Source organism: Carya illinoinensis, chromosome 11 (genome assembly GCF_018687715.1).
Source record: "Carya illinoinensis cultivar Pawnee chromosome 11, C.illinoinensisPawnee_v1, whole genome shotgun sequence".
Taxonomy (NCBI): Eukaryota; Viridiplantae; Streptophyta; class Magnoliopsida; order Fagales; family Juglandaceae; genus Carya; species Carya illinoinensis.
In genome coordinates, this window is record NC_056762.1 from 16,074,345 (window position 1) to 16,146,433 (window position 72,089).

General features: G+C 36.3%; 1 protein-coding gene across 1 annotated transcript; it reads right to left on the bottom strand.

The window, feature by feature from the left end:
* Nucleotides 1-19,150: 19,150 nt before the first annotated feature.
* LOC122281932 (gibberellin 2-beta-dioxygenase 1-like) lies at nucleotides 19,151-20,831 on the bottom strand. Its single transcript, XM_043093807.1, has 3 exons — nucleotides 20,296-20,831; nucleotides 19,818-20,166; nucleotides 19,151-19,580 (listed from the first exon to the last, which is right to left on the bottom strand). Exons 1-3 carry the CDS (start codon nucleotides 20,694-20,696, stop codon nucleotides 19,323-19,325), a joined length of 1,008 nt encoding a protein of 335 aa, XP_042949741.1. The 5' UTR covers nucleotides 20,697-20,831; the 3' UTR covers nucleotides 19,151-19,322.
* Nucleotides 20,832-72,089: the final 51,258 nt, after the last annotated feature.

The following is a 72,089-nucleotide window of genomic DNA, read 5'->3' on the forward strand; positions in this document are numbered from 1 at the left end:
AACACTCATCAATTTGCGCTTGATTTCACACTCCACCTCGATCTTATGAGGGAAGGATATGCCATTGAGCCAAAGCTAAACTTTCTTTGACATGATGAGAGTTCTTGTTTGTTTTTAATTTTTTGTTCATACCAGTGTCACATTATTTCAAGGTCGAAAGTAATAATGACAAAATGACCTTTATTGGACACACTAAGCTTGTGGATTTAGTTTATTTTTTATGAACCTGCAAAGCTATATCTGTTAAGAAAATAAACTTTAGTTCATTCTTCTCATTTTTATTCTTTCTTTGAGAAGCTCCTTCAAAACTATTGCCCAGATGACTAACATTGGAGGGAGTTGAATTGGATTATATTTAAAAATTAAAAATTATAAATCAAATATACAATATAAAATATGAATAAAATACTAAGCAATAGTAAATAGTAAGGGTAAAAGAGAAATAAACTCAGTATTTTAACTAGGTTTAGCCCTACTACCTACATTATCGCCTCAAGTTACCCCTTGAGAATTCTCAAATTCATTATTCAATCTCCTTCAAGTGGAGAAACTTATTACACCTTTGAACAACACTGCTACAAATAATCCATGTAAAACACCTTCTACACTTATAATCACCTTACACGTGGTGATTTAACTATTCCCTATGTAAAACACCTTCTACACACACAAGGGTTACACACACCCTATTACTGATACAAGAACTGATAGTGGGTAGGTTATTAGAGAACACTTCCCAATGAGTGAAATAAGAACAATACAACACAAACTATATCTCTATCAAAATCAACAAGGTTAAGGTTCAATGTTTAGAGAAGAGAAATTGAAAGATTTGAATGAATGTTGTAAAACTTGCAATTGATATGTGTATGCTCTTGTTGTTAATTTGAAGATCTCAATTGAGTTATTTATAGGCATATGAGACTTTATTTTCAAATTTAAAAAAATTCACATGTAAAAAAAGAGCACCACTCATTTTTTAAAATTTTCTGCAATTGTCAAAAACAACATCCTTCACTTTTTAAATTTTTCAAACCTAATCTTTTTACTTTTTGCATATGACAAAATGAGCATTATTTACTTTTCAAAATTTTCAAACCTAATCTTTTACTATTCGTATATGACAAAATAAGTATTATTTATTTTTAAAAAATGTTAGATAAAATCATCTACTTTTTACATATGTCAAAAAGAGTATAAATTAATTTTCAAAAATTTGAAACAAAACATGCACTTGTGAAAGATGACAATAAATTATCTTTCAAATTTTCAAAATTTAAACTTTTAATCATGCCATGCATATATGAAGGATGACAATCAATCATCTTTCAGAAATTCAAATTTGATTTTAAAAAATATCATGCACATGTGAAAAATTCAATTTAGTGCTTTATGAGAAAATATTAAATTTGAGCCTTAATCCAATTTTGAATTTTTCAAGAAATTTACAAAATTACTCTAAGAGCTTTAATTGTGAGCTTGTTCCCTTTCTTGCTTATGTTTAGTTCATTGATGTGCTTGGCTCCATTAAGTAGCCAATTTGAACTTGAGACTCATTTGTTATCCTTAAAACCCTTATATAGATATATAATTATATGAAGTTTGAGACTTTGAGTTCAACAAAAACTCCAAAGTGAAATTTGTACCTGGCTGGGATTTTCATGGGCTACCTATTGAGTTGGAAGGCAAGCCTCGAAGATAGAGCTTCATAAAATGGATGATAAAGTCTTGAAGAGAGGAGTAGAAAGTGCTAATTAATTTATTGTATTAGGCATATTTTGTACTAATCAGTTTCAGATTGAGGACTCATGATCATTCTCATTACTGAAGAAAGTGCTAATTATGTAATTAATGTATTGTATTAGGCGTATTTTGTACTAATTAGTTTCAGACCAAGGACTCATCGGTTCATACACTCTTTGTACTTTACCCAGAAAAATATGTCTATAAATTCCTTCCCTTACACACGTATTTCATTTTTGTAGAAAGTGAAATGAAGATAAAAATGCAAAGAGGGTAATCTCAGATTGTCCAAAAGAATTATGTTTACAAATCACTTACACATGTATTTTATCTAGAAAAATATGTTTACAAATTCCTTCCCTTACACATATATTACGCAAATTGGGGAGAGAGGTGATTACCTTCTCTTGGATACGTGAAATTTTGCGGGAGTATGGATGAATTGTTAGTGCAGGATAAGATTTTTATTTGTTTCCATGAACCTAGTTGAGAGGATGAAAGAGCTATATAGGCTGAGGGAGAAATGCAAGAAGTCGTAAAGAAGATTCTGTTTTGACATTTTCTTGTTTTGTTTTATTTATTTATTTATTTTTGTACTTATCCACCTTGGCACGATTCATGTGATTTGTGCACTACGGGGGCCTTCCCTATAGCAGCACTTATTATGAAAAGTAAAAGGAAAATGTTAGTTTGTACCTACATTTGACCACTCATGTATTTTAATTTTTTTTCTTTTTTTTTTCCCCCTTAATGGTTAAGGAACTTGTCCCTAGTATAATAGTCCATTAGAAATTCAACCAATAAATTTCTTTAGGCTTTAAGAATGCCATGAAAATTCTGGAAAGTTTTACGAATCGATCAATTGCATAAATTTTAGTTTGTCAGTATAGTCAGTCTTATTACTCAGTATGATGCTAGAAACGAGATTTTATTTATTTGAGATTGTCTAAGATTGAGAAATGGTCTATGCTATTAGTTTCAGATGAATATTTAAGATTTTATGACACAATTAAACGATTTTCATTTTTCAAACAACTGTTTGAAAATGAGTTTTGAATTGTTTGAGGCACTTATGAGTTGAATTTTGTGAAATAAAGAATGCTTCTAGTTTTGTATGAATATTTAGGATTTTATAGTATAAAGCTATTTTTACCATTTCTCAAAGTGAATAGTGACTAGTATAAGCGTCATGTGGCACTCAGTCACTCAGTTCACTATTTTCCAGATCACAGTGTAAAATATCATAATTAAGTTAGAGAAATATTATTTGGATACTTGGCAAGATCTTAGCCACACTTGGTAAATAGTATTGGACACTTGGCACTAAGAGGAACCTTGAGATGGAAATGTGAAGCAAATCAAGTTTTGTGATAATGCCACCTAAACAAACCCATATTCCATCAAACCATCCAATTTGTGCCAAACTAAAGAGGATTTCAACCCTAGAGAAATCTTAAACACTTGAAATCCAATTAAAACCCCAAAATCTTGATGAAAACCAAATCCCCAAAAGTTTGCCTTCAAACCCTAATTGAACCCAATTTAGTTTAGTATTTAATCATTTGATTAAAACACTTCCATATGCTATTAACCACTGAAGTTCTTGTTATTATATCCTTATTTATTCATTTAAATTTTGATAATTTTATTGGGTAAAAAAAAATTGGATTTAGGCTTGATAGAAACCCAAACCCCAACCAAATCCCATTGAAACCCCCAAATGAATGCGCATTCGGTTCAGGCCCATTGAGGCCCATAAAATTTCATCACCAAGGTAAGGCTTGTAGTGGAAGTTTCCCCCTGCCATGGCTTTCCTTTCACTACCCAAGTCTGCCCCAAATAGTGGTTGGTGGGAAGGCCGAAAGCCTCTTAACCCTCTGCCTCTCACACGGCAGCAGTGGGTAGAAACATAATAAATACTAATAACTAACATAATAAATACGAATTATTCTAATGGTGCAATTCATTAACTTATACTCCTAAGTGCCTTAATTAAATAGAAAGGCAACTCCATTATCATAGTGGATTGGAATCCGACTATGCTAATGGACAAAACTTAATCGACTACTCAATTTGTGAAGTCTTTTCGAGATTTCACTACGTTATTAAGGTATAAAGAAATTCATCTATTTGTAGTAGAAATTCATCTATTCATTTATTAAGGTCTAATGAATTTCTTTTGGGTCATTACAGTAGATCTACCAATTAATATAAAAGATGCTCATGGTGAAGGCATGCAAGCTACCTGAATACTCATTCTCAAAACAAGAATGAGTGTTTTATGTTCACGTAAGCAAGTATGCCATGTTCATGTCAAGTTATGATATTTCAAGGCTTGTTTGGAAATAGATCTCCTCCCAAACTTCTCATATCATCTCATCACATCTCCTTCCCAAACATAATTCAAATACAAAATTTACAAACTAATTATTACAACTTTTTCAAACTAATAATTACGACTTTCCCATGCTTTCAAATAAAAAATAATTCAACATTTTCAAATCCCCAAACAAAAATAATATTATAAAACTATATTCTAACAATATTTTAACTTTATAATATTTTATATTCAACTTTTTCTCTCTCCTTTCTCAATACCCAAAAAATATTCAACTCAAACTATCTCACTACTATTCACAAACTATCTTACTACTATTCAAAAAATTCTCATCTTAAATCTCCCCAAACGAGACCTAAGTGTAACCGCCCTCTAGAAATTTAATGGTAGAATTTCTATAGGCTTTAGGTACATCATGAAAACCTTGTAACTTTACTCGAATCGACTAATCGCATGGGTTTTAGTCTATCAGTATAGTCAGTGTTATCACTCACTATAGTGCCAGAAGTGTAATTTTATTCATTTAAGGTAGTTAGACATGTCAGACTGTGTTATGATCTGTGCTAATTGACTCAATTGATTATTTAGAATTTTATGGTGCAATAATCACATTTTTAGTTTTTGGACAATACACTCGTTCGAAAACTCATTTTGATTTTTTTAGGCATTTCGAGGTTGAATTTTGATAAAAAAAAAATTACACAGTTAGGTTTTTATGAATATTTAGGATCTTACAGTGTAAAGTTTATTTTTCACTTTTCTGGAGTGAATAGTAACCTCAATGGTAGCACCTAGCATAGAATTTTTAAAATCACAGCGTTGAATGTTTAAATTAGGTTAGGGAAGTTTTATTCGGATACTTGGAAAGATCTTATTCACACTTGGTAAATAGTTTTGGACACTTGGCACAAATAGGAATCATGAGATGGATTGTGAAGGAGTCAAGGTGTGAGATGATGTCACCTAAGTAAAACCATATTCTTTTATCTAATCAACCAAATTGTGCTAGACCAAAGAGGGTTTCAACTCTAATGAAACCTAAATGGTTGGAATCCAATTGAAACTCCAAAAATTTGGTTGAAATCAAAACCCTAAACGATATCCCCAAACACTAAAGTTGGCGTCCAAACCCTTTTTGATTTGATTTCTAGTATTGTGTTTAATCACTTAAATCACTTACACATACTATTAATTCATCAAATTATTATTATGACATCATTATCCAACCTTTTAAACCTTAAAAATTTGATTGCACTAAGAAAAATTGAATTTGGACTTGATAGCATCTCAAACCCTAACCAAACTCCCTTTAAACCCCAAACTGAAGCCCACTTGATTGAGGTCCACGAATTTGGCCACCTTGACAAACCTTATTGAAGAAGTTTCCTCCACACATGGCAGGCCATCCACTACCCTTGGCTGCACCCAATAGTGCCTTGATGTAAAGGAGAAACCCACCTCATCACCCTCCATACCTCACAATTGTAGGAGGCAGTCCTTGCCCCTCACAATTCTCCATTTTATGTGACATAGCCACCTCCAATCAAGGGTCATTCAAGCCCAGAGGTCTAAAGTCATGCAAGACACATTTCACTCTCTTTCATCACTTCTTCGCCCCATTCTTTGAGAGAAACCCAAAAGAACTCTCTTGGGGAGATTGTTTTTAGGTCTTTTTGCATGGTGATTTTCTATCATTTGTAAGTATTTTCTCATGATGTGTCCTTCATAAAAGTTGTTTGTAATTGAGTTTAGTTTTCGTGGATATTTTATTCGTATCAATCCATAGTCATTTGATTGGTAAACAATATTTTTAACCAAATAAATGTCATTCTGGGCATGAAACTGGAAAGTATGTTATGTTTTGAAATTCTTGACCAAGCTAATGAACATATCTTGGTCCAAATATTTTATGGAGTATTGTTAGCATCTGTATATGAATGGTCATTGAGGTTTTATTGCATGACTAAAGCTTTTGACGATAGATTTTCTTAGATCTAGAAACTTGAGAATTAGAAGTGGAAAAACAGTTTTTATTTTGAGAAAGTTTGAGTATATCATGATTCAATTATACTCTAAAGGCTTCTTATATGCATGTTAGGATGTTAGTTTGAAAGTATTTAGTATTAGTTTCAATGATATGATTTTTTATGCATGAGAATTTCGGTTAGGCCTAAGATTTGATATTTTTGGGTTAGATTCATGTTTTATGATTTTTAACCATGTGATTTTAAGTTTAATCGTTGGGTCTTCTTTAGGACACATTTTTAAACCATGTAATATTTTAATTTGAAGATCTCATCTTTTTAAGTCATGGATCAAGAGATTGATCAAAGTTAGTTGGAAAAAAGTTTCTGTTTTCAGACTAAGTGTAAAACCAAAAACTTTATGTGTTGTTTTATGATTTTTGGTAACTTTTATTTGATGTTCATGTTCATGTTTTTGGACTAAGTGTAAATCCAAAACTCCAAATTCATGTTCATGTTGTGTATGTTCATGTTCATGCTATGTTTCAAATCCATGTTATGTTTCAAGTTCACGTTTATGCTATATTGCTAGTCCATGTTATATTTTAAGTGCACGTTCATGTCAAGTTCAGTTCACATTTTAGTTCAAGTTATATCAATTATGCCATGCTATATGTTAAGTTATACTATGGTTACTTACGACTTTAATTATGCATTCATACTTTTACTACCATACATGCATCATTAACCTGTATGGAAGTTAACTTACTGAAATTTGTAATTAAATCTCACCGTGGTAGTCCCAACTACCATTTTCTCATAATGGTAGGTGATGTGTTAGGATCAGAGTAGGGAGCGGACACTGGCAGATTAGAGAAGATTGACTAGATGTCGTAGATGCGATGTGGAGCTTCCAGCTTCCATAATTAGGTTTTTGGACAGTATTCTGGCCTCATTAGTCGAGTTACGTGAGTTACTCAACAAATTCGCTCAAAAGTGTATTTTGGTAATGTAAATATGGAGTCTGGTCTCCCATGTTTTGATATTACAGTCTTCTAAGACCTATACTGTAATCACGGATATTTATTTTATTAAGTATGCATGGATTATGCTTTAACTATTTTAGATATTATAAGTTGAGTGCATAGTATTGCTAAAAAAAAATTATTCGTTGTGAATATTACATAATGTTATATGCATGTTAGGAACATTGCATCTTATATGTCATGAACGGGAGTAGGTAATCTTGTGTTACATGTCCTGACACTTCAAATTTTTATCTGATCCCAAGTGGAATCTAGGGGCCGCACACTAAGTCATGTCATGCATAAGCAAGTTCATGTTATCAAGCATACATGTCCCAGTACTGTCATGCAAGCTTATTTATATTGTTGGTAGCTTATGAGCTTTATTTGCTAAGACTTTATAAAGCCTCCCTTGGTTACAAAGATGAGATGAGAAATACGTAAATAGTAGTGAGATAGTTTGTGAATAGTAGTGAAATTGTTTGAGTTAAGATATTTTATGGGGTTTTAAAAAATGGGAGAGAAAAAGTTGAATAAATATATTATAAAGTTAAAATATTGTTAAAGCATTATTTTTAGAAGTGTACAAGAACCGATATAAGTGGTCAGAATTGAAGGGAACCAGCTGCAAGAGTTAGGAACCTATCGAAACCAGTGGAGAACCAGTTGGTAGGCGATGGGAATTTGATGAAACTAGCATTGGCCGGTTGTTGGTTTGAATTAGGTTCATACCGCCGAACCAACTAATATAATACATATATTTTAAGTAAAATGATGATGTTTCAGATACCATTTAGGAAAAGATTTTAAAATGAAATGAAGTCGTTTGCTTTAATAAACCAAATGACCTCGTTTGGCTTTAGGGTTTAAATAAACCCCTCCCCTCCCTTATCTTCTCCTGGCCTCATTTCTCTCTTTCACTTTCTCACTCTTCACCTTCTTTGTTTCTCATTCGTCTCTCTCTCTCTCTCTCTCTCTCTCTCTCTCTCTCTCTCTCTCTCTCTCTCTCTCTCTCTCTCTCTCTCTCTCTCTCTCTCTCTCTCATGTAGCACGGCTACAACCTTTGCTTCTTCTGTAAGTTCCTCTTCATACACTCTAGAGAAAGATTTCATGGCGGATAGTAGGTGTGTGAGTCTTGGAGGATAGAAAGATTTCCTCTGTAAGTTCCTTTGTTTCCTATTCATTCCTCTTCGTAAGTTCCTCTTCGACCTCTATCAATCAATGGTGTTTGTGAATTTTTGATGATTGTGTTCAAGTGCTGAGTTGGAATAGGTAACCTAGAATGATTTCATGGCATACAGCAAGTGCAGTAATTGACGTTCTCTTCATTTTCTCTCTCTCATCACATCACCAACAACACTAGCAAACTAACTGAATTTATATCGAGACCAACATCGACGATTTTTTCCCCCTTTATCAGCTGGTTTCAATTGAGATTTGGACATTTTTTCCTTATCGGTGTGGTTTCGGTTTTAGACTGAAACTGCACTAATACCTTCGGTTTTCAGCCCAAATTATTTTTTAATATTATTCTTGTCTTCAAATTTGAAAAGGTTCAATTGTTTTATTGTTTTGTTTGGAAGTTTAGATGAAAAAGTAAAAAATTTAAAAATTTTGAATTGAAAAGGATATGTATTCAATGTGTTTGGATGTTGAGATGAGATGAGATAAGATTAGATGAAATGGGATGAGATTGTCTATGAAACCAAACGGGGCTAAATGCCATTATGGTAGTCCAAACTACCATTTCTCTCATAATGGTAGAAGCTATGCCAGAGCCCGATGGAGTACTGTGTCTTATGTTGGATGACGTCGAATAGATTGGAAACAAGCCTCGAAGATCTAATGGAGATGATACTCAAATTTTTTTAGGTGATTCTGGCACTAATAGTAGGGCTGCATGAGCAGCTTGGTCTTTAGTTTAGTTTTATTTTATGTCTGTAATTGTGGAGATCTGTCTCAAGTACTATGTCGTATTGATTACAAACTTGTTGGATGGATGATATGTCTTTTTGGATATAATATTAATGGAACTATTTATGTTTTGGGATTAATATTTTGGCACATTGTGTATTGCTCAACTAAAAAAAGCTTATCCATTGCGAATATTGCATATTGTTAGAGACATAATAGGTGTATTGCATTCTTAACTGTTGTGAACGGATATATAACCTTGTGTTGCATGTTCTGTCGCTTCTAGTTCCGTCAAATCCCAAGCAGAGTTTAGGAGTGTCACAGGGTGGTAGAGAGCAATATGCCTCTGGCTAAACCCATAAGCCCTTAGGATGTTGGTACCAAAATATAGAATTAGAATATTAGTGCTTTGTTTAGGCTTGAATTATGGAAGTGCTAAGTTAGATTCTCGATCTAATACCCGTGGGCCTGAGTCTCAGGAAGGAAAACATGGCCCGTGGAAGACCAACTAGAGGCAATAATCAAGAGGAACATAATATTCCCATGGATGGAGGACGCGCCACGGTAGGGCTATCTATCTGATGATAGAGGTGCTGATACCACAATAGCAACAATAGCAAGTGCAGGGGCACAGACCTAAAGTTGCCCCTATGAGAAGTTTCTAGTATACCTTTACCCAAATTTCATGGGAAACAAAGAGCCTATGAGGGTAGACAAATAGATGATCAATTTGGATCTAACATTTGAGATTTGTAGGTGCACCAAAGATCAGAAGGTGTTGTAGATATCTGCTGCAAGGAGAGACCGATATATGGTGGGATACCATAAGGCAGCTTCTTAGCAAGGGAATTGGGAACCCTAGTTGCCTTGACTTCGGGAAGATTTTAGGAAGAGCTCGATAACCAATTCTTCCCAAATCTAGTGAAGTAACAAAAGGTGCAGGAGTTTGCATCTCTAGTGAAGAGCAACATGTGTATTGAATAGTGTTATGGGGAGGTTTGCACCGCACTTGGTTTCAACTAAAAAGACACAAGCCTATAAATTTTAGGGAGGTTTGCAGCTGTGATGACTGAGACTTTTGCTAAGCCTCTTATTTATTTTAAAATATATTGTTGTTTTGGGCCAAGCAAGGAGGAATGACCCATTAAGAAATCAGGTTGGAATAGAAGGCACATGAGGTATTGAGGAAGGCCCAAGCCCATGTGGATTTCGGCCTTGTAGTGGAATTAAGATTTTGAAGCCCATTGGAATTAGGGCATGCATGGTAACCATAGACATTGAGAATTTGGTTTTGCCATGTGTCATGCATGTAAATGGAAGGTGAAGAGTCTTGTCTTGGGAAAGGACAAAATTTTGCTTGGAAGAGAAGGCCTACATGCCTACAAGAGGTTCTAGAAGAATTTGTAGAAGACCACTTGAGAGGGATGGCTAGAGCAAGGAAGTTTGTGCACTTTTGCCACCCTTGTGACCAAGCACACAATGTCCAAGACATTGGGGGAATGAAGATCTTCTTGGGAAGAGATGGACTTTTCGGCTACCATGCACACACACACACACACACTCCTCACATGCCACTTGGCACACATGCACACTTGTAGGAGTTAAGGAAGATCCAAGTTAAATGAAAGACCATTTTACCATGAGGTTCATTGAACCAAGATGAAAGGAAAATGGGGAATGGAAGAGGTTCAATTTGTCCAAAAAGTCCCCTTGTGTTCCCAACACAATCTAATGATAGAGAAGGGAAGAGGTTCAAGGGTGTAGTGCCAAATGGCATCCATGCAAAGAAGCTTAGCTTGTGCAAGAAGCCTCTTATGTCTATAAAAGGGAGAGGATACCAAAAACCCTATCTTTTTAGTCACTTGGAAGATTCTCTCTTGAAGCTTTCGGCCACCACCTCTCTCTACTTTCCATCACTTTCTCACCATCCAAACACCATAATCACTACACTAATTTCTTTCAAACACCATTTTGAGGGCAAGCAAAGTTAGAGGATACTTTTTGAGGAGAGAGTCACATAAGGTATGAAGCAAAAACAACATTTTCTTAACACCACACACACGGCCATGAGAAGCAAGTTTCAGATTTGGCAAAGTTCACCATGAACTCATGCTCAAACACACTTACCCACCAACTAGTGGAATTTAGTTTTCGGTTTTGTAGAGTTTTCCACATGAACTTACACATACACACATGGCTAAATTAGGTTTTTCCTTCTAAAAGGATGAGGACTCAACCGTACTTGCTTTAAGCTTAAAAGCATGATGTTTTGAGGAAAGGGGGCCATGACTTTAGTGTTTATTTGAATTAGGGTTTTAGTTTATGCACAATTCAGACTTGAGAAATGGAGGCCCGAATATTGGGAGCCTTTTTCTTGGAAGAGATGTCAAGAGCACACACTCACTCACACTGGTTAGGGTTTTGAATAACCGAACCTAATGATTGTTATATATATTTTCAGCTTGCTCACTTATCGATTGTGGATTTTTGTAAGTAAATTTCTAACTTGTACTTGATATTTTATGTATATGTAATGTGAACTCACTTGTTGTTTCGTTGTATGATTATACTCGAAATGATGATATTCTTCCATGTGATATAGTTGGATCCTTGTATGATTGTTCAACATAGGATTGAAATGGTTTATTGTTGTTAGTTTATATCATGAAAATGGAATGATAGGCTATATTAAGGGTTTTGGATTGCATGATTCTTAACATATCCATAAAGGTTGTTGCATAACCAAATCTTTTATAGGATTAAATCCAATTAATAATTGATTTTTCATAAGCATGTTCACTTATATGTTCTTGGCTATAAATGGAGGTTCATTGATAAAGTTTTGTTAAACACATTAGAAGATTCTAAGTTCATGAAGATTGGTGTGAGGTATAGTCAAGAATGAAAGGTTTTGGCCGTGACCATAGTTGAAAGGTTAGCATGATGTGATTAAAGTTTTAAAGGCTTATAATTAAAGTTGTGAATGCTTGCTTCTTGCTTGTCGATCTAATGTCTTAGAGCTTATGATTAAGAACATGGTTGCATGTTCTAATATTTTCAAGAAGTTACATGAAATGTATATGGTTGTGCATGATTTCTTGATGTATGGTTATGATTGAGTTTAGGCGTTTGCATGTGTCCCCTGAAAGCACAAAGTTTCATAGTCCATGTCACTTGCTGGGTTTCATGAAAATTTTCTAAAAAGAAAGAGTCTTTTAAAGTTTTGTCACGATTCCAAATACTAGGACGGGGAGTGACTAAAATAGAGTGGTAACCCCTAAGTCAAAAAAGTATAGTCAGAAGCTGAAATGGTTCCTAAAAAAAAGGATACCGGAGCGGAGTTGCACCTAAAGCTAGTGGGTGCCCTAGAATGAAGGTGAAAAGGCGAACTGTTATAATAAGTATGATTAAAAGTAAGACGTAGTCACCTTGGTCAAAGTAGGCCAACGATTGATGCGGTAACTAGCGGGAAACACACGATGCATGAGGGAGCTGTGAGGTATCCAACTATATGTTTAAGTCAAAAAATAAGGCATTGAGCTCTAAAGAAAAGTTATGCTATGTTATATGAACAAGAACTTGAGCTCATATGTCTGTTTTAATGAACAAGAATGAAATGGTGAAAATATATTTTGTGAAAGAGATTATGAAAGTTTTGATACTCGTGGTATTTTTTCAAAAGTCAAATGCATAAGAAAATTCATGTTCATGCATTCATTTTGGTTTGTTTTCATATGCTTAGATATCTATTACATGTTATTTGTTTACTTACTGAGATTTCTCACTGTAGTAGTTTTCACTACCATTCCCTCACCCAGAATGGTAGAAGTTGTGATAGGAACTCAAGAAGCTAGTCATAGGAAAGCGCAAGAGACCAGCTCCCCAGATCCCTAAGGAGAATCCAAAGAGACATGAGGTCTCTCTGGAGCCATCCATTTTGGAGAGGCTGGAAGCTGTAGACCAATTTATCACTAAAGTGTTAAAGCTCTTTGAGGAGCTGAGAAGGGTTCTGAACCGAGAAATTGGGATAAGGCCAAGTAGGAGCGGCCTCACTAGAGGACATTTTAATATGGGACCCCTTTTGATGGTGGATAGTCCGTTTTGACAACAGTAGAAATGATGGTCCCATGTTTTGGGAGTTCTTTTGGAACAATTAAGTCTTTTGAAAGATTTTTGTGAAAACTACTATTTTGAGATTTATGTACTTCAGTACCATGATATCGTCTTATTTTATTTGACCTAAGTATAACTTTTGCTGCGATATACTGCATACAGCTAGATCAATAGGTGCATTGCATCTTAACTATCATGTAGAAGGGATATGTAGCCTTGTGTTACATGTCTCTATGCTGCAGTCATCGCTTAATCCCAAGCGAGGGCTGGGGGTGTCACAGCAACCAAGGATCCACATCCAAGTGCCTTGTTTCCAAATTGAGAATTACCAAGAGCTAGTTAATGTGGTAGCTATTGCCGAAGCAAGCATAAAGGCTTTACTGCCCACATTAATTCATAGAAAAGGAGAGCTTATCCATTTACTGCTAGTCGAAGCTCAGAAAATAAAAGAGTGATAACTGGAGTGAATAAGGGAAAGGGCACCATGACTAGGGGACAAATGCCCACTCCACTACCCGTTTGTAGAAAGTGTGGTAGGAAACATGAAGGCTAATGCAAACTCACTATAAATGCTTGTTTCAATTGTGGTCAGCAAGACCATATGAAGAAGGACTATCCTAATGAAGCTCAGGAAAGTGGAATTTCTCCCAACATCGATAGCAAACCAAAGCCGAGGTACCAAGTACCCATTAGAGTGTGTGTTTTCACTTTGGGAGATGTAAATGCTAACGCCCTAGGGACTGAAAGAGATGGTGTCGTCACTGGTATTTTTCTAAGACCTATGTATCATTAAACTTAGCTAAGATTGGTTGAATTGCAATTTATGATAGTACTACATGGTTGTCATTATGGACTAATGTCAAGCCGTTAAGGTTACAGCCTGTACACTGTTTGACTCAAGTGCGACGCTGCCCTTAGTATCTATAGCGCTGCACGAATATTCAGTTTAGAAAATGAATTGTTGCATCAAATATGATAATGATGACAATTATTGATAGGAGCATTGTTGCTTGTACACAAGTAAATATGGAGTACCCTACAAAAGTTGGAAGGTAGATATTGAGAGACGATTTGAGAGTGTTCCTCTTATTGGAGTTTAAATTGATTTTGGGAATAGACATATGAAACAAACTATCCAAACTTTGGAGGATATGACTAGGGCCTATATCTTGGAGGATAGGGGATTGGGTGAAAATATTTTTGCCTTGGTGGAAATTCTTATGTAAATAGCTCCTAGGCCACCATTGAAATGGCACCTATGAAACTAGGCTACCATTCTTTTGAGACAAAGTTGGAAGGAGTATAGTTTTGGCCTTGAATTCCCACATTAAATGAAGGAGCAAAATCTCTTGATTGACAAAAGGATGAAGGTAGCTCAAGATAGGTAGAAGAACTATGCCAACTAAGGAACTTCGAGCTTGAGATAATGACTGGATGCATACCAAGGTATCACTTAGGAAGAAGAAGATTCATTTTAGGTAAAAGAGGTAGGCCAAACCCAAGATAGGATGGAACAAGATTTCAGGAATGAAAATCACAAAAGCAAATGGGGTCAAGTCGTGATGCAGAAGAGCACAATGCGTTACAGATGTCCAAGATTTCTAGAACATCGATGTCGTCCACCCTTTGACATTGACATCTCAAGGAGAGACTGATTTTCAGCAATGATGATGAAGGGATTGCACTTAATATCGATCTTGTGCTACCCATCAATACAAATTACGAGTATGACAACGACGTGTTGCACTATCCCTCAGGATACCGTATTGAACTCATCGGAGATGCCAACACCCTTATCGCCAAACAACTTCATGGTCAACGATGGGTGTTAGTTTGAGAATATCTTCCTTCTTTTTTTTGTGGTAGTTAGTTTTATTTTTGTCCGCACACTGAAATTTTGACAACAGAATCTATTTTCTAGGATGGGAGGATGTAACATTCTGAAAGAAAATTGATATATGAATTTCTTTATAGCTTAGAAATGTCATGAAATCTCTGATTTCATGAATCAAAAGACCGATTAAGTTTTAGTCCATTAGCGTATTTGGATCCTAATCCACTATAGAGACAAAATTTCCTTTTTATTTAATTAAGGCACTCAAGGGTATAGTTTTATGAAATGGATTGCTGTATGAATATTTAGGATTTGATGGGGCAATAAAAAGTTTCATGTTTTATGGATGAATAGTAACCCTCAAGAGAGCGTCTCGTGGCATCTGGTTCAAACAACTGTCAAATCACCATATAGGATGTTCAAATCCACTTAGGATCCCTAGAAAACCTTTTTGGAGACATGGCACAATTTTAGGCATCCAATTGAAAAGTGATTGGACACTTGTCAAGTGGAGTACAAGTGTGTAAGTGATAGAATGTAAATCAAGCATTGCCATCATGCTCTCTTACACCATTCACTATTCCATCCATTCAAGTACTTTTTGGTCAACCAAAATAGGGTTTCAACCCTAATAAAATCCCAAAATTTTGAGGATAACTGAAACCCGAAATAGTTAGAGTAACCGAAATCCTAAATGTTTCCAAACCCTAAATTCCACTCAATCAGGATTGGAATAAATCCTAACTGAAAGCCCAATCAAACCCCAAATGAGTCCATTAAAGCCTTGTTTGGAATTTTGACTTAACTGAAATCAACTCAATTTATTCTAATTTTAAGTTGAGTATAACAATCAAATACCAAACTCTCAAATCGCTAAACTCATCTCAATTCAAAAGCTCTTTACATGTGAGACCCACAACCTTTTTTAATTCAACACCTCTTTACACGCAGAAGCCACAACCTTTTTCAATTTTTCATAAATACATATAAAATCATCATAACATCCAAATACATCTAAACATATCTTAGGTGGGCCTCACAAAAATCACTTCACCATCTCAACTCACTATTATTTATAAAACACTCAACTCATTTCAACTCAGCTTAACATCCAAATAGGGCTAGTTAGCTTCCATTTAGTCCCATCGAAACTATCTTGTTTCACCAAGCTTCCTCCACAAGATTCCACCACTTACAAGGCCATACTTTGGCTGACATGACACCTTACGATCAGCCCCAAATAGTGCTACTTATGGCAAGTCAAACAAGTAACCTTTTCCTGCAGTCAAAACACCAATTTGGCCAACAACACTTGTGCCCTTCCAGTAGGTTATTCCTCCACCTTTGCAAGCCACTTTCACAGCAAATGTCATCCGTTACACCCACTCCAAGTCATACCCTCCATAGCCCATGCCAACCTCTCCTTCTCCCTCACACTTTGCTCTTTTCTCATCTCTTTCCTAGAGAGCTAACTAAGAGAGTTTGGAGAGAAAACATTATGCTACAGACTTGTAGTCCTCCTTTGTTTTCCAACCTTGTAAGTTATTTTTCTAACTCAAATCTCTTGTGCTTTTATTTAGCTTTGAGTCTTGATTAAGTGGTAGAGTGTTGGTTAATTTGTATTGGAGGTTTGAAGGTTGGATGATGAGTTATTGATGTTATGGTACGTGCTTGGTTTGGAGTTTGTTGTTGAGCCTTGGGAGTTTGTGTTATTTTGTAGAAGAATCATGTAAATTCCAATGCTATGGGGTATTGATATGATCTTCATGCAAGTCATGGTTTGATTTTAAGCATGTTAAGTTTTGACAAAAATGGCTTTTGCATGATCTATGGAGTGATAGAAACCAATTGGTCAAAAAGAGTTTTTTTTGCTTTAGTTTGTGATTTTAGCCTTAGGATCTTGGTTCTATGGTTTTGTAAATCTTTTTTTTAAAGATTTTCTATATGTAATAAGAATGGATTTTGAAGATTTATGAATTAGGTCATTGTCGGATTGTTGTTGAACATTCAAGAGTTTGATTTTATGCATGATTTAGAGGCTCTTGTGTTTCATGTTTGTTTTGATGGATTATTTGCTACGACATGTTAGATTTAATGCTTAGATGAAGTTAGAACTTGAATGTGAGGTATATGGTTGTGTTCTTTTAAGATTCATTGCATGAAAATCAAGGATCTAGTCACTATGATTCAAGTCAAGAGCATGTACGATTCAATTTCCATGCAAACCGATTCTAAGTTGCTGTGTTTTGTCATTTCCAAAGTTAGGCAAGAATCCTACCACCTACATTTGATTGATAAATATGTTAGAAGTGTTGTATGTGGAGTTTTGGAGTTCTTGGAGTTGATATGGAAGTATTAGACCAAGAACACCAAGATTTGGTTTGGTTTGACCTAATCTTGATGTTTTGGGTTATTTTTTGGAGTGGTGAGTTTAGGCTTTTATAAAATGCATGATTTAGTATCTTGACATGATATTAGAACTAAGGATGTGCTTTTTATAAGTTAATATTTTTGGTTTAAGCATGTTATTGTGTTAGATGGCCAAGTAGTAACAAAATCATGGGTTTCATACTTGGGTTTAGTTTTTAAAAATTCTAAGATCATATTTGGATTTAGGATGAAATTTACATGAGGAATGTAAATTTTGGAGTCCTTTTGCAATTTCATTAAGTTAAGGGGCAAATTTTTAACTTTCTAAAAGTTAAGGGGTAACTTTGCAAGCGAAAGAGGACAGGCCACCTAGAACATCTCCCATTTCAGCTAACGCTCTTTTACGCTATGCTTACGTTCCATGACATTTTGTAAGTTAGCTTCTAACTTACTTGTGGTATATTTATGTATGTAAGGTGGTAAGATTCATGCACATAGATTCATATTATAATTTATGTTTATTTCATTCTAAATGTTTATGCCATGCCATGTTATCATGATGTTATGATTGTCCCATTCGCAATGATATGCCATGCCATGTTATCATGATATTATAATTGTTCTATTCACAATGTTATACCTTGCCATGTAGTTGTAATGATATGATTTCTATATTCTTAATGTTATGCCATGCCATATAGTTATAATGGTATAATTTATGTATTCACGATGTTATGCCTTGTCATATTTCATAATGATATGAATTCTATATTCACAATCATTAGGGCATGCCATGTTGTCATATGTAACAAGCATGAACATTTGTCTAAGAGCATGAATACATGTCATGAAGTAAAAGAGTCTGTCATGAAATGTTTTTGAGTCAAGCATGAAACGTTGATCAAGCTAAATTGTATTATAGTTAATGAGATACAAGTAGTTGAGTACAACGATGAAGGCATATGAGCAACCAGATATTACAGTGAAGGGAGTAGATCTACCATAATATAAAGGGTACTCATGATGATGGCAAGAGAGCTCTCCGAGTACTCCTTCTCAAAACAAGAATGAGTGTTTTATGTTCACACAAGTAGGTATGCCATGTTCATGTCAAGTTATGATGTTTCTAAGTCATGTCATGTATAAGCAAATTCATGTCATCAAGCACACATGTCACATTACTGTCATACATGCTTTTATTTGTATAGTTGATAGCTTAGGAGCTTTAGTAGCTAAAATTTTATAAATCTCACTGTGGTAGTCTCAACTGCCATTCCCTCCGGAATGGTAGAAGCTGTGTCAGGGGCTAATGGAGCATTGTGTTCCAAGTTGAATGACGTCAAGTAGATTGGGGATGAGACGAAAAGAGCTAATGGAGATGATACTCCAATTTTTGGATGTGATTTTGGCAATAATAGTCGAACTGCATTAGTGGCTTGGTGATTCATTTAGTTTGATTACAAACTTTTTGGATGGATGATATGTCCTTTTGGATATGTGAATATTAATGGAAGAGCTTGTGTTTTGGGATTAGTATTCTAGTACATTGTGTATTGCTCAAGAAAAAATCTTATTTGCTGCGAATATTGCATATTATCATAAGCATGTTAGGTGCATTGCTTTCTTAATTATCATAAACAAAAGTATGTGACCTTGTGTTGTATGTCCCATCACTTCAAGCTCTGTCAAATCCCAAGAGGAGTTTGGGGGCATCACAGGTCGTCAGCCTCGCCTAAAAGTTTTGAATCTCGAATACTTATTTATAAATCTAGCTGATGATCTATAAATTGAGCCTAATATTTAAAATTGTTCGAATTTTTTAAAAGTCTAAAATTACTTTAATTGGAACATTTTTAGTGTTATTGAACGAAACCAATTTCTTTTCTTATTTAATTTTAAACAGTACACACACACACTACATGTAATAGGTTTAGTGTACATAAACGGGAAATACATATGGGATACAGGATCTGTTGGGCCTTCATTTTGGACACCGTTTTATTTTTCCTAAAAGGCGAGAGTTATGTTACATTACGAGGCTGCAATTCTCTAAAGTTCTCAAGCCTGTTATCTGCCAATCTTAAATTGTAAGCAGATTTCTTGTAGTCAAACCACGTGAACTCTTTGTACAAGATTTTTTCTCCTTTCACGAGTGAGGGTAATGGAGCAATTTTCTCACTTAAAGGTGGTCCCCCAAAATATATCATTGAAACTCTAGATTTCAAGCTGTTTGCCAATACCCTGTGTCTCACGCTTTGGAACCTTCCATTAGTCATAACCTGCATACATCGATCCACCAAACAAAGAAAACCGTTAACAGAATAATATTTGTAAGATAAAGGTGGAAAAAAAAAAAAAAAAAAACCATGTTCGCCATGTTCGATAAGACTGGTAATGAAAACTGAATAAAGACGAGAAAAAACTCGATGAATCAACCAACTAAGCTGTATCTTATCCATGGGAACAGGGTTGATGAAACTGTAATATTTCCTTTATTGTTATAACTGTAGCTGTACCTGCAAAGAATCTCCAACATTAATGAAGAATGAGTTCTGATCAGGTGGGACTGAAATCCAGTTCCCATCTCTTAAAGAAATTTGGAGGCCTGATGTGTTGTTGGATCTCAGCACGGAAATGATTTGTGGGTCAGTGTGCTCTCCAAATCCGATCATGTTGGCGCCTTTCAAAGCTTGAAGCTCTGGGCATGGAGGGTAGTGATTTAGCCTGAAAACAGAGTCACTCTGTTCATCCATCAGAAGCCTACTGAACGAATTTCTCGGTTGAAGCTTCAATCCATCAGCCATCAATTCTAAAATCTTGCATGCCATTTTCCTCACAGCTGATATATAGTCATTGAAAACAGAACTGCAATAAACAAAAACAGCATAAACGTGTTATTTTAGCAATTACTTAGATATTCGGAAAACAAAAAACGAAATTGTTATCCTTCTGAATCAAGTTCAACTTCAGGTTGGTTCTATCTGAATTTCATACCGAAACTGTTCTGGGTTTTCTCCGAAAACTGAGAGAAATGTCTGAGAACATGAATTTAGATTGGCTGTGAAAAGAAGGTATTCCACCCAACCAATATCCCCGTTGGGTCCAATACTCTTGTTACCATACGCCAGGGGAGAAGAAGGCCCTGCTTTTTCTTTCTGTGAGAGTGGTAGGGAGAAGAATCTGACAGCTTTAGATTCTAAGTTGGCGATAGAATCCATTGAAATTCCATGATTTATGACCTTAAAACATCCAAAATCCTCGCAGGCCTTGACTATGAGGTGGTCGGAGTCGGGTTTCGAGAGATCTATCAGGGGAACTTCAGAGTATAATGTGGGGTTCAAGCAGTTTCTGATGTAAGAGTACTGTTCTATTGTTGGTTTGGACAGGACTACCATTGTTGTAGGCGGTGGTGTCTTGCGTGTTTGTAAGGGGGGGTTAGGATGAAAAGATAAGAGCTATAGAAATGGATTTGGGTGAGAGTTGTTTTAGGCGCTTTAACTACACGGTTTGGGGGCTCTTGGCCCTTTTATAGTACAATTTTCATGGGTGGGTCGTGGGTTCCTTTTGACTTGCAAATAGTCGACTGCCGAGGGAGAGTGAGAGACAACAGACAGACTGCAGAGTGTTAGTTCTTTTAAAATGGAAAATGATTAAATAAACAGTTCAGAAAAGATAATTAAAACATTGTTTTTACTGTTTTTTTCACGCTACCAACCGTTTCAAATGGAATGAACATCACTATCAAGCTAAAAAGCGGTCCAGCCATCACTACCCCCTTGATGGTACAAACTACTTCGAGTTTCTTCCACTAAAATTGACATGACAAGTTTATTGCTTTGAAAAGGAAATGGTCACATCAACGATATTCCTTGTATTTGATTTTCCTTTGCGTTTTTGAATTTTAAACGTTTGGTTAGAGAGCTATTGATTGCAATAGTAATGAATTTTAGACGTTTGGTTAGAGAGCTATTGATTGCAATAGCAATGGCAAAATTCAATTCATCTGTGGTCCAATTAGATTTATGAAGGTTCAATGAGTATTAAAGTGAGATATCATATAAGAGGAAAAAGTTAAATAATCTTCGAATTTCTAAGATTATATTTTTATGCTCAAATGAAAATAAATTGAGAGGATGATTGACTTTTTCTTTGTGGACTCAAGAAATTATTGGAATGAATGCAGGTAGGGTCTGGACATGGTGTTTTTATGTTGAGAAGTGATGTAGACTAAAAAATCGATCACATAGAGATAAACTCACAAATTGATATAATTTCATATGATACGTTAGATTTATTTTATAATAAAAATGAACTTTACAATCTAACCTATAACATCTAAACATATAATTTTGTAGATTTATTTTTATAAAATCTCTTGATACTTAAAATATTTATCTTTTATATTTATCGTGTATTTCTTTTATAGGAGGGAATTTTCTTGAGAACCCATATCACGTCTTGCTTTCTAATTAGAGGATTTCTCTAGATCGTAATTATATACTTTGTATTCTTAACTAGACGTACGTGCTGTCATTTTTAGAGTACTAGAGAGACCCATATGAAACGTCGAATCAATGGTGTGTTGGTTGAGTAACACCGTATTACCTCTATTTTGTTAGGAACTCACATAAAGAGCTCAGTTCATTTTATCTCGTTAATGATAGACTTTTACCTTTAATTAATTTAGTGTTAAATCCATTTAAATCTAATAGAATTTCACCTTAAAATCACTCTAATTTTACCTTTAAATCACTCTAATTTCACCATGTCAAGAAGATTTGTTACTTCGAAGGGGAATCCTAGCATCCCATGAGGGCTGCTACTTTACGCAAATCAAGCATGCCAATGAATTACTTCTGTTTGTTTTTTTTTGTTTTTTTGAGACCATGAATTACTTAAGATGGAAAGAATAATCTAAAAAAAGGGTCCAAAAACCATAATGATTCAAACTTTACCAAATACCAATCCATATGTGTTAATTTGATATTCAACTCTTCAATAAGAACTTGGTGGCGTGATATTTTAGAGCATGCATGCATCATCCCTTTTTAAGTCTTACTCATATATGATGGGGTTATAGAAGTTACCAAACTGTATACTTTAAACAGTAGCCAAAATACTTGACTGTTCCAAAGAAGGGTCCGTCCAGTTGAATTGGACTGAAAAGGATGGTCATCGCCAACAGGGTCCGTCTAATAAAAAAAATATTCTTATTTTGGGGGACCATTCTTTTCTTTGTTGTAAGATGTAGTCACCGATATAATGTCGTGGAGATTTTCATTATTATTATTTTTTTAGTTAGTGATTAAGTAAATATTTTTTTTATTAATTTTATGATATTTATTTATTTATCTTAAATGTCTGAAGGGTGTAAAAAATTCTTTAAAAAAATAAAATAAATAATAATTGAAGTGAGCAAAGATGTACGGAAATAAGCACGTGTCAATGATGAGTCAGGAGTGAAGACAACTTTTCGGAGTTTGTATCTTGGAGGGAAAGCACAAGTGTTGATGGAATGATGGGTCAGCGTCCCCTTGGTGGGTATTACGGACAACGCGTGCATGGGTGGCGATTGCCAAGTGGGTTTGGGGGGGGGGGGGGGGGGGGGGGGGGGGGGGGGGGGGGGGGGGGGGGGTGGGGGTGGGGTACGCCTGAGCTTTTCATGACGTCTCTTCCTAAAATTCGTAATTTTCTCTTTCGCTCGTTCTATTATTCTATTCAAATTATTATTACTTCTTTATCCGTATTTGTGCCAACAGAACATCTGTCAGTGCCAGCTTGTCCAACAGCGTCCACCCTTTTCCTTTTGGACAAGACGCTGTTGGACAAGGGTCGGATAACTTGGATTACTGTATCGTCCAGAGTTTAACGTTGGAGTTACCGCCGGTTATTTTTTCTTTTTTAATAAATTTAGATATTTTTAAAAAATAAAAAATATATTAATATACTTAAAATAACTTTTTTAATTATTAAATAAAAAGAAATTTCTTGAACTGTACATTTCAACGGTAACACCCAAGCGACATGGGGCTTTACTCTTAAGACAATACTACGTAGGGGTGGGCAACGGGGCCCCGTTACCCGCTGCCCGACCCCGTTCGCCCCGTCCCCGCATAGTGCGGGGCGGGGCATCCGCACCGTCAGGGCCGGGGCGGGGCGGGGCCCCCCGACTCGTAAGCTGTAACCCCAACGGGGGCGGGGGACGGGGACGGACTCCCCCCGGTCCGTTTTTCCCCCGTCCCGTTACGTATCATATATAATATATATATAATATATAATATATATTATATATATATAAGTTTAAGCCCTGAAGATGAAACGAAGAAACGAATCGAGGGGAAAAGTGCAGATGAAACCGAGCCGGCAAGTGACGTTCTCGAAGCGGAAGGGCGAGCTGATGAAGAAGGCTCGCGAACTCGCCGTGCTCTGCGACGTGGAACTCGCGAACTCCCTTCCCCCCCCCTCCCCCCGCGTCCGAGACCCCGAAACCCATACCCAGAAAGTTTCTCCTGAGTCCCTCCCCTCCCCTCCTCCCTCTGCCACGCCGGACGCACGCCGTCCCTCCTCCCTCTGCCACGTCGTCCCTCCTCTCTCTGCCACGCCGGACGCACGCCCAGAAGGGGGGTGCGGGGGGTTGGACGGACTGCCCCCCCACCCCGTACCCCGTCATGCGGGACGGGGTACCCCGCCCCCGCACACAGGAGGCGGGGAACGGGAGGGATTTTCCCCATCCGCCCCATGCGGGGGCGGGGGGTGCCTACCCCGCACCGTATGGTGCGGGTAGCACCCCTAATACTACGTGAGACCATAAAGCCAATCTCAAGAATAGAACCATCATTTATATATAATTTTTTATTTTAAATACTTTTTTAAAATAAATATATAAATTTACTAATAATCAATTTTTAAACTATTAAAAAAAGCATCAGTAGGATAGACTAATTTATTTAGCATTTACCTTTCCTTTATATACCTCAAGGCAAACGATAAAGTTATTACTAATTAACAATTTATATATAATTATGTAATAAAATAATATTATTATAAATTTTATTTTTTATTTAATGTGTTTAAATTTAATAAAAAATATTCTTGTATTTAAAGTTGTCTATAATGAGTTGTTAATTAGCCTATTTCTACTCCATCTAATCTTGGAGGGATGATTCTCTTCTAAGATACTTATTTGAGAATTGTTTTTTACTCAACAAAACACTATTAATAAAATAAGACTACGAGTTCGCTTGGATTGAGATAGTGTTTCATCTCATCTTATAATTACAACTTTCTCAAATTTTTACATAAAATATAATAAATAATTCAACTTTTTCAAATTTTAAAATAATAATAATATTAAAAAAATAATATCTTAATAATATTTTTATTCAACTTTCAACATTTATCTAAAATCATCTCATCTCATCTCTAAATCCAAATGAGCCCAATTAATATCATTCCAATTGTCATTAAAAATATAATATGGTTAAAAAATCTTAGAATTTCGATGGGTCTTGAACTTGATGGTTAGCTTTTATTTTTTTTGTTCACATTATTTATATGAAAAGGGGAGTCGACATAGAATAAGAGGTTATATGTCATTTATTATTATTATTAGTATAAATTAAATAAAGTTAAGTATTTAATAAATTATATCAAACTTTCTTCTCTATAAAACCTCTTATTCTTTTATTTACATAAACAAAGAGAACATTAATGTATTGTTAAACAACAATATTAAGGTCTTGTTTAAATGACAACTTGTTATCTTAAATTCTTGATGAAAGAAAGAAAAGCCGTTGACTGTTAAAACAAACGCGCAAACTTCTTTAATTCGTAGTGACGCATTGGGAATCTTAGTTATGTTATTAGTTATTAAAGTAATTCATTTCCGGCCATTTGTTCCAATTTCTTGAGTACAATAGATTTGTTTCTTGAGATAAAAGGTAATTTGTACGATGAGATGATGGACTTGATCGATGATGCAGTTGCTCCTTTTCTTTTTAGTTATTTTGAAAGTGGGTAAGCTTTTCAGCCTGCACAGGTGTGCATGAATCTGATGATGAGAGACATTCGGTGCCTCAATTATAGACGTACCTGGCCTTAGGGCTTAGGTATAGATCCATAGCCTTATGATGTGGTTACACTGTTGCGTTTTATTTTCTATTTTTCTCAACATATATTAAAAGGCATAATTAGGATGGGTGTCCCTACCGTTTTGGATGTCTGCCAATCGTTGGTTTATAATATGGAACGTACTCAATCAATGAATTGCGTGGACATGGTATAACCCAACCCCCTGTGCCCCCCTCTGAAAATATAATATACTAAATGCTGATTTATTCTTCAATTATGGAGGCCAACAATATGATTGGATGACTTATGTGGTCGTCCTTCTGTGAGGGCTATGCCAAATCAAGGGAAGGAATCCCCTCATGCCAGTAAAATGCTGGCGATGATGTGATAGCAAGACAAGCAACATGCTTCCAAGGTGGAAGTAAGGTGAGCAACACGTACAGAGCTTGTCAATTGCAAGATAGCACAAGGCAACAAAGGAAGTTCGCCTGACAATAGGTGAGTAAAGGTCATGATGAGCATACAAAGGATGAGAACAAGCTTGATTTAGAGTTAGGAGCACTCCGACATAACACAGAGAAACTCAAGAGGTAGCAAGTGTTTGCATTAAACACCGTCCAATCTCAATCGGGTTCTCGGGGCATCATAGAAATCCTCTTAGGTTTTTGGGCAATTACAAAACTTCTATTTTTCTGCTAAGACCTTTAAATCTAAAACCCGCCACATGCACTTCTATGACGCCCTTGGCCCTGCTTGGGATTGGACGCGCCCCCGACCCTGCTTGGGTTGGATGGAGACTGAAGTATTTGGACATGCAATTCAAGGTTACATGTCACTCATTCATGAAAGTTAACATATAATATACCTAACATGTTTATAATAGTATGCACTAATTGCAATGGAAAAAGTTCATTTCTAAGTAAAGTTTTGAGCAATTAAAATATGGTACCTAAATAAAATAACTATTAAATCCAAAAACCCTTGTGATTTTGATTATTAATCAAAAAATCATATTGTTCCTCAACGCAAATAAGAAGATGTCCTATTTGCCCTTGTCCTTATCCAGAATCTTCTATAGGTCCTCAAAGAGCTTTAGCACTTCACATTTCAATTTCTTGGCGCACTCAAGCCATTCTACAAGCATTGGTTCCACCAAATGCTCAGGGGCTCTTTAGGGCCTCTTTCCCCCTTGAGACATCCTCATGTTTGTGTTTCATCATCGCTATCATCTATTATTGTCACAACTTCTATCATGCTGGGGGGAATGATAGTAAAAACTACTATGGTAAGATTTCAAAAAATCTCAGCAAGTTGAACCAATAACATAAAATAATAATAATAATAATAACATAAGCATGTAAAGGTATACCATGAGTATGAATGCATGGACATGAACTTGATTGCAAGTCACTTCCTTCTTGTATGTGTTCCTTTTCACAGCAGTGACCTTGTAATCATGTAATAGAATAACAAAGTGACCATATAACAAAATATCATTTTTGATTCATATAATCCACTTATAATCATTAAGCCATATAACCATATGGGTGGACACCTCACGGCTACTCCTAGGAACCGCAAGCTCCCTGCTAGTTACCACCTCAGATTGCTGGTCCTCTTTATTAGGTGTGAGTATGTTAGATTACATATAATATGGCATTTCGCAATCCCCCTTCACCACATTTTGAATGTGTTGCACCCACTAGTGTTAGGTGCTACTTCACTCTGGAATCCTTTAAAAAGAACTCATTCAAAATTTGTTGACTGTGTTTCGTCAACTTAGAGGTCACCACTCTAATTTAATCACTCTAAAGTGGACATGAGAGTTCTACTAGGATATTCCCCCATCCTAGTATTGGGGTGACAAAACCCTTTTTAATGCATAACCCAAAAACATAAGACATGTAATAATGTAACTTTCATGTAATAATATCATGTACTTGTGCCATATGTGAAGAATGCATCATGTGTACAACTTGAAAGAATTAGAACATGCACTAACATATACTTGCATACCACATGCGAGAGTTCAACAAATCATATATCAATTCTCAAAATCCAAACATGTCATATGAACTAACCATTTTACAAGCAACATTTTAAGTATAGCATGTACATACGAGATATAAATCACAACATGTAACAAGTAGCAATTCCATAATGCAATTTGAACAATCAAGATGCAGAGTTTACACATAAACATAAATATATTATCCAAGAGTAAGTTAGAGGCTACCTTACAAATTTTTCAATGTAAAATATATCAACAACCAAGCAAGCTGGAAGTGTATGCTTTTAAATCATTAGATTCAGATTCAACATTAAACCAAACGTATGGAATGTGAACAAGGATTTTGTGCTCTTAGCCCTACTCGGATAAAAGATCCTTCTTATAACTCACATAACTCATTGATTTTTTGTGCGAAACATGCAAGTGTGTGTGTGTGTGTGTGTGTGTGTGTGTGTGTGTGTGTGTGTGTGTGTGTGTGTGTGTGTGTGTGTGTGTAAGGTGTGTGTGGCTTACTCAGTTCAACCCTAAAGGTCTAAATGCGTGGAACCCTTAGGTTAACCTTCTTGCAACAAGACTAAGTGGAATCTTATACAAACTATAGCAAGAGTAGAACATTTCATGCCCTTACAAGGATCATCACTCTTTTTTTCTTTCTTGTTGTCATCAAGCTTGGGTCATTTAGAAGAGGAGCCCTAGAACAACCACACCAAGCAAAGTTATGTATGATTGCCCTCTTTTTGGTTGAATCAAACACTCCTTTTGTCCCATGGGACTTGCAACAAGGCCATAACACATTTGCTTCATCTCCATTAGGCCAAACCACTTCACCCCAACTCTTATTTGCATGCGTGTTCAAGTGGAGGAAAAGATATGGTAACCTAAATATCCTTACCATGCCAAAACCCTTCTTCTCGTGACGCTTTGGGTTCCTCCCTATGCTTGAGTGAAGGTGGCATGTGAGTGGAAGAATGGTGTTTGGTTCCTCTCAATGCTTGAGTGGAGGTGCCATTGATGCCCCTTTATAAATGCTTGTTGTCCCCTACTCTCTCTCTTATCATTACTTTGATTTGGAAACCAAAGGGTTGCTGTACTTGGCACCCTCTTCTTGTCATGGCTGAAATCCCTTCCTTTTACTTTTAATCATTGCTTCTCTTGGGAATCCTAAGGGACGCTTCTTGCATGAAAGACATGTGGCATTTTCTTACCCTAGCTGAAACCCTAAAAGCCTCTTATCATCTCTTTTGTGGTCTAGGTTTAATAAACCCATGCAAAGAACAAAGGTGGCGTGTAGATCCTCATTAGCTGACGCTGGACAGAATAGCGATTATCCTGTAGGCTAGTTTTAACAGATGATTCACAGGAGAAAAATTACCCAAAACCAGAGAGAAAAGTCTCTAGGGTTTAATGGAATATTATAAAATCAAGCAATCCCTCAAAATCAGTCCACAAGCCGGACTGTTATAGCCAAAAATCGTGTTTATCCGAATTTTTCTAAAAATAGCAAAATCTCGGAAATCACTCTAAATTGAAATTCGAAATAAAATAAGCAATCTGCAAAAAATCCGGCCCAAATCGGATTTAAAATGACTTCCTAACTGACAAGCGAAATATTACCATAAATAGTAAAAAATAACTAAAACTAGTGATTCGGAGGGAAAAACAGCAGAATTTGAGGTCCAAAAAAAAGCACATGGAGCCATGCTTGATGTGGACAGTGTGCGCGCCGAAAAGAGCTTTCCGAATTGGGGTCTTATATGCGATTCCGACACCCGTAGCCAAAGTTATGGCCAAAAGACTAAAACATACTCAAAACAGCCCCAATGAGGAACATATCACAATCAATTCTCGCCTTTGCGCTGATCTGCTAACTCATGGTATCTCAGCGCCATCAAGGTGCAATCTGACAGCTCAGCATCATCTGTCTTAGATCCCCCTGCTTCACATTAAAGACATCAGAAGTCTTCAAGTGACTGGGAAGGCGCAACCTGTAAGCGTTATCATTGATCTTCTGCACGACCTCACAAGGTCCAATCTTCCGATCCTTAAGCTTATTATACCCGCCAACAGGAAAACGATCACGAGTTAATACAGCCCAAACAAAATCACCAACATCAAAAAGTACCTGACGACGATGACTGTCAACCCGAGTCTTGTACTTGGTATTACTCTTGTGAATGGTCTGTTTCACCTGCTCATGGATACCCTGAAGATACTCTACCATCTCATCTGCTTTAGGACTGAAACGTCCTATACGTGGAATAGGGGCTAAGTCCAGCACCCCAGATGGGTTCTGACCATAGACAATCTCAAATGGGCTTAAGCCTGTGGTTCTATTTTTCGATCTGTTGTAGGTAAATTCTGCTTGAGGCAATGCCAAATCCCACTGCTTCGGCTTAGTTCCTACCAAACATCTCAAAAGGTTGCCCAAACTTCGGTTCACCACCTCGGTCTAGCCATCCGTCGGGGGGTGGTAGGCGCTACTAAAATTCAACTGTGTTCCCAGTTTCCCCCACAGGCTCTTCCAAAAATGACTGATGAACTTGGTATCACAATCTGAAGTGATGGATTGAGGAACACTATGTAAACGCACAATCTCCCTGAAATAAAGATGGGCAATCCAGACAGCATCCATAGTCTTCCTGCAAGCTACAAAATGGACCATCTTGGAAAACCTGTCAACCACAACAAAGATAGAATCCGAGGCCCTTTGGGTGCGAGGTAAGCCCAATACAAAATCCATGCTGACATCGAACCAAGGAGCTTCAGGAATAGCTAAAGGAGTGTACAAGCCCGCATTGGTTAGAACTCCCTTAGACCGCTGGCACACATAACAACGGTCCACGTAATGGGCCACATCACTAGTCAACTTGGGCCAATAAAAGTCATAAGAGATAAGAGCCAAGGTCTTATCTTGGACAAAGTGTCCCTCATTATGAAGCTCACTTATGATTTGCTGCCTCAATGAACAATCTGGAATGCACAACTGTAATCCACGAAATAGATACCCATTATGCAAAACAAAATCATGACGGTGACCATCAGTTACCTCCTGAAATATCCTACCAAAGGAAGGATCAGCTGCATACATATCTGTGAACGTCTCAAAGCCTGCAACTTTGGTACTCATGGTGGTGAGGAGTAAGGTACGACGGCTCAGGGCATCTGTGACGCGGTTCAGACTCCCTGCTTGGTGCCTCAGTGTAAAGGTGAATTCTTGCAAGTATGCCACCCACTTGGTATGACGTCTACTCAGCTTGTGTTGACCATTGATGTACTTCAGGGCCTCATGATCGGTAAACAGAATAAACTCCTTCTGTACTAAGTAGTGACGCCAATGCTTCAGGGACTGAACTATGGCATAGAACTCCAGATCATAAGTGGAATAAATTTTCTTTGATCTCGATAGCTTCTCACTGAAAAAAGCAACCGGACGACCTACCTGACTCAGAACACCACCAATGCCAATGCCAGATGCATCACAATTTACCTCGAACACTTTGTCAAAATCAGGGAGTGCCAAAACTGGTGCCTCGGTCATCTTCTGCTTGACCAGTTGAAAACTGGTGTCTGCCTCCTCAGACCACTGGACTTGAGGCACTCTGTGATAGGGGCAATCAGAGTACTGAAATTTCTAATGAACCGGCGGTAGAAAGATGCCAATCCATGGAAACTTCAGATGTCATGTAAGGTCCTTGGTCTGGGCCACTCCAAGACTGCATCTATCTTTGACTGATCTGCATGAACACCATCAGTAGACACAACAAAACCAAGAAAAGTCACAGAAGTAGTGAAGAAAGAACACTTCTTCTGATTGACAAACAGGCACTCCATTTTCAGCATCTCAAAAACAGCACAGAGGTGATCAAAGTGTGAAGCCCATGTCGGACTATAAATGAGGATATCATCAAAGTAAACTACAACGAATTTTCCCATAAAAGGCCGCAAGACCTGATGCATAAATCTCATGAATGTGCTGGGCGCATTGGATAGCCCAAAAGGCATGACCATCCACTCATACAACCCTTGTGGCGTCTTAAACGCCGTCTTCCACTCATCTCCAAGCCTTATTTTGATCTGGTGGTATCTGCTTTTAAGGTCAATTTTTGAGAAGACCTTAGAACCGGATAGCTGATCCAACATATCATCCAGACAAGGAATTGGAAACCGGTACTTCACTGTAATTTTGTTGATCGCTCGACTATCAACACACATACGCCAAGAACCATCTTTCTTTGGCACTAGCAGGGCAGGGACTGTACATGGGCTCATACTCTCTCGGATATAGCCCCTCTCCAACAACTCTACCACCTGTCACTGCAACTCTTCAGCCTCCTTGGGACTGAGGCGATATGCTGGTCGATTTGGCAAACTTGACCCAGGAATAAGGTCAATTTGATGCTGAATATCCCTCATAGGCGGTAGCCCAGGAGGAAGATCCTCTGGGATCAAGTCAGAGAATTCTGCTAGCAGCCGCTGCACCTCTACTGGTAAATCTGTATCCACGTTTACTGCGCTATTCTCGCAAGGTAGTAAAGCATAGACCACGCCTCCATGCTCAATCTCATCTAAGAACCTAGACATGGAAAGCAAGTTAGTATTATTGGCTACCGGGGTAGGAGTGAGTCCTTCCCGCCAGGGCGCCAACACAATCTTTTTTCCCTTGATGTTAATGGAATATGTATTCTTCCGTCCATCATGAATGACACTGTGATCATACTGCCAAGGTCAACCCAACAATACATGACACGCATCCATAGATACAACATCACACCAGGCATTATCGAAATATTTTCTACCAATTGAAAAAGACACGAGGCATCGCCTCTCAACTGTTACCTCACTACCTTTATTTAGCCATGACAACTTGTATGGCTTAGGATGACGGTCCGTCTTCAATTGAAATTTCTGGACAACCTCCTCGGACACTACATTCTCACAACTGCCGCTGTCAATGATCATTTTGCAGACTTTATCTGCAACTGTGTAGGTCGTGTGAAAAATATTGGTTCTCAACCAATCGTCCCCTGAATCGCCCTTGGGAGTCAGTAGACTCTTGCGAACGACCAGAGTCTCATGACCATCTCCATACATCACATCATCAGTCTCATCATCGTCATACACGGGCTCGCCAATCTCCTCAGTCTCGTCTACCATGTTTTCCTCAATCAACAAATTTTTGCCCTTTTGATTAGCAGGCTTCTTGCAATCAGTCGCCCTACGCCCTTGTTCACCACAACGAAAACATCGAATAGTAGGGTTAGAATTACCCTGCGATGGCTGCTGGATAGGACGGGAATCCTGAGGGCGAACTGGTCGACTGTTTTGATCGCTCCTGATCACTGGTCTCCTGTTTTGCTATTTTTCAATAGCAAGTGCACGCTGGTAGGCTTCCGAAACATTCCACAGTGAATGAAGGTTGAGGACATCTTACAAGGGCTAGTGCAAACCCCCCAAATACTGCGCCACCATCTACTCCTCCGTCTCAGATAAGTCATTCCGGGCGACCAATTGGTAAAACTCCTCTGTGTAATCATCGACTGATCGCGCACCCTGCCTCAACGCATGAAGTCGCTAAAACAAGGTTTGCGTGTAGCCGAAGGGAAGGAAGTGACCCTTCATCTTCTTCTTCATCTTCTCCCAATCAGTGATCTTGGCCTTGCCCTGCCTGTCTCATGAACGTCGCAACTGCTCCCACCACGCAGAAGCTCTGCCCTTGAGTTTGATGGCGATCAATTTCACTTTCACACGATCGGGGACTTCCTTATAATCAAAATAATGCTCCACTTCATTAATCCAATCCACGAATCCCTCGGCCTGTAACGTACCAGAAAACTTGGGTAGATCGACCCAAAAACCGAGGTCTCCCGGAATAAAGCATGATTGTGATATGGGTTTTCGAAAGTGGAATTAGAATCGTGATCAGAGGCCTCACGATCCTCGAAATCCTGCGCCGCCAGGCGCTTGGTTAATTCTGCGACTTGCCTTTGCAATCCTCAATCATCGCATCCTGAATGCTGCGATCACGGCATTGGGTTCCTTATTCGGAACCTGCCCACGACGACCACGACCACGACCACCAGCCATTGAAACTGGTGAAATTTCCCAGGAAGATGTTGAAGCTCTGATGCCAACTGATGCCGAACAGGATAACGATTATCCTGCAGGCTAGTTCCAACAGATGATTCATAGGAGAAAATTCACCCAAAACCAGAGAGAAAAGTCTCTAGGGTTTAACGGAATATTATAAAATCAAGCAATCCCTCAAAATCAGTCCACAAGCCGGACAGTTATAGCCAAAAATCGTGTTTATCCGAATTTTGCCAAAAATAGCAAAATCTCATAAATCACTTTAAATTGAAATTCGAAATAAAATAAGCAATTTGCAAAAAATTAAGCTCAAATCGGATTTAAAATGACTTTCTAACTGACAAGCGAAATATTACCATAAATAGTAAAAAATAACTAAAACTAGTGATTTAGAGGAGAAAACAGCAGAATTTGAGGTCGAAAAAAAGGCACATGGAGCCATGCTTGATATGGACAGTGTGCGCACCGAAAAGAGCTTTCCGAATTGGGGTCTTATGTGCGATTCCGACACCTGTAGCCAAAGTTATGACCAAAGGATTGAAACGCACTCAAAACGGCCCCAATCAAGGTGCAATCTGACAGCTCAGCATCATCTGTCTCGGATCCCCCTTCATCACCAATGTTAACAGATGCTCTATCGAGCCTTGCCCAACTCTATGACTGAACACCATGCCGGTTGCACCAGGTCATTCAACTGCCAACAAAACCGAGCTCAAGAAGGCCACAATGGTCTGTACAATTGTTAAACTCCTCCATTACGGACAAAGAGCATGGATTGCCTCCAATTGTTTCCACATCCTTCTAAATTATGTTAAAATAACCAGTCACCACATGGCGAATGCCCCACCTACAGCGCCTCAAGAGCCTGCCACAAGTTCTTGCGATCCACTTGGCGAAACTTCGCATAAACAAATGTAGCTAAGAATTTGGCATCACCTAATTGAAACCAAACAGTTATCATTTGTTCCAACATAGAGACAAGATCAAAAGACATAGTATCCCACCACAGTAAACACAACTTCCCACCCATGCATGCATTACTACAAAATTTTAGAAAATCAAGAGAAGAAGCCAACCTAGGAATTTTATTATCCTTAGCAAATGGCTCATAGATAGCAACGATAGCTTAATTATTTTTTCTAATCATAGAATGTAACCTTTTCCAAGATGTGCCTAACCCCCTCACATTCCAAACCAAAATTGTGTCCATCATAAATTAAGTTTGTTGGTGCGAGTATGAACCCGTTGTGAGAACCTCTTCCCTTGTGCTCCTCGTGTTTGTGAGTTAGTCAATGGTGCACCCACTTCTGTATCAGACACATACGATTTATCTCGAGCAAGATGCTGCAAGGGCATCTCAATCTCCTGCTCTAAGTCATAACCACTTACCAAACTAGACTGATCGTGAAACACCCTTTGTTGCACCCTACACTCCATTGCCAATGCTTCATCAACTAACAGAACACTACCATCCACCGAATCATTCCTCAGCCCCCTTCCCGAAAGACAAAGTGCATCAAGCGTAATACATACAGGCCGCATAAAAACCTTAGACAATATAGTCTCAGCCCCCGTGCCATCAATAACAGATATTTCAAATCCATCATTCACCTTTTGTCTCAGAATCTCGTTGGAATCAATTAACAAAGTGTTGTGTTCCACTATCACAACACCTCCCCCCATAGACTCAACTGAAGCACCAACCACCAATTGTCTTCCATCCTTTTCTACAAGACCACAAAGTCCACCAAGCCACTCCGCTTCCACACCGTCAAGACCGCCAAGTCCAAAACTGGACACAATGAGTGTCCCTGGCTGTACCTTTGCATCCACAACATTAAGACCACCAAGTCTAGAACCTAACACAATAAGCGTTGCAGTAACATCCAACTTATGCCCCACCTCTTGTAGCACCCGAGGACCCTTTGTCCCCTTAATCTCGCCTTCCTTCTCCAAATTAGTGTCCATCAATTTTCCTTTCCAAACCCTCTTTGACCCCTTTTTTAAACTCCACCAAACTCGCTTGCTTCCTCTTCCCCCACCTTACACACCACCTTTGTATGCCCTTGTCGATAGCATTTGGAACAATAAAAACCATTCTTTTCATACTTGACCTTTTGCCAAATAGTAACTGTAACAACCCCGTCCCTGGAAGGGTGGAATCGCTACGTACATACTTTTCCTTTTTTCTTTCTTTTCTCTCCCTTCTCATTTTTTTTAATATGCCATCAGCATAAACATGACACACGTGTACTCTAAATTTCTAATTTAATAAAGGGAATATTTGATAGACATTCTATTGAACACTCCTCTATAAACAGACTCTCAGAGTCTATCATGCTTTTATAAAAACATAATTGTTCTAGCTAGGGAGAGACTCCATATCTCTCATACGTACAAGAATGCACTAAGTCAATATATAAGGGTTACCATCACCCCACCATAACGGTTATGCCATTCTAAATTTATACATGGTTTAAAGTCAAATCCGAAAAAACGTCCTGACAAGGGACTCCTTCCAACCTAAAAACATAACATCCATAAGCATAACCCGTCATTCATGTAAGGTCGAACCAATAGGGAAGACACTAAACGTCTGCCTCTCCCTTTGCAGTAACGCCCCTTTCCCCAGCCTTTTCGTCATTACCTAGATGTTTAAAACATAACACAAAGTGAGTCTAATACTCAGTAAGTATTACACCATGCCGTTAACATACTGATCATCTATTCTTTTTCTTTTGAAAACATGCAGACATAAACATTTAAACAGTACTTTCATGCATAACAGTTAAGAGTTTAGTCATGCTTTCATGCACATACTTACTTTATACTTTCATGCGTACGTTTAAATCATACTTTCATACATACATATACATCATGCTTTCATGCATACATTTAAATCATACTTTCATGCACATACATATACATCATACTTTCATGCATACATATACATCATACTTTCATGCATATGTTTAAATCATACTTTCATACATACATTTACATCATACTTTCATGCATACATTTACTTTCATCTTTTACTTTCATTTGGTCGGTACACACTATTACGCCCCGTATGTTAGGGTTAGCGGTCTTTTGGACATGATTCCGCCCGTGGCTACGAGTTAGGAATCCATTCTATCAGGATGCAGCATTGGGTGCACTACCAGTACTACTAATCTGGCATTGCAATCTACCCATTTCTTTGGTACCATCATTCATTTATCAGTCATAACCTTTGCTTAGCTTCATATATTAAAACATTCATTTCCTTTCAGTCCTTTCTTTCTTCCATTTAGTCCTTTACTTTCATTCCTCTTCATTTAACAGTACAGTCATGGAAAAACCTCATTGAAAAAAATGAGCTTAAACATCATTTTTCATGAAGTTATGTATTTTCATACCTTAACATTCTTTTCATTTCTTGTCTTTCTTTGCAGTTAAACATTTTCATTATCTTTTCTTAGTCTGATGCATATGCATTTATTTTTGAAAAAGAGCATTTCATGTCATGCTACATATAATTAAGATGTTAATACTTTGAGAGAGCATGTATGAAAATCTCATGACTTAGCATCTATGTGCATGCATTACCTTATACTCATACAAACAATTATAATCGATAGGGTGCTTAATAGGGGCTACCAAGAAAATAGTATATACATTTACAATTTCTTTACAAGAACATTTGAAGAGAGAGAGAGAGAGAGAGAGAGAGAGAGAGAGAGAGAGAGAGAGAGAGAGAGAGAGAGAGACATTCTTTCATAAGAGATTTTTGTTCATATGATATGAAATGTTTTGGATCATTTGAAAATGATATGAATGTGTTCCGCATGTGATTTGATATGATATGAATATAAAAAACCTTTTGCATTCTTATTTGTTTTTATATTGATTATGAATATGTTTTGATATGATGATACTGTTTCATGTGATATGGTTGGTACCAACATGATATGATATGATATGAGTGCACCCACCTTGGAAGCAAAGTGGTCTTTTTATGTGTTCTTTCTAGTGTGTACACTCGGGACTCTGAGATTAAAAAATGAAAAGTTTCACAATATGATACTACCTGGTTTGACCACCAAGGATAGCACAACCGTACCGCGGGGGTTAAACATGATATATGATATGATACAATTCGATATGATATGATAAGATGAGAATGTTTAATTTTGTTATGTCAAAGTGTTTTTGAGTATGAACAGTTATTTTATTTTGAATATGAAAAGATTGAAATGTTGCTCTATTTTTCTTTCCTGATAATATGTTTTGAGATTTGCATATGAAAATGAAATGTTTCTGTTTCCTGCATATGAAACTTTATGAAAAGGCTCATGTTGTACACTCTAGTATATGTGCTTTGCTTACTGAGTTGTTGATAACTCACCCCTTATCTCCACAATATTTTTTAGATAGTTGGATATTTTAGCTGAGGGTTAGACTATGAAGTATTGGGTGAGATGATTTATGTATAGTGGATTAAGCATAGAGAATTTCTATATGAGTATTGGCGAAGTTTATTAAGAAATTTTATTATGTTATGATGACTTAACATTTTGAGAAGTTAATTATATTGAGGAAATTAGTTTGAATCACAAATTTTATATGATATTGGAAATTTGGAGTATGTAATTATATTGTTGAAATTTGAACTTAAGTAATAGGAAGTAACTCTCCAACCCATGCGGGACCGGGGCATTACATTAGTCATGCATATTATCAACTAGGATTGAGCGATTAACATGTTATTAGTCAAGATTTGTGAAATCTTGGAGTCCTTGGTATTGAAGTGCAAGAAAAAGGCCACAGACACCAAGTTAGGTTCACTTTGACCTAATCTTGATGTTTTGGGCAATTCTTTGAAATGTCAAGACTATGGTTTTGAAGAAAGTTTGATTTAGTGTCTTAACATGATATTATAATTAGGGATATGATAAGTATGAGTTTTTAAATTCAGATTAGCCATGATGATGTGTTTAAGGGCCAAATAGCAAGCAAAACAAGATTTTTAGTCTATGTTAGGTTCAGCCTTGTGGAGCTCTTGTCGTAGGTTTGATTTTTTGTAAATTCTAAGTCCATAAATTTATGGACTTCGAATGAAATACAAGAGGTATGTAAATTTTGTTAAGTTTTGGGGTCCGTTTGCAATTTTCATAGAGGCGAAATGACAATTTTCCAAGAGATAAGGGGAAATTTTACAAATTAAGCTCTAAGTTAGTAAATTTTCTATTAATGAGGTTAAGTGAGAAATTCTAACCTTAGAACGTCTCTCGTTTCAGCCCACACTACACTTTCATTACGCACGGATTTCTATAAGTTATCTTCTAACTTACTTATGGTATAGTTATATATGTGAGGTGGTAAGGTTTAAGCAATTATATTTATGTTTTATTTATGCTTATTTAATTGAAATATCTATGTCATGCCATGTTTCTATGTGTATCAATTATGAATATCTATCACATTTCACGATCATCATGTCATGCATGTCATGAAGCATGCAATATTTTTTAAGTCAAGTATGAAATGTTAAGTTTACATCGTGGTAACCCTATGAGACAAGACATAATGGTTGTAACAGCCTACTAGAAATTTAGTAAATGAATTTCTTTGGACTTTAGTAATGTAGTGAAAACCCCATAAATGTCTCGTGAATCAAGAAATCGTATAGGTTTTAGTCTGTTAGCTTAACTAGTTTCTTACCTACTTTGGGGATAGAAACACAGTTTTATTTATTTGAGATACTTAAGAGTATGAGATTGAGAAACATTTTGTATCATTAGTCTTAAAAGAATATTTAGAATTTTTTAGTGCAATAATGCATTTTTCATTTTTCAGAGTAGAGTTGTTTGAAAATCCCTTTTGATTTAATTGAGGCACTTAGGAGTCAAAATTTTCAAAAATGAATTGCACTATTAGGTTCATAGGATTATTTAGAATTTTATGGTACAAAGTGTATATTTGTCATTTTCGAAGTGAATAGTAACATCTGTGATACAGCGGTGTGGCACTCAATCTAGTCAATTTTTAAGTCACAGTGTGGATTATCCAAATCAATCTAGAGAAATTTTATTTGAACACATGGCAATATTTTAGCCACACTTGGTGAATACTATAAGATACTTGGCATTAAGAGAAACCATGAGATGGAAATATGAAAGAAATCAAGAAAAATCAAGGATTGTGATCATGCTACGTAAGCCAAACACTATTCCATCCAATCATTCAAGTGTGTGCCAAAACAAAGAGGGTTTCAACCCTAGTAAAATCCCAAATCTTTAAGATTCAATTGAAACCCCAAAATCTTGGTGAAAGCTGAAATCCTAAAAGGTTTCTCTAAACCCCCAAATGGTTACCCAAATCCTAAATGTTGGCCAGTTTTAGCTTAGTGTTTAATCACTAGATTAAATCACTTTCACTCACTATTAACCACTCAAATTCATGTCATTACACCCTTATTTATTCTTTTATACCTTGGTAAGTTCATTGGAGTAAAAGAATTGGAGTTGGGCTTGTTGGGAACTGAAGCCCTAAACCAATCCCTCTTGAAGTCATATATGAGGCCAATCGATTTAGGCCTATTAAGGCCTACCAAAAAGCACCACCTAAGCAAGGCTTCTTGAGGGTGTTTCCCCCATTTTCCTAGGTGTACTTTCACTACCCATGTCAACCCAAATATTAGCTTATGGGAGGTCAATCAGCCACCTCAACACCAACTACCCTATGGCAACTTCCAAAGTTAAAAGCCATGTGCTACTGCCCATGGTTTTGGCTGAAAAAACCACCATCAAGTGGTCACCCTCACATCCTCTCTCAACCCTCCTGCCCTAAATAAGTCTTCATGGCTTGCTCTTCATGCTTTGGTCACTTTAACTTTGCTTTCTTGGAGAGAACTCAAGAGGAGATTTTAGACAGTATTTCTAACCATTTTTTCTTGATTGTTTTAATCATGTTTAAGTAGGTCTCATGAAACTAACTTCATATAAGTTGTTCTTCTTTGAGTATAGTTTCCATTTATGTATTTTATGTGGTTTTTTATGTATATTTGATAAGTGGAAAGTATGTTTAAGCATGCAAAGGTCTTACTGGGTGATAGTCTGGATATTGTATGAAATTTTGATTTATTTGATGAAGTTTTTGGCAAGATCTTGATCTGATATTTTTATGATTTAGATTTAATGTGTTAACATGCAAGTTTTATCTAGATTGTTGCATGTTAAGAGATCTTATTAAGATTTTTGCATGATTTTAGAATGTTGGAAACTAGAGGTGTAAAAGTAGTTTGTGTTTTGAGAAAGTATCGATCTTTTGTTATAAAATCATGATCATATGGTCTTGATATTCACATATGTTGATATTTTTACGTTTATCTATATATTAGGAAGTTAGTTTTGGAGATTAATGGTTTTGATCTTGATGAAATGAATTTTTATGCATACTAAGGTTTGGTTAGGACATAATCTTGAGGCTCACAAGTTGTTTTAAGTTTTTATGAATTTTCACCATGTGATCCTAGGTTTTGTGCTTAGATAAAGTTTAGAACTTGAAATTGAGGTATATAATGTTATTTCTTAAAAATTTATTTCACGAGAAATTTGGATTTAGTGGTTTGATCTAAAATCAAAGTATGTGGTACTCGGTTGTGAAGTTAGTGTGCAAACTTATTGTGTTGGGTGATGTTTTGTGACTTTGGTGGTCTTTGATCTATTTGTTCAAGCATTTTAATTCTTATAATTGACTTATGCATGTTAAGAGTATGTTTATGGACTTTCGGAATCCTTGGAGTTTATTGGAAAGGAAATAGTCTAAGTGCGTCAAAGAGTTGTTTGAGATTTGGTGTTTTAAAATTTTCTTAGCATGAGGAATTTATGCATTTTGTGCAATGTATATTCTATGGTCTTAGTACGATTCTTTAAAAAATAAGATGTGTTTTTTTAAGTATTGCATAAATCGGTTTCAGCAAAAAAGTTGAAGTTGAAATAATTGTAACAAAAATCAATGATTTTAGTCCTAGTATGTTTTGGCCTAAGCATAGTTCTTATAATAGTGATGTGTTTTAAATTTTTTTGAATAGATATTTAGATTTAAAAGAAAATTTACATGATGAATGTAAATTTTGGTGAGTGTTGAAGTTAAAATGAAAAATCATTAATTTAGGGATAAAATGATCATTTTTCCATTAGTAGATGGGTAAAATGGTAATTTTACCATAAATCAATGATTTTATATTTCTAAATATTTTAGTGAGAAAGTTTTTATCCCTTAGAAAGATCTCCTTTCAGTTCACGTTATTTCATGCTATTTTTTCGTTATGCTATAGTCACTGTAAGTTGGCCTCTAACTTACTTCTAGGATAATTTATGTATGATGGTAAGAAACCATCATTCATGTTTGTTATACTTATATACATGTTTTGTTATGCATGCCTTGTTTTCAATACAAATATGTACTTATTTGTTATATGTTATATCGTGTTATGCCATACCACTAGTCACACAAACATGTCTCATCATGTTATGCCATGTCATGAGTTATACGAATCCATCAAGAAATGTTTTACAAGTTTAGTCATTTTACATCCACATACGGTCCAATTATTGTTCAAATCATTATTATTGACATCATGGAAACTCCATAAGACAAGAACATCATGGTAACTCCACAAGACAAGAATACATTTCAATTCAATTGAGTTCACATTCAAATTCAGTACATGTCAGTTTCAGTTCACGTTATGTTTAATTCACATTCAAATTTAGTTCAATTTAGTTATGTTTCATGTTAGTTCAATCCATGCAAGTTTACACGTTATATTAGCACATGTCATGCTATTTTTCTAAGTCATGTCATGTTCATTCATGTTCACGTCAGCATTCATATCTTTTTATTGTCATGCATGTATCTATAAACTACTAGTTTAAGTTGGTTAACTTGTTGAGATTTTCTTACTTGGTAGTCTATGTCAAGACTTTGAAAATGAGCAAAGGATCACCTGGAGGAGGTTGCTTAGGCCACGATGTGATGACGAGGAGCTTATCATTTCAATGTTCCAATTTTTAGATAGGATTATGAATATCTTATCAGAGTTGTGTGAGCTACTCATCGCGCTAGCCTATTGTTAGATGCAATGCAGCTACGAGGGTAGGTTGTGACACCCTAAAATTCTATTTGGGATCAGACAGACTTTGAAGTGTAGGACATGCAACACAAGGTTACCTAACTCCATTCATGAAGATACAATGCACCACCTAGTATGCACCTAGCAATATGCAGTACTCACAGTAGATAATTTTTTTTCTTTGAGCAATACATAAAGTACTGGAATGCTAATCCCTAACTTAACTACTTATCCATAACTATTCACATATACCAAATTCACATAAACTATTTAGAGACTAGTTTTAAACCATGTATGAACAAAAGTAGGGTTCCTACAATATAGGCTCTCTCAAACCTCAAAAGAAAAGTATTTAGTATAGATTATAAATATCTTAATCCTCATCCTGAAGTTCCCAAAATTTCTATAATCTCCTCCAAAATTCCCGCGATATTCTTCTCTAGCAGTATAGTAATATTCATATAAAAACCTACTGGTTGGAAACGATTGCCTATAGTAAAATTAGTACTACTCAGTTCTAGTCATTCCAACCTTAGCCTGGTCTAGTTTGGTTCAATTGATCCCTGTCATAGTACCTACCATTCCAGGAAAAATGGTAGTTGAAACTACCACAGTGAGATTTGATCACCAATCTTAGCAAGTTAACAAACAACTTAAACTGACAGTTTAAAGATGCATGTATCATAGTAAAAGTATCATTACAAACGTTATTATGAATAAGCATGGCATAACTTGACAAATAACATGATATGTACTGACATGACTTGAACTGACATGAAATAAACTTGACATAAAGCTAAATGTGAAACTGAACATGAAATGAACTTGAACTAATGTGAACTAAACTGAAATTGGACATGAACTAAATTGAACATTAAATAATATGAATATGTTGAACATTAAATAATATGAATATGAACGTGAAAGACATGAATTTGGAATCTTGTTCAATAATTGAACATTATTAATAAAAGTGACAATGTAGTGTGCTACACGACTCACCTTGAACCATGTGTCCCTGTGGATTACCGCATCACAACATAGATATCTACACTAACTCTGAGTGTGTTAACATATTTATCAATTCACAAGTATCTTCACCTGCTATGAAAAATGTAATATACGTATCCCATGATAGGTATCTGCACTAGCATGAGTACATATAACATGAAATTTGATGGGCCCCAAGGTGGACCAAGTTGTAAAGAGCCTTTGCAAGTTTCAGATGGGTTAATTACAAGATTAAGAGCTAGGAAGATCAAGGAAGCTATGCATGGATAGGGGTGCAATCCACTTGAGACGTATTTAGTAAGAGCCCAATATTCAAGATGGGCTTGAGAGGAGGAGATCCAGTTTTCATCCACGTGATATGCTACGAAAGACACAACTTGGACTTATTGTTATTGAAGGTCTTGGACTTATTTATTTCAAAAGAAGAGTTTATTTTATTAGTTTAGAATAAGTGGGCTTGAGGATGGTGGCCAGACATATGTCTTACTTCTATTGAATTAGGGTTTTTGGGAAGGCCTTGTATTTTGGCCAAGGGCATATTTGAAAATTTATTATTTAAAGTGAACTAGGGTTTTAGAAGTACTGTAGCCTGGGTACTGTTCACGCTGCAGTACCTGCGGCTCACTTAGGGTTTTGGGGATTGTTATTTAAACCAGTTGTAGTCTCGTTTGAGAGGGTAAGACATTTTTTTATTGAATTTTCATTGTGAGTGAGTTTTCTCCTCTGGTTCTTAATTGAACTCTTGAACTTATCAAAGGTAAATCACAACCTTTGTGGCGTTTCTCCTTGTAATTTGGGTTCTTGAGACAGGATTTCATTGGGTTTAAATTTTAATATAATCTAGGTTTTTGAAACGAGATCTCAACGGGTCTAAATTCTCCATCCATAGACTTGAGTTTGGTGTTCTTGGGTTTGTTTTTTCCAATATTGTTGTTGGGTTTCGAAGCAAGTCGATTGTGGTTCACATCATTTGGTATTCAGAGCAAGGTTTCCAATCAGGTCTGATTCTATCTTTTTAATTATTGTATCGTTAATTCTAGGGTTCAATGTTCTAGGATTGCCAAAAAAAAAAAAACATAAAAATTCATTTTTCCTAGGGCTGCCAAAATTTGCACCATCTAGGATTTGAAATTTCTAGGGTTTCATTGATTCCCTTATGATTCCTTGTCAATTTGTATGTGTTTGAATTCAATTGTTTGATTATCACTTTTGAATATTTCTGTTCGTGGTTGAATTGTTGAGAAAAGAAAAAAAAAAAGGAAAGGAAAAGAAAAGAAAAGAAAAGAAAGGAAAGAAAAAATTTGAAAAAAAAGGAAAACAAGTTTGAAAAAAAAAAGAAGAGAAAGAAAAGGATTTTGGGTATAGGATGTTTGAAATACTTTGCCATATGAAATTAAGTGTCTTGGCATTGATTGAGCGTTATCTTTAAAGGGCTTGAATAAATCTATCTAGTTGGTATCTTGTCTTATAGTTACCCTTCCATTCCAATAATTTCCTTATTTTCCTTGTCGTTTTATTCCTTCCGTATTTCTCTTATTCTTGTTTTTAGGACCTAATTATTACTTGGGATAAAACAAGATTATATTGTCTTGATTTAGTTCAATTAGTTTTGAAAGAACTTGAGTGGGAAAACTCTTGAAGTAAAAGCCAAGAGAGTGTGAGATCATTATCTGAAAAAAACCAATTTAGAGTAAAACACGAGTGGAGTGCCATTATTTGAGTGTAAACACGTAAGGGAGAGCGTGTGAGGTCTTTTTCCACTAACATTCTTTTTGTGCAGCACATACAATGTCTCATTAAAGTGACTCATAACTAAAGGGGATGTCAAATAATTCATTTGTGTTGCAAGCCATGCAACAACAACTTGAGTGGTTAAATTTGAAGTTGGGGAAAGTGAGGGATAAGATGGATCAACAAGGTGCGTTGATTAGAACTCTGCAAAGTGGGGGAGATAGGAGGAGACATAAGCTTAGTATTGAACATGAGTATAAGAATCAGAAGTGTGGTGAGTCTCTTGCTGTCAAGCGTGCTCTCAATACACAAAGTAAAATAGATGATACAGAGCAGCAGAGAGAGAAAATTTTTCATACTAGATGCCACATCAGCAACAAGGTATGTAGTATGATCATTGATGGGGGAAGTTGTACTAATGTTGCTAGCACTACTTTAGTTGAGAAATTGAATTTACCTACCTTGAAACACCATAGACCATACAAGTTACAATGGTTGAATGATTGTGGGGAGGTTAGGGTAAATAAGCAAGTGTTAGTTTCTTTTTCAATTGGGAGATACAAGGATGACGTACTTTGTGATGTTGTGCCTCTGCATGCTGTCCATATTTTGATAGGGAGGCTGTGGCAGTGTGATAGGAGAGTGATCTATGATGGGTTTAGAAACATGTATTGTTTTGAAAATGATGGAAAAAGAATCAAACTTGCTCCTTTTAACTCCAACACAGGTCCATGAGGACCAACTGAAATTGAAAAGTGAGGCTGATCAAAAAAGAAAGAGAAAAAGTGAGATTGATAAAAAAAAAAAAAAGAGTGAAAGTGAGATTGAGAAAAAAAGAAATAGTGAGGCCAAAACCTCAAGAGAAGGAGAGAGTGAAGAAAAAACAGAGAGTGAAAATGAAAAAGAGTGAAAGGAAAAAAGAGAGTGAAAAGAAAAATGAGAGTGAAAAGAAAAGTAGGAGTGAAGAAAGTGAGAGAAAAACAAAAAGAGAAGTGAGTTTTTATGCTAAGGGGAATTTTACTACTAACGGATTTAATGAATCTTCGCCTAGTATTGTTATCTCTTTGTTGCAGGGATATAAGGTCGTAATTCCTTGCAGAGTGTTTAGTGGATTGCCACCTCTTAAAGAGATAGAGCATTACATTGATTTTATGCCAGATGCAACAATCCCTACCCGACCTTTCTTTGAAGAACATAAGTCCTTGACGCACTTGAAGGGACAAGGTAAGTTGAATAGAATTCATGCCAAGTGGGTTCAATTCATTGAGACATTTCCTCATGTAATTCAGTATATACATGGTAAGAAAAATTTTGTGTTTGATGCTTTAGCAAGAAGGTATGTCCTTGTCATCATTTTAGATACAAAATTATTGAGACTTGAATATGATAAGAAATTGTATGTTATTGATAATGGCTTGGCTAGTGCGTATAGAGTATGTGAGAAAGCATCGTTTGGTAAGTTCTATAGACTAGATTGGTACTTGTTTAGAGAGAAAATACTTTGTGTGCCTACTACTAGTCTTATGCGTGAGTTGCTTGTGCATGGATGTGGTTTTTCAGGACATTTTGATATAAAGAGGACTTTAGACGTGTTGCATGATCATTGGTGGGAGTACTACTTGCCATTCATTAAGTTTGCATATAGTTGGAGATGTTACTTTGGTATAAAGAATATTTTAGGCATATTGCATGAACATTGGTGGGAGTATTGTTTCCCATTCATTGAGTTTGCATATAATTGAAGTGGTCACTTTGGTGTAAAGAAGAGTTTAGGCGTATTGCATGAATGCTTTTGGGAGTATGGTTTGCCATTCATTGAGGTCGCATATAATTTGAGTGGTCATTTTGGTGTAAAGAAGAGTTTACGCGTATTACATGAAAACTTTTGGGAGTACAGTTTACCATTCATTGACGTTGCATATAATTTGAGTGATCATTTTGGTGTAAGGAAGACTTTAGATGTGTTTCATGAACAGTTGTGCGAGTATCATTTTCCATTCATTGAATTGTTGCATGAACGTTTGCAAGAGTATCATTTGTCATTATTAGAGTTTTCATATAATAAGACCATGCATACTACTATTTCTCATTCATCTTTTGAAGTTGTTTTTGCCTTTAATCCACTTATTCCTTTTGATTTAATGCCTTTACCTGTTGATGACAGAAGTAGCTTGGATGGACATTTCCAAATTCTTGATAAAATTAATGATACTTCATATCTAGTTGATCTTCCAGGTAAGTATCATATGTTTGCTATTTTCAATGTTACTGATATTTTTCCCTTTGATCCAGGTGGTGATTCGAGGACGAATCCTTTTGAGGAGAGGGGGAATGATGGGCCCCAAGGTGGACCAAGTTATAAAGAGCCTTTGCAAGTTTCAGATGGGTTAATTACAAGATTAAGAGCTAGGAAAATCAAGGAAGCTATGCATGGATAGGGGTGCAATCCACTTGAGACGTGTTTAGTAAGGGCCCAATATTCAAGATGGGCTTAAGAGGAGGAGATCCAGTTTTCATCCACGTGATATGCTACGAAAGTCACAACTTGGACTTATTGTTATTGAAGGCCTTGGACTTATTTATTTCAATAAAAGAGTTTATTTTATTGGTTTAGAATAAGTGGGCTTGAGGATGGTGGCCCAGACATATGTCTTATTTCTATTGAATTAGGGTTTTTGGGAAGGTTTTGTATTTTGGCCAAGGGCATATTTAGAAAGTTAATATTTAAAGTAAAATAGGGTTTTAGAAGTACTGTAGCCCGGGTACTGTTCACGCTACAGTACTCGCGGCTCACTTAGGATTTTGGGGATTGTTATTTAAACCACTTGTAGCCTCGTTTGAGAGGGTAAGACATTTTTTTATTGAATTTTCATTGTGAGTGAGTTTTCTGCTCTTGTTCTTAATTGAACTCTTGAACTTATCAAAGATAAATCACAACATTTGTGGTGTTCCTCCTTGTAATTTGGGTTCTTAAAACGGGATTTCATTGGGTCTAGATTTTAATATAATTTAGGTTTTTGAAACGAGATTTCAACGGGTCTAAATTCTCCATCTATAGACTTGAGTTTGACATTCTTAGGTTTGTTTTTTCCAATATTGTTGTTGGGTCTCAAAACGAGTCGATTGGAGTTCACATCAAAATTGAAAGTGTGGGAGGCACCATCAATATTAGTGTCTGATTTTGCTCCAGTGACCACTTAATTAGGCCTCATTCAAAACCTGTTGATTTTTACTTTGTCAATCCAGGGAATTTCACACTAGTTTAAACACTCCACCATAAATAAAGGAGTTCAAGTAGGATATTACTTCATCTAGCACTTAGATTCGTGATAAATATAAACAAACTTGACTGATGTGGAAATACTGTTTTCGAGACACACTTTATACTCGAGACATGACGTGACATAAAATGAAAGGCTTGACGTAACGTAACATGACAAATACATGAGATGAATGACATGTCATAACATGAAATAGAAAAACATTTGGTGACACAATAAAATGTGCAACAAATAAATATTTTGTGACATGAGAAAATGTATAACAGATAAACATTTTATGATATGATAAAATGTGTAATAGATAAACATTTTGTGACATGATAAAATGTGTAACAGATAAACATTGTAGTGACGTGGTATAACATGGGATATATAAGAACATGAATAACTGTTCTATTACCAACACACATACACAATAATCTGATAGTAAGTTAGAAGCTAACTTACAGTGATCGTAGCATGACGAATTAAAATGCGTGAAATACAAGAAAATGTATGGAGAAATGTCTAACCATCAGAAACTCCTCACTAACAGTTTAGAAATATAAAAATGCTGACATAGAGTACAATTACCATTTTACCCATCTACATGTAGAAAAATGACTATTTTACTCCTAACTTAAGGATTTCACATCCTAACTTCAAAACTTACCAAAATTTACATTCTTCATATAAATTTCTTCCTAAATCTGAATATTTAATTAGAAAAATTTAAAACCTATCACCGCTAGATCAAACATGCATGGGCCGAAACATGCATAGGCTAATTTTTGTTACAATTCTATCAAACCTCATTTTTAATACTTAAACTGAGATATTGCAACATACAAAATCATATCCTATGCTCATATAACATACTAAAATGACCAACAAAACTTTCATCACAAAAACTACAAATTTCTTCAATACAAACTTCAAGTTTTTAAGCTTAAGCACAACCCATGGTTTTCAAGGTTTTATCTCTTTTTCAAACAACTCCAAGAACTCCAAAATTTCAATAACATACTTCCAATACGCTCTTAAGAACTACCATGCTTTATATCATCAAACCAAAATCACAAATATCTAACTACAAGCATTCGGCCTTTAACACTTCACCAAAACCGAATTCTATATAATTTGATTTTGATCAAACAATTAGATCTAAAATACTTCATGAAATAAATCACAATTCAACAGCATCATATGGTTAATAATCAAGTCCTAGAATAGACTAAGCTAGGTTTGGATACAAAGATAATTTTAACTTATCTCACCTCATCTCATTTCATCATTATAACTTTCCCAAATTTTCACACAAAGTATAATAAAAAATTCAACTTTTTCAAATTTTAAAACAATAATACTATTTAAAAAATAATATTCTAACAAAATTTTATTCAACTTTCAAATTTCATCTAAAACCATCTCATCTCATGTCACTATTCAAACGTTACCAAGCATTAAATTTAAGATCACATGGCAAAATTTACATCAAAACATAGATCTAGAGGGGAATGGACATGGAAGACTTTTAAATATCTGGAAGGGTGATAGGCAGTGTGTGAAAAACACTTTAGTAATGGGGTATCAGCCAAAACTAGGGGCAAAACCAACCTATGGTTTTCTGCCAACAGCTGCTGTGTGAGAGGGACGAGTGAGGTGGCCCAATTTCCTCCACAAGCCTTGCCTTGGGCAGTGATAGGCCAGACTGCAATGATAGGGGGAAATTTTCTCCACAAGCCTTGCATTGGTGGCTCAATTTCTTGGGCCTTAATGGGTCTTAACTGAATGGGCTTCCATTTAGGGTTTCAATGGGATTTGGGTTACTATCAAGTCCAAATCTAATTTTTCTTAGCCGAATAAAATTACTAAAGTTTAAAAGAATAAATAAGGATATAATAATATGAATTTGAGTGATTAATAGCATGTGAAAGTGATTTAATCAAGTGATTAAACACTAAGCTAAAATTGGGTTCAATTAGGGTATAGTGGCAAACTTTGGGGTTTGGGGTTTTGATTTTCACCAAATTTTGGGGTTTCAATTGGATTCCAAGTGTTTGAGCTTCCACTAAGGTTGAAACCCTCTTTGGTTTGGTACAAATTGGATGGTTGTGTGGAATAGGGTTTTGCTTATGCGACATGATCACAAAGCTTGTTCCCTTCACATTTTCCATCTCATAGTTCCTCTTGGTGCCAAGTGTCCAATAATATTCACCAAGCATGGCTAAGATCTTGTTAATTTTTCAAATAAAATTTTTCTAACCTAATTTGGACATTTCACACTGTAATTTTGAAAACATTGATCTAGGTGCCAACATCGAGGCGACTATTCACTCCGAAAAAATGTGAAAATAACTTTGCACCATAAAATCCTAAATATTCATATGAAACTAGGAGTGTACTTCATTTTGCAAACTTCAACTCTGACTCGCTCTAAAACGAGCAGCACAAAAGTTGTCCTAAGTGCAGGAGAATGTCACGTAATAATTAGGAATAAAATTCCTAGACCTCTCCACAAGGAAAGTGTGCTTAAATCAAACTCATACAATGGTGGATGATATTTATAAAGAAAAAATAAAAGTGGAGGTACATACAATGAATAGAAAATAAAATTACTGAGATTGAGATTTTTAAAGTAACATAATATAACTAAAATGATAAAATAAAGATATATGAAAAACGACTACGGTTTCAATGAATGACTAAGATTGATCCGTCTAATAATTTCGAATATTGTCTCCAATCTATCTACTTCAATTAAACTAGAATAATAATTCCGTTTAATTAGAAGATTTAGCATTTAAGATCAAGAAAATTAATTACGAAAGATTAAGAAGCATAAACAATTGATGATTAAAACATTCACAAATCCATTTGAATATCATAGGGATTCTTCAAGCATCCAATATATCCAGAAATCACAATAGATCAAGATAGATATATAGATAGTCAAAGTTTCTAATAATAAAACCATTCAATCGATTAAACTCACAATAAAAACACTACTGCTAATTGGAAACAATATCTAAATCATTGGATTTCACCTCTAACCTTAGTAAAATATAAGAAAAATAAATGAAATAAGTTAAATAAGTAAACCAAAATTAACAAGAGCTGGAAAGGAGGCTACAGGTAGAGGAGGAATGGTGGACCATGATAGTGGTGTCACTCTACTATGCTGTCCTCCTCTCCCTGCTTGAGCTCTCTCAAAAACAAAGAAAACTAAGAGAAAACTAAATTACACCTCGAAAAAGACTCCCACAGATGTGTAACACCTCTCCCTTTTATAGCCATTTCATCCATGCATCGGGCCAAAAAGCAAGAAAATAAAGACGTTGATCCCAAAGTTCTTGCAGGTGTGCTTTCCCCTGCTGTGTTGCTGTCCTTTCCATTCCAGCTGTTGCTTGTTGTTTGCATTACTGTTCTTCTATCTGGTATTCTACAGCTACAGCAAGTCCTTGGTAGCATGTATTGCGCTGCCCCACTCTGCAGCAGGGTTTGCTCAAAACCAAAAGAAAGAATAAAATCCATGTGCGCGTTAGCCTTCTGTCCAAAAGCAAGCCAATTGTGTTGCTTTTCTCCAACCTATTTGACTTGCTGCATGTAAAGACAAAAAAAACACCCATATGCGTTCCACTAATTTCCAATTTACACATTGTTCAATGCAACATTTATACGTCAAAAACCATTAGAATCCCATGGTTTGCATGTGGTTAGCTACCAACTATTTATCCCATCATTTCAAATAGTATTAATATCATGGGGAGCACCTTATTTAAAAGTAGTAAAGACAGGAAAAGAAATAATACGAAATAAATAGAAAATAAAAAATAAATTAAAAAACAAAAATAGAATATCAAAAATATATTGTGCATATGAAGAAATGTTGCCCAATTAAATCACAAGTTATAAAATTAAACATAAATCATAATATTAACAAATTTAAATCACAACTCAAATTTATGCCGATTAACCATATTTCCATCTAAAACCAATAATAATATCAATAAACTAATTAAAATATATTGCTTTAAATGTATATAATATGCAATAATACAACTCAATTAAACTCCTAAGTGCCTTGAACAATTCAAAATGCATTTTCAAAAAAGCATTATTCTAGAAATAAAAAATGGTTTTATTGCACTATAAAATCCTAAATATTTCTCTGAGACTAATGGCGCAAACCATTTCTCATTCTCACACTTCTAAGTACATCAAATAAATAAAATTGCATTTCTGATACCATAGTGAGTAGCAAAACTAACTATGCTAACAAACTAAAACCTATGTAATTGGATCAATTCGTGAAAATTTTTAGGTTTTCACAAGGTTCCTAAAGCCTAAAAAACTTCTTCTGTTAAATTTCTGGTGGGCTTTTACACAGGTAACCTTATTTTGCATGTTCCGATATTTTAGAGTCTGCCAAATCCCATACAGAATCCAGGGGTATCATAATAGTGACCCTATGAGGTAAGACATCATGTATGAGTCTATCTTAGGTAAGCAAGCACACCATGTTCATTAAAGTCATGTTTTTCATCAAATCCATATATATCAAGCATACATGTCATGTTTACTGTCAAACATGCTTAATTATACTATTGGTAGCTTAGGAGCATACTTGCTGAGATTTTATAAATCTAACTGTGGTAATCTCAACTACCATTCCTTCCAGAATGATAGATGATGTGAAAGGGAATGGAGGAATAGTGCACCCACAACTGGACAATGTCAAATAGGCCGAGGAAGAGCCTGGGGGAGCTTATGGAGTCAATCATCTAGTTTTAGGATATTATTATAAAGCTAATGGCTGAGCTGCTTGATGTTTAGATTAGATTATTGTTTGTCTATAATTATGGAGTTATGTCTCTAGTACTATATTATTTTGTTTACAGACTAGTTGGACGAATGATGTGACATTTGTTTATTTGAATAGAAAGTATTTATGTTTGGGGATTAGCATTCTAGTACAATGTATTTATTCAAACAAAAATTTATTTGTTGTGTTTACTGCATATTGTTATAAACATATTAGGTGCAATGCATTTTAATTGTTATGAACGGAGTAATATAATCTTGTGTTGCATGTTCTGACATTTTACGCTTCAAGTTCCTTCAAATTTCAAGTAGAGTTTGGGGGAATCAAAACTATATATAATTTACTATATATATATATGCAAAGATAAAATTCTTAAAATACAACTTAATATCTATCAAAAGTCCGACGACAATGTTTTGTCGATAGTATATATTTATCCATTATTATTTTTGCAATAAAATATTTAGAATTTATTTTCTTCATAAAAACTATCAAATGATTATTTAGAAGCCTATCTTTTATTCTAGTCTGTAAGTTCATTTATCAAGTTTAATGTTAAATCTAGATATTTTGGTGTCACATTAAGCATATAATGCTATAATTGAGAGCAGAAATAAATTTTTTCTTGGTCGTTGAAATCTAGGGGATAAAACTTATCAATTATTTTTCTTATAAATCATCAAAATTAAATCATTTTCTTGGGTTTATTTTACTTTTGAGTCCCATATTAAGAAGCTTGATATTATATAATAAACGACTTTGGGATACAAATTAGTAAGTTTATTATTTCTCATAAACTTAACTTTAGTTTAATTCACATCATAGAAAATATATAATATAAAGAAAATTATAAAAAAAATTTGGGGCTATAGAAAAAAATAAAATAAAATAAAATAAAATTGGAGAGGCATTTATTTGTATATACAAATGTTAGAAAGTTTTAGAGAGCTTATGGGAATTATAAAATTTTTAAAGGGCCACTTTGAATTATGAATTTTGAGCGGTGTATCTGCAATGTTGGTTAAATGAAATTGTGGTTGTTTCATGTGTGCGACGTGAACTGTGGGGGTGGGGGGTTGTCTGTGTGTGTAGCATGCGACAGCAAGGGTGCTTACCTAGTGGTGTCGGGCAGTGCACGATGTAGGCTAGTGAGCTGAGAGGCATGATGGTGAAAGCCTTGGAGGTTGCAACAGCACAATTATATCTAGGGCACAAGATGTGTATGTGCATGAGGAAGCTTAAGATTCTATAAAGAGAAATGTTTTAGTGAAAAAGAGATCCCATAAAAGTAAACTCATAAACTGACATAACTTGATAGTGCTTTAGATTGTAAAGTTAGTTTTGTTGTAAAAAGTAGATTTAACATATCATATAAACCCACATCAGTTTATGGGTTTAATTTTGAGAGATCTCTTTATACACACTACAAGAAATTTTCTTTTTAGGGATGAAATTTGTTAGGAACGAAATTTAGAGACGAAATAAATTTCATCCCTAAAGATACTTTTCAGAGACAAAATTTAAATTTTGTCTCAAAATAGGAAGAACCTTATAAATCCGTTCGAACTAATAAATATTAGTTCGAACTGGAGATTCTGAGACGAATTAAATCGTCTCAAAAAATCGAAACCGTTCGAACTAATAAAATTTATTTTGAACAGAAAATTAATCTATTCGAATGCAATATAATCTATTCGAATTAGTAATAATTAGTTCGAACGGTATTATTTAATTGAAAAGATATATTGTTAAAATTGTAATAATACATATTTTTTCTATTAATTTTTTATCTATCATTTTCAAATTAAATAAAAATTTCTATATATTATATATTATGATTTACAATGAATTAAAATATTTACGAATTCATAAATTAATTTTATGTAATTATTTTAAAAATATTTTAGTTAAATAAATATTACTTTAAAGATAGTGTCATTTTTTCAATTATTGTGAACATTAAGTATAATGAGAAGAAAATATAATTAACAATAAAGAGGCTAGCAAACACTAAAAATAAAAATCATACATTAATCACATCCCAAAAAGAGTTAAATGTTCTATACAACATAAAAAAAGTAAAATAATAACTAACAATATCTATCTATTAAGTAAATCAAAATCCTCCTGTAAGATTTGTAAGTGTCCTTCCACGTCCTGAAGCCTATCCATAATGGGCTGAATGAAGTCCCTGAATATAATTTGGCGGTACTCCGCCAATATAGCTCATACCTCATCCGGAGTAGCCCCAGCAGGCTGTCTCTCAATAGGGGCAGCAGTAGTAGAAGCTGGATCAATAGGCGGAGGCTAATCCTGATCCTGTACTGCATGAGTCCTCGACAAGTGACCCCTGCTCTTCCTGAATGTGATCCTATTAACGAGCCTCATCTATGGTGTCCTCCGCTCAGTCAAAGTCACTTGAACCCCCGATTGGAGTAAGAGGTTAGATATCAGCAGTGCAAATGGTAGACTACCTCCACTCGAATAGCGTGACTCTGATCGAATGCAGAGGAAGAAATATAATGCCAGATCAATCAGCTCCCCCTGTGCTAACCGTAACCAAAATCTGGCCTGCTCGATCCTGAAATCAGTCTTGTGTTTTTTCGGATCAATATTATATCCAACAATCAGATTAAGCATTTTGAAAAATGCTATACAATCGGCCTGCGGATCACTTTACTACCATCATATGGAGGAGCTGAAGGCTCTCACTATCATCTGAGTCGATATCCAGCTCTGCGGTCTGTACATCCGGTGCTGGCAATGAGGATGCGACTGGTGTGTCCTCTCCAGATGGTGCAGTCGCTGCTGTCTCTGGTGCTGGTGCTGCAGGATATGCACCGGGCTCCCACTGCAGATCAAGAAACTCAGCAATAACGCGGTGAGAGAAGATAATACTCACTCCCCAGACTACTAAGACTACTAAGTTGTAGCACAGAGCATCACCAGACTGCTCTCCCGTGGCACGGTAAAACTCACCGACCATCTCAGGATATGCTACGCCCCTCTACCGACAGATCGAGGTCCATCCACGATCGATGATGATGTCATTTATACTCCGTCCCTCCCAAGTGAGATCATGGAAGTCATCCAGAATGATCTCCCGCTCAACAAGTATAGCCCGCACGACAAGCTGAGAAGGAGCTGCTTCGCTACTTTGGCCTGTTTGGGGTCGGGAACGTTTTCTTCTGCTGCTGCTTGCCATTAGTGTACTGTTGATATACAAAATAATTATGTAATTTAACTAAAGTGAATATTGTCTACTGATGATGTTGTCTTGCAGTGTTTGGCAAGTCTTTATTCGAATGAATTAAAATCCGTTCGAATAAGGGCTGCCAAATATCATGTTTAGTTCGAATGATTAAAATTCAATATATGTGACCTCAATTTTCATTTGAATGAAGTAAAAGTCCATTCGAATGGAATTTAACGTCATTCGAATGACCATAAAAGTAATTCGAATGAGCTCAAAAAACATTAATTCGAATGAGCAAGAAGTCCATTCGAATGAACATTTTTTCCATTCGAATGAGCATAAATTCCATTCGAATTGAAATAACTTTAATTCAAATAGAATATAAGCTCATTCGAACGGGATTGAGCCAAACAGACATGGCTAAGTCGACTCAGTCCCGAATCTACAAATTCAAACAGCTCAATGTACCAATATTTTAATCGGTAGAAATGATTGAGGAGTAAAGCCCCATCATTTCTACCGATTACTTTTGTGTCATTTAACCCCAAAACAACAAAATGGGGTCAGATTGATTCAAAATCCAAACCCCCCCAAAACTTAAAATATAATCGGTTAAAACTCTAAATATTTAACCCATACCTCTTGTTGTAGGGGATTTGAGCACTTGGTCGGAGTTTGCGGCGGCGTTGGGGCTGCGAACAGTGGAGGATTCGATCGGACGGTTCGAATGAGAGGATGCACGAATGGCCGGAGAATAAACTGTATCACGGCTTAAATAATGTAAATTCGTTCGAACGGAAAGGGTATATGTTCGAATGAATATTGTAATAATTCAAAAATAATTTGATATATATAAGTACAAGAGGTAAAACAACATATACTAGTATTAGTACTAATATTTAAATTATACATTAGCTGAGTATAAAATAGTCTCAGGTAAAGCATTGCATTATATTATAATATACTAAGTCTATAGTAAAACATTTCATTAAATATAAGTATAAAATACATATATCTAATATATTTAGTTCGTGTATTAGTAATTAATAAACCAAGTACTTAGAATATATTAGAAAGTATTATAGTACTATTAGTTTTCAAATATTTATGCTATCTATACTATAATAGATAGTATTATACTATTAGTGATACTTAGTGTTATACTTATAGTGATACTAATTATAAGTATAACACTATTAGTGATACTAAATAAAATATTAGTCTATTAATAATACATAATATTATAGATTGATAAGAAACTTAGTATTATGTTATTACTGACACTTAGTATTATAACGTGTATTGTATTTTATTATATACTAATAATAATATAATAAGTATATTTATATATTTCTATTATTATCTGTTTGAACGCATATTAAGTTGTTCGAACAGATATAAATTTTGTTCGAATGAAGTTTTTTGTTTGGAGGGAAAATTCGCGCCAAATTATCGGTATATGCTGGAAAATATTCATTTTTTTCATTCGAACTGAAATATTATTAATTCGAACGGGAAAATATTGTGGGAAAAATTTGCAGTTTTTTTGATTTTCGCATTTGAACTTATAAAAAATCTGTTTGAACGTAAATTCACATATTATTAACCTGATCCTTTAACTTCATTTTCACTCGGATTGAAGTTTAAGAAAGGGAAAGAGAGCGTGGCAGAGGCTGATAGAGAGTGTTGTGGAGAGAGAGAGCTTCAAAGAAGTGAGAGAGAAGATATTCTTGAGAGAGAAGAAAGAAGGAGAAGAGGTAAATGGTATTTTTGTTATTTTTCATTCCAATTTTCGTTTACAAGTACAGTTTCATTTCTTGCATTTATTTGTTGGGATAGAATAACTGTTTAATGTGTTTTATGCATATATAGGTATTGTGGATTGATTTTTTTTATTGGATTGCAAAAATTGGAGGTAAGTTTTTATAGTTTTCTAAGTTATTTAATAATCATATTTAGGGATAATCATATAGTTTCCAATGTATCGTATTGAAATATGTCGTCATGTATGTGAAAATTGTGTTTTGTGATTCAGTTTTTTGCTCTTTTTCGTGACTAGTTTATGGTTTTGTCCCATTCGAATACTCTGAATATCGTTCGAATTGAATGTAATCAGTTCAAACGGAATCAAATGATGGCTTTATTCTATTCGAACATATTGAGTGTTTGTTTGAACAGTATCAATTAGATGATAGTTATAAAGTAATTATAAAATGTAATTATAATGTATAATTGTAAATATTTAAGTACTGTATTGTAATATTCGAAAACTTAAAATATAATTATTTGATATTTAATAAAAGAAGTTTAATGTATTAGTGAAAATATTTAATAGATTAATACTAAAAAAAAACCATAAAATATAAGTTATAAAAAATTATAATTAAATATTTGAAAACATTTAAGTAATCTAAATAAGATAATTAATACTCTAAATATTCTTATTGTACTTAATTAAAGAATTATGATATATAATTAATTCTATTTAAGTACTCTAACTAATAGATTAATACTTTAATTATAATTATAAAATATAAGTTATAAAAAATTATAATTAAATATGCAGAATTATTTAAGCTCTCTAATTAAGATGATTAATACTCTAAATATTCTTATTGTACTTAATTAAAGAATTATAATGCATAATTAATTCTATTTAAGTACTCTAATTAATAGATTAATACTTAAATTATAATTATAAAATATAAGTTATAAAAAATGATAACTTATATTTTCAGAATTATTTAAGTACTCTAATTAAGATGATTAACATGATGGAATCTTTAAGTAAAGAATTATAAGTACTTAAATATATGGCAGGGCCCATCATGTATACTTGTAATGTAATCTTGTAATGTATTTATGATGTATACTTGTTATGTTTATTACTGAGGTGTTGGATTTTCTAATTAGTTTACATGCAGTTAAACCTTAGACTCATTCGAGAGTTGTGGCCAAATATGTGACGCCCCCAATTCCCCACGCCCGAATACGGGAAAATCGAGACGTCCGGATGGTGACAACCCGGGTCACCATCCCATCGACGGGTGCCAAGTGTATGCAAAGGCAACAAGTGTGCACAAGAAAAACGCAGCGGATAACGAAAGTCATATAACTAAGTATCAGAATTTTTTTCTTAACATAATACAGGCTGTTTAAAACATACATAAATAAAATATTACAAAAACCACAAATACAGTTTTAAACAAATATAAAACATATCATCAGCAACCCGACGGAGCCGCATCCTCGGGCTCAGCCTCCTCCTCCTCATCCTCATCACCTGCACCAAAAGCTACGGAACCACAAATGGTTCCGCAGGTAAGTAAACTCAAACGCTACCAGATAAAAACACATAGGACTCAAACAATATGCATGAAACATGCCCAATGCACAAAGCCTATAAAACATGATTTTTTCCACACACGCCAAAAATCCCATTTGGCCCAAAAACATATCCTTTCCGAAAAACACGCCAAAAGTCACATTTGGCCGCCAAAAGTCCATTTGGCCCAATATCTCGCCAGAAGTCCATCTGGCCCAATATCTCGCCAGAAGTCCATCTGGCCCACGCCAAAAGTCCCATTTGGCCTCACAAACCATTATCCAATTTTAACCGTATGCACCATGACCTCCCCTAGGGGTCATCCGCACACCCTGGCTCCAGTGCCACACCGCAGAGTACCACTACGCATGTGACACCTAACGAGCGATGCCCAGTTCCGCGCCCCGCGCGTTCGTAGCCAAGCATCCTCTAGCCCTCGCCAGCGAAGGGCCACGAAGTCGGTGAGTAGGGCGATGCCCGGTTCCGCGCCCGGCGCGTTCGTAGCCAAGCATCCCCTAGCCCCGCTCCCGTCATCGCTCTCGACAACTCAGGGGACATCACTCAGTTTATTCCGCTCCCGAGTGACCAGAGGAGCTCCACCGAGATAATAACCCATCCCGGCTTGGGCTCGTGATACACACGCACCCGCAATACACTTACGCCAATACACAGGCTTTTCACATAAATCCACAAACACGTGTGCATGCACCATGTAATGCCATAACAATGCATAATAAAATAATCCAATAACATAAAACAAATAAACAGGCAACTCCGTCCTCCATCCATCCGACCCCCGGAACTCCTCGGACTCAGTCCGGAATCAACAACCAACAACAATAAATAAATTGAATGAGCGATATATATTTAAATCTGAAAATAGGGTTTGGAAAATACTTACAGCGCTATATGGTATTTTTAGAAAGCTTGCAGCGTTGCACACGGCGGAAGAAAAGCAACGTAACAGTGTATTTTACACTGTGTCCGTGGGTAATAAATTACCCACTTTTGAACGGGGACAAACTAGAGCTTAGGATTGATAGGGAATGGTCTAGGGATGATTGTGAAGCTATTGGAAGTGGTGGTTGGCCGTGGGTGGCGGCGAAAACGCCGGAAATAGGCCGGAAAACTCAAATCGGAAAGCAAGCTCGTAGGAGCTGTTCCGGTGGTCGTTGGAGGCCGGAAATAGGTGGGTTAGGACGGCAAGGAGTCGGTGATGAAGTGGTGAAGAAATGGTGGCCGGAGGTGGAGCGACGGCGGAGGATCGAGCCAAAAACCGTGGGGCTTCAAATGGCTTTTCCGGCCAAACGACCGGCCGGATGGGGGAGATATTTGGTGGGAAGGTGTGCCGGAGGGAGGGGGTTCGAACAAGACCAGCGGCGAGCCAAACGGTGGCCGGACGGCGGCGGTCTGGGCTGAAGAAGATTCCGGCAACAGGGGTGAAAACAGAGCAGGTGCAGCAACTTCCGGCGGCTCTCGAAAGCTAACGGCTGGTCCGATAGCTCTGAAAATTGGTGGGGATGATCTATGGTGGAAGGGGAAGAGAATGGTAGTGACGGCGCACCAAACGGTGGCCGGACGGCGGAGAACCGGCCGGTCAAAGTGGAGGCAACGGGAATGAGAAAAAGAGGGAGGACGCACGGGGAGAGGGAAACCGGAAAGGAAAAGAAAAAGAAAAAGAAGAAAAGAAGAAAAGAAGAAAAAGAAAAAGGAAAAAGGGAAAAGAAAAAGAGAAAAGAAAAAAAATGAGGTCCAGTCCTCACTCCGGAAACCAAAACTGATCCGCCGAAAACGATTTTAAAAACCGTAAAACGACTAAATAAAATAAACACCACATCAAATAAATTAAAAACCAATTTAAAACACATTAATTTAAAATAAATAAACTAATATATTAATTAAATTAAAAACAACCCTTCAGTGAAAATACACGCAAAAGCGGGTCATCACATCCTCCCCTCCTTAAAAACAAATTTCGTCCTCGAAATTTTGCAAGATCAACTACCAGCGCCAAAAAGATACCATAAACAACTCCGATTATACTTGAGAAAATCATACCATCAACCATTTCCACACAAGTATGAAGAATGCACTTCCCAAAAATACTCCTATAAGCAACTCCATCATATTTGCACTAATCTCCCAGAAATGCATCACGTCTAGAACTCTTAAAGCGGCCACGTAAACCGAAATCACCATATCTTGGTAATCTAATAGTCACTTCCAAAATAAACCATCAATAATCATCATTTGCACAACTAAAATATTACTCTCCAATTACAAGTACCTGCTCGAAATTTCGAGTCGTCACTAATTACCCAAATTCAGCACAAAATTTAAATACCTAACTATCTCCAAAAATCACGTTTCCGTGCGCACTCTGATAACCCGCCAAAATACAAAAAGACTATATCCTCATAAATTAACACCCTTGAATACAAGCTAACTCTTAACACCTGAAAGCAAGAAAATCCTTTATCACATTTTGATAGAAAATATAGTCTCCCAAAATCATGAATTTTCACTCCTATCCTTCAATTATCTCTAGCTACCCTAATCAAATCAAAATTCCGCAATGACACCCATGATCATCAACAAAAAGACAATATCAATCAATTGCAACTTCCAAATTAAAAACAAGCAACATTATCACCAATATGCCAATCTCATCTAAGATTGAGAACAAAAGGCTCGGATCCGTCCCGACCAACTAATAAAGCACCTATAACTCCTACCTAACAACTTACACTTTCAAGATCATCATCTAAATTCTGAATATCGTCTAATTTAGAGATAACTAAATTCACTACGAACCACGATTAAATTCACGATAACCTTAATAAACCCTTCTTATAAACTCACTTACCTACTCCTATTCTCATAACCCTAATATTAGCACGACTATTTCCTTCAATTGCATACAAAATTAAATCTCAAGATAGGCCATGCTATTCAAACCTCCAATCCATCAAAACTATGGCACTACTCTCCTGACTTCTACTGCTTATTACCTTACGTACCTGTTTAGGCTAATCACCGTTGATTCCCAAACTTCCACTTTCAAGATTTTATTAACCACTACACATGGCGACTCAACAATCTCTCTTCTAGTTAAATAAAATGTATATAATTCTCCCAATTGGACACTCAAAATCCAAAAGAAAGTATAGCCTCAAAATTTAAATTCCTGTGTGACCTCAAGTCACAATTAATTCTCTAAGATAGTCTCCACAATAAATGCCAACTATCACTCCAATTGGTAACTCACTTCAACTGTACACTTCGATCAACTCACTAAGAACTCGAAGTTAAAATCTATTGAATTTAATACTATCACATCTAATCCATTTCAGTACTCACCAAAGCCACTTCTCTCAAGCCAAAAAGAGACTAGGATTTGTACTCTCCGAAATCCATACACTCTCACCACCACTATAAATGGATCTCATGTACCCTTAGCTAAGATCAATAATCATTCTAACGGATAAGTGATCAATCACTTCCATTTCCAACATCCGTACCTTATCCTCAAAATAAACAAAATTTCATTTCCCAAAACCTGCATCATCTATTATCCTCAACTCGGTATGAATCAATCCTAAAACTTGTCACTATAACCTCGAGCTATAACAATTATTGCCAACCCACATTCCATTGAGTAACACGCTTCGACTGAACGCTCCAATCGATTTACCACTATCATGTGTCAATCTCATACGTCCTTAGCCGAAACCAATAGTCATTCCAACATACAAGTAATCCATTACTACTATTTCTATCATCTGGACTTATATCCGCAAATCAACAGAATCATTCCTATATCTGCTTAACTTATACCCTTAATATAAGCAAATAGTTAACGCTTAAAACTTTGTACAGAAAATGACCTTAAACCTGCTAATAATCCGTTCCCAAAAGTCTCTAGAACATAAGGTCTCAACTTCAATCGAATTCAATACCAACAATTAAGCTATTGCTTCCAAAACCTCAATGGGTCCATATCTTCCGAACCGACAAAAATCATTTCCTAAAATCGGTTACCACAACCTCGAGTTAACAATAGTCATTTTCTGAACTAAGTCAATATCTACAATCCTCAAAGAAGTATATGAGCTATATCATTACCTTCCATTCTCAAAGAAATGTACCCCAGAAAAATTTCATATTATTAACTAAACTCTGATCGACCCCATTTTAATGGTTGCAAACTAATCACTCTCCAGAGTGGATCAAGCTAACACCCCAAGTCTGTAAAATTAAGAAGTCAACTCTTATTATAAATTGGTCCTTCAACTCTGTAATTCTAAAACTTTAAATCAAATAAGAATAATTTCTAAAATTTTTAAGATCAATGAGCTTACACCCCATAATAGGACAATCGGCTCCCAAAACTTTTAAAATCTAATACATTAATGGATAATAAATCATTTTCTGAAATTCTCGAGATTGATAGCTTTAATCCAAAACATTCACCTTAAAACTTGTAAATTTTAAAACCCCAATTGCCACCAAAATGTTCATCCGAATCAGCGAAATTTAAAACTTGAAATTTAATTATTTCCCCCAAAGCTTGTCGAACCTAAAACCTTAATTACCAAAATCTTATTTCCTAAAATCTATAAGGCCTCAAACCTTAGATAAAATTATCTTAAACCAATCCTTAAAGTTCGTTGAACCTACACTCTCCTATTCTATAGCTTCATTACATAAATTCTACAAAACCTAAGACCTCAACCATCTTAAGCGACTTAAAGCTAACTCCCCTCCTTAGTTGCAACTTACATTCCTACTCCCAAGAAATTGCCTAATCCATGTCGTTCCCTTCTAGCCACAATATTATGAAAGTAACCCACCTTTATAAAATTCAACCCTACTTCACTAAGAATTTTTTTTTTTTTTTTTTTTTTTCAACGACATTCTCAATAGTACCGTCCTCCTGCCATAGCACAATCCTCAATCCCACTTTAACTCCAGACAAAACAAAACAAAACAACTTAAAACAAAATAAACAAAACAAATAAACAACATACTTGCAATTCAAATAAAATCAAATCAAGTTAAAGAAAAACAAATAAAACCATCATAAAACCAAAAACCAAAACCAACATCACACAGCAAGAAACAAAAGAAACCAGCATGCAAAAACATAACCAAATAAATAAAAACAAGCAAACAAGCTCAAACAGATAAACAAATAAAACAAATCAAATAAAAACTTTACTTAACATAATTTTAAAACACAAACTTTAAAAAGCATTCTGGTACTGCCTACGGGACATGTGGTTTTACCCAGAGCCAAACCGCTCTGATACCACCTGTGACGCCCCCAATTCCCCACGCCCGAACACGGGAAAATCGAGACGTCCGGATGGTGACAACCCGGGTCACCATCCCATCGACGGGTGCCAAGTGTGTGCAAAGGCAACAAGTGTGCACAAGAAAAACGCAGCGGATAACGAAAGTCATATAACTAAGTACCAGAATTTTTTTCTTAACATAATACAGGCTGTTTAAAACATACATAAATAAAATATTACAAAAACCACAAATACAGTTTTAAACAAATATAAAACATATCATCAGCAACCCGACGGAGCCGCATCCTCGGGCTCAGCCTCCTCCTCCTCATCCTTATCACCTGCACCAAAAGCTACGGAACCACAAATGGTTCCGCAGGTAAGTAAACCCAAACGCTACCAGATAAAAACACATAGGACTCAAACAATATGCATGAAACATGCCCAATGCACAAAGCCTATAAAACATAATTTTTTCCACACACGCCAAAAATCCCATTTGGCCCAAAAACATATCCTTTCCGAAAAACACGCCAAAAGTCACATTTGGCCGCCAGAAGTCCATCTGGCCCAATATCTCGCCAGAAGTCCATCTGGCCCACGCCAAAAGTCCCATTTGGCCTCACAAACCATTATCCAATTTTAACCGTATGCACCATGACCTCCCCTAGGGGTCATCCGCACACCCTGGCTCCAGTGCCACACCGCAGAGTACCACTACGCATGTGACACCTAACGAGCGATGCCCAGTTCCGCGCCCCGCGCGTTCGTAGCCAAGCATCCTCTAGCCCTCGCCAGCGAAGGGCCACGGAGTCGGTGAGTAGGGCGATGCCCGGTTCCGCGCCCGGCGCGTTCGTAGCCAAGCATCCCCTAGCCCCGCTCCCGTCATCGCTCTCGACAACTCAGGGGACATCACTCAGTTTATTCCGCTCCCGAGTGACCAGAGGAGCTCCACTGAGATAATAACCCATCCCGGCTTGGGCTCGTGATACACACGCACCCGCAATACACTTACGCCAATACACAGGCTTTTCACATAAATCCACAAACACGCGTGCATGCACCATGTAATGCCATAACAATGCATAATAAAATAATCCAATAACATAAAACAAATAAACAGGCAACTCCGTCCTCCATCCATCCGACCCCCGGAACTCCTCAGACTCAGTCCGGAATCAACAACCAACAACAATAAATAAATTGAATGACCGATATATATTTAAATCTGAAAATAGGGTTTGGAAAATACTTACAGCGCTATATGGTATTTTTAGAAAGCTTGTGGCGTTGCACACGGCGGAAGAAAAGCAACGTAACAGTGTATTTTACACTGTGTCCGTGGGTAATAAATTACCCACTTTTGAACGGGGACAAACTAGAGCTTAGGATTGATAGGGAATGGTCTAGGGATGATTGTGAAGCTATTGGAAGTGGTGGTTGGCCGTGGGTGGCGGCGAAAACGTCGGAAATAGGCCGGAAAACTCAAATCGGAAAGCAAGCTCGTAGGAGCTGTTCCGGTGGTCGTTGGAGGCCGGAAATAGGTGGGTTAGGACGGCAAGGAGTCGGTGATGAAGTGGTGAAGAAATGGTGGCCGGAGGTGGAGCGACGACGGCAGATCGAGCCAAAAACCGTGGGGCTTCAAATGGCTTTTTCGGCCAAACGGCCGGCCGGATGGGGGAGATATTTGGTGGGAAGGTGCACCGGAGGGAGGGGGTTCGAACAAGACCGGCGGCGAGCCAAACGGTGGCCGGACGGCGGCGGTCTGGGCTGAAGAAGATTCCGGCGACAGGGGTGAAAACAGAGCAGGTGCAGCAACTTCCGGCGGCTCTCGAAAGCTAACGGCTGGTCCGATGGCTCTGAAAATTGGTGGGGATGATCTATGGTGGAAGGGGAAGAGAATAGTGGTGACGGCGCACCAAACGGTGGCCGGACGGCGAAGAACCGGCCGGTCAAAGTGGAGGCAACGGGAATGAGAAAAAGAGGGAGGACGCACGGGGAGAGGGAAACCGGAAAGGAAAAGAGAAAGAAAAAGAAGAAAAGAAGAAAAGAAGAAAAAGAAAAAGGAAAAAGGGAAAAGAAAAAGAGAAAAGAAAAGAAATGAGGTCCAGTCCTCACTCCGGAAACTAAAACTGATCCGCCGAAAACGATTTTAAAAACTGTAAAACGACTAAATAAAATAAACACCACATCAAATAAATTAAAAACCAATTTAAAACACATTAATTTAAAATAAATAAACTAATATATTAATTAAATTAAAAACAACCATTCAGTGAAAATACACGCAAAAGCGGGTCATCACAAAATATTCTCGTAAAGAATGTTTGGGTACAACTCTTAAATTGTCCAAAGTGGACAATTTGGGATTCTATCATCTATATGGCATATATATTCAGTTAAAACTCATGTGTTAGTCAATTAAAATTTTGGTTTAGCATTTTCTTACATTCTTCGAGTATGTAGTCCGTAAGTATCTCGGCCCATGAATAGGGTCGATGACTTACCGTGACTGGCATACTTGAAGAATTCTAGGGAAATGCTGCCGAAATTTTTATTAACATACGAGTTTTGGACTGAGTATATATGCGATATAGATGATAGTCTCTCGAATGGGATAGGACCACCTACCTTAAAAATAGATGGTACCCAGACACGTTTATTATAATAGTTTATTGATAGTGCTTATCCCATGAATTGGGTTTTTTATAGATGGATAAGAGTTGGATGTTGTTGGGAGATAGACTTGGTCAAGACTATAAGTAATATGCACAAGGGGTAAAGTCTTTCTTAGAATTTGCTTCTGGGAGTGTTGATAGTCGAGGATTTATAAGATGCCCATGCAAGAAGTGCAAAAACCTTAGTTCATATAATATGATGGCTGTGAATGATCATTTATTCGTAAATGGGTTTGATCCAAAATATTCACATTGGGTTTTACATGGCAAACCATTTCCTAAGGGAGTTCGATTTGGTAGTAATCTTAATCAGATGGATGAATGTAATGAGATTGGCACGGATGACATAAATGATGATGTTTCTGATGATAGCAATGATAATGGAGAAAATATGACTGAAATGTTAGGGGATCTTGGCGCAGGCATATTTGGTGCTAGGGATGGAGAAGGAATATCTGTACAATCATTTGAGGGAAATGAAGAATTTAGATTACTATGGGAGGATGCATAACGAGAATTGTACCCAGGGTGCACCCGTCATAGCAAGTTGTCATTCACTGTCCGTCTACTCCATATTAAGTCTATTTGTCGTATTTCTGCAAAGGCCATCGATATGTTGCTTGAATTATTTAAAGAGGCTCTCCCACAGGATAGCGTAGTACCTCGAAATTTTTATGAAGCGAAGAAATTGAAGCGAGGTTTAAGATTTGATTATAATATCATCCATGCATGTAAAAATGATTGTAGTCTCTTCTGGAAACAATATGCAGAATTTGATTTATGTCCGGTGTGTTATGAGTCAAGATGGACATCAGATAAGCGTACCCCATAAAGTGCTAAGACATTTTCCGCTTATTCCTCGACTTCAGAGATTGTTTACTTCCCAAATTACTGCGACATATATGACTTGACATCACACAAGGAGAGTTCAAAATGATCAATTCCTCACGCATCCTGCAGATTCCTTACAATGGAAGAAATTTGATGACGAGTATCCATGGTTTGCCAGAGAACCTCGCAATGTACGTCTTGAGTTAGCAACTGATGGCTTTAATCCATTTGGTAACATGAGCACTTCTCATAGCACCTAGCCTGTCATAGTAATGCTTTATAATTTGCCACCATGGAAGTGTATGAAAGATCCCTATTTTATGATGACTTTATTAATCCCAGGGCCAAGGTCACCAGGAAATGAAATAGACGTATATTTGCAGCCAATGATAGCAGAGTTGAAAGAGTTGTGGGAGCAGGGTGTCAATACATATGATATGGCCATGTCGGAAGAATTCAAGATGCATGCTGCAGTACTTTGGACAATAAATAATTTTCCGGCATACGGTAATTTGTCTAGGTGGAGTACGAAATGAAAGATGGCTTGTCCTGTTTGTAACAAAGATACACAGTCTCAGTGGTTAACGAATGGTCGGAAGTTATGTTTCATGGGACACCGTCGATATCTACCTCATGATGATAGATGGCGTTCAAATAGAGCATTGTTTGATGGAAGGGTTGAGCGTAGGTCATCACCACCAGAGTATTCTGGTATTGATATTCTCACTCAATTAGAAGATGTTCCAGACAATAGATTTGGGAAAAATGCAAGATGTGGAAAGAGAAAAAGACAAGCAGTGGAATTGAATTGGACAAAAAAAGTAATTTTTTTTAGTTGCCATATTGGTCTACCTTGACACTCCATCACAATCTAGACGTTATGCATATTAAAAAAATATATGCGAGAATATTTTGGATACCCTGATGTCAATACAAGGGAAGACAAAAGATACAGTCAACTCTCGTAAAGATTTGAAAGAGTTGGGAATAAGATCGGAGTTGCATCTGCAAGATACTGGGTCGTCAACTTATATGCCCCTTGGATGGTATACACTTTCGAGTGATGAGAGAAAGAAATTCTGTGACTAGTTCATGACAATCAAATTACCCGATGGTTATGCTTCAAACATGTCAAGATGTGTCCAAGCTCATGATTGGAAGATAACTGGTCTCAAAAGTCACAACTGCCATATATTTTTGCAGCGACTGTTGCGAGTTGGTGTGCGCAGAAAGCTTACTCGAGATGTTCGTGCAGCTCTGACAGAATTAAGATGATTGTTCAGGAGTATTTGCAGTAGAACGTTGAAGGTTGATGCCTTAATAAAAATGGAAGCTGACATTGCATTGATATTGTGCAAGTTGGAGAGTTTGTTCCCGCCTTCATTCTTTGATGTAATGGTTCATTTGGCTATGCATCTACCTCGTGAGGCTTTAGTTGCTGGCCCTGTTCAGTATAGATGGATGTATCCTATTGAACAGTTTTTGGGAAAACTTAAGCGATCTGTAGGGAATAAGGCTCGTCTGGAAGGATCGATCGCAGAGTCATATATTCATAATGAGTGGCATACATTTTGTTCAATGTATTTTCGTGGGGTTGATACTAGATTTACAAGACCCGATCGAAATTATGAAGGTGGACAAATGGGAGTTTCGTCAGCATTTACTGTGTTTTCCCAGAAAGTACATCCCATTGGTGCACAAGGGGGCTATGACCTATGTGGGCGAGAGTTTGAAAGAGCTCGTTGGTATGTCTTGAATAACTGTGAAGAGATTGACATTATTTGAGGTTAGTGATGATCATCTAATTTAATAGTATTTTTAAGTGTATTTATAATAATATAATATATATTGATACCAATTAATAGCTCACATTAACATACGCAGTGAACATATATAACTACTTCGGACGAATGGTGTGATTGACGTAGAAAAGATATACGAAGAAAAATTTGCCTCATGGTTTGAACATACGGTATTACTAAAAATAAATATGCACAATTATTTTAAATTTTATACATTTTGTATATGGTATTGATATTTATATATGATATTGATATGAGTAAAATGAAATTTATTTATGTAGGTTGCATCGAAATATAGTGAACATTCAGGTGAAATCTCACCAAAAGTATATGCTTTGGCATGTGGTCCGTCTAAGCGGGCTATCCAATATTCAGGATGTTTGGTGCGTGGATATAGATTTCACACAACAGACAGAGAACGATATAGGAAAACTCAAAATTGTGAAGTCGTAGTCGAAAGAAGTCATGGGGATGATAATATCGACTTTTACGGAATTGTGGAAGATATTATAGCATTAAAGTATGTGGGGGGATATATGGTCTAGTTATTTAAATGTAATTGGTGGGATGTCTCAAATCCTAGGTTGGGAGTGCGTAAAGATAAATATTTTGTAAGTGTCAATACCTCTCGCAAATGGTATGAGGACGATCCTTTCGTTCTCACAAACCAAGCAAATCAAGTTTTTTATTTAGATGATCCGGAGTTTGGAAATCCATGGCGGGTAGTCGAGAAGTTTGTACCAAGAAATGTATATGATTATATTCCAGAGGCAGATAAACCACATGAAGAAGTTGATAGTCTAGACCATGAAGAAGCATATCAAGAAAATGAATCAGGCATCAATCTATTTGTTGATTTAAGCCAATATGACATGGTCCCATTGCACAGAGAAGATGTTCAACCCGAAGTAATTGAAGGTGACATGTTGGAAGAACATGAATCAATTAAAGTGACTACTGATGATGAGAGCGACTGATCCAACAAAACTGATACCGAATGATTTTCAAACAGATATTTGTGCAGGTATAATTCTTATAAAAAGATTCTCCCATTTGTTTGAATAATAACTTATTATAATTTCAAACAGATATGCCTCCTAAACGCAAAAGAACACGTGAGCCATCTCCACCACCTACTAATTCCCCGTGTGATTTACCTGTCAACAATGGTGGGCCAATATCACCAGAACCAGAACAAGATATTTTATCATTGCATATCTTTTAAATTATATGATTATTTTAATTAAAATATATGATTTAATTTTTGTATATATAGCTATTGTAAATCAGCGTCGAGTTAGAAGCATTACGAGGGGTGTCGGCATAAAGAAAGTAAGGAAAGTAGGTAAAATTAAAGTTGATATACCTGATCATCACACCGGCGGCTCTGGGGATTCAGCAACTTGGCTTGCTTCTTATGTTGGTACACTTACTCGCACGTATGCATCGATGGTTACATCCTCCTGAGCTAAAGTTCTCCAAGATGTGAAAGATCACATAAAAAATCGTTGTCTGGTAATAAGTTACTCAAGAGAACATTTTT

Coding starts and splice junctions, on each gene's coding strand:
- LOC122281932 (XM_043093807.1), bottom strand. CDS start 20,696: ATGGTAGTCCTGTCCAAACCAACAATAGAACAGTACTCTTACATCAGA. Junction 20,167..20,295: donor GAAAACCCAGAACAGTTTCG/GTATGAAATTCA, acceptor TGTTTATTGCAG/TTCTGTTTTCAATGACTATA. Junction 19,581..19,817: donor ATGTTGGAGATTCTTTGCAG/GTACAGCTACAG, acceptor CGATGTATGCAG/GTTATGACTAATGGAAGGTT.